This window comes from Stegostoma tigrinum, chromosome 14 (genome assembly GCF_030684315.1).
Source record: "Stegostoma tigrinum isolate sSteTig4 chromosome 14, sSteTig4.hap1, whole genome shotgun sequence".
NCBI lineage: Eukaryota > Metazoa > Chordata > Chondrichthyes > Orectolobiformes > Stegostomatidae > Stegostoma > Stegostoma tigrinum.
The window spans coordinates 58266881-58338969 of NC_081367.1; the positions used below are offsets into that span (position 1 = coordinate 58266881).

Below are 72089 nucleotides of genomic sequence, written 5' to 3' on the forward strand. Positions count from 1 at the left end.
GCCAAGCGTTTATGGGTTAAACTCCACAATCCAGGTATGTGAACTTGTCATCCAGGTTGCATTGTTAATGCATTACTCGGCATCAGCTGCACTGTCAGAAATTCCTCTTTCAGACAAGATTTGACTCTATGTTTCTATCTTTCTACTCGCAAGTAAAACATTCCTCAGCGACACTTGCACAGAACAGCAGCAGAGTCCGTCTCAATGTCTGGAGGAAACATTGGTCCTAAATCGTGAAAACAGATCATCTGGGCATTTCATGTGTGGAAGCTTGCTATGTGCAAAATAGATGCAATGTTTCTGAAACTATAACAGTAAACCGTAGCCATACAAAGGAACAGAACTGACCATGGGGGAGTGATTTTGGAAAAGCAAGCGTACCTCTGTTGGGAGGTGTGCATGCGCGTGCGTCTATACTCTGAGGTGTCTGGGAGGAGAAGCAGCCACACTGTTGTGTTGCCAAGAATGTTTTGGTAAGCACCAATGCAAGACAGCTGCAACGCTTCAAAAACACTGCATGTTTTGTCTTCTAAACAACACTGCCAAGGGACCTCCTGCAAACAATAACATTCCAAATGCTCCTGCGCAACATGAACCAATTGCAATGCCCCAAAGTCAAAAACAGAATGAGTTCACCAAAGCAAGGGTACATTGCTGTAAACACTTTTTGAGAAGGAGTCGAAATAATCAGCTATTAAATCCACCATTGTTAATCCATAGACCATTTGCAAATGACAGGTTACAAAAGTATGCCTCTGTGAAACTGCCAGACAGCGTGGGCGTAACAGGCACTTGGAACTGCAGTCATGGGTGTGTGCAAATCTAATCTGAGTTTAAAATTCTTGGAACCTCTTTGACTGACTGACCGAACTGTCCCTGCCTAAGTCCCAGATGCTGCAGGAACCTGGATGTCTACACTTACTGTTATCTCGTTAGTTGCACCGTGCTGTTGATCAATTTAGATCTAATACTGGCGAAGGAGCCAACAAGCAGGTATCTGTCTAAAGTCACTTTCTTGCCACTTCTGTGAGCTCATGAATGGCGCCTGAGGATTGTGGGCTCACCATTCATGATGTCATAGGAACAAGTGTTCCACACACAACGTCTGCCCGAAAAGCTGACATTAAAATAAAGGAAAACTAATCAGGGAAACTGTGGAAGTAAAAGCCACAGCAATTCCATCAGGGAAATTTTACAATCTGCCTGAGGAGTTAACTAGGCCCCTAGGTTGACACTCCATTTTAAGGATGGCATGTCTCTCCCTCTTCCATCTCACCCCACAACAATGCAGTGTCCCTCTGACACTGCGCAGCTTGCTCACCCCCAACAATGTAGTGCTTCCGTGACACTACTCAACCCCCAAAAAATGTGTGGCACTCCAGTGACACAGCCAGCTTCCATCGCTTGCCCATTCCCAACTCCCTCACACAGCGTGCAGCGCTCACTGGCATTGAGTCTCCAACAGTAAAGTGTTCCCTCATAAGAACAATCCAGAGATCTATGATAACGTCTAGGATGTAGGTTTGAATCCCACTGGAGAAAGTGGTGAAATCTGATCTCAATTAATAAATCTGGAATTAAAAAGTAGTCTAACTGTGACCATGAAACCATTCAAGGATTGCCATCATAACCAAACAAATTCACTGAAGTCCTTGAAGAAATATCTTCCATCCTTTCCAGTCCAGCCTGATCCTTAACAATTGCTCTGTATCCCATGAAGCGCCATGGTATCAGGTCAAATTTGGGCGAAGAAACCTCCTGCTGATTACCAAGTACGATATCCGACCCTCCCTCAGCTGATGAAACAGCTGCCGTATGAGTCCTCAATAATGATAATGGGCCCCATGAAGACTAAAGACATCAAGTGAAACAAGGTCAAGGAAACCTCCGCTTGTTCCTGTCCCGCAGGCCCGACCAGTCCCCCTCCACCGACACTCTCATCCGCCTAGCTGAACTCGTCCTCACACTCAACCACTTCTCTTTCGATTCCTCCCACTTCCTATAGACTAAGGGGGTGGCCATGGGCACCCGCATGGGCCCCAGCTATGCCTGCCTCTTTCTAGGTTACGTGGAACAGTCCCTCTTCCGCACCTACACAGGCCCCAAACCCCACCTCTTCCTCCGGTACATTGATGACTGTATCGGCGCCGCCTCTTGCTCCCCAGAGGAGCTCGAACAGTTCATCCACTTCACCAATACCTTCCACCCCAACCTTCAGTTCACCTGGGCCATCTCCAGCACATCTCTCACCTTCCTGGACCTCTCAGTCTCCATCTCAGGCAACCAGCTTGTAACTGATGTCCATTTCAAGCCCACCGACTCCCACAGCTACCTAGAATACACCTCCTCCCACCCACCCTCCTGCAAAAATTCCATCCCCTATTCCCAATTCCTCCGCCTCCGCCGCATCTGCTCCCACGATAAGACATTCCACTCCCGCACATCCCAGATGTCCAAGTTCTTTAAGGACCGCAACTTTCCCCCCACAGTGATCGAGAACGCCCTTGGCCGCATCTCCCGTATTTCCCGCAACACATCCCTCACACCCCACCCCCGCCACAACGGCCCCAAGAGGATCCCCCTCGTTCTCACACACCACCCTACCAACCTCCGGATACAACGCATTATCCTCCGACACTTCCGCCATTTACAATCCGACCCCACCACCCAAGACATTTTTCCATCCCCTCCCCTGTCAGCTTTCCGGAGAGACCACTCTCTCCGTGACTCCCTTGTTCGCTCCACACTGCCCTCCAACCCCACCACACCCGGCACCTTTCCCTGCAACCGCAGGAAATGCTACACTTGTCCCCACACCTCCTCCCTCACCCCCATCCCAGGCCCCAAGATGACATTCCACATTAAGCAGAGGTTCACCTGCACATCTGCCAATGTGGTATACTGCATCCACTGTACCCGGTGCGGCTTCCTCTACATTGGGGAAACCAAGCGGAGGCTTGGGGACCGCTTTGCAGAACACCTCCGCTCAGTTCGCAACAAACAACTGCACCTCCCAGTCGCAAACCATTTCCACTCCCCCTCCCATTCTCTAGATGACATGTCCATCATGGGCCTCCTGCACTGCCACAATGATGCCACCCGAAGGTTGCAGGAACAGCAACTCATATTCCGCCTGGGAACCCTGCAGCCATATGGTATCAATGTGGACTTCACCAGTTTCAAAATCTCCCCTTCCCCTACTGCATCCCTAAACCAGCCCAGTTCGTCCCCTCCCCCCACTGCACCACACAACCAGCCCAGCTCTTCCCCCCCACCCACTGCATCCCAAAACCAGTCCAACCTGTCTCTGCCTCCCTAACCGGTTCTTCCTCTCACCCATCCCTTCCTCCCACCCCAAGCCGCACCCCCAGCTACCTACTAACCTCATCCCACCTCCTTGACCTGTCCGTCTTCCCTGGACTGACCTATCCCCTCCCTACCTCCCCACCTACACTCTCTCCACCTATCTTCTTTACTCTCCATCTTCTGTCCGCCTCCCCCTCTCTCCCTATTTATTCCAGCTCCCTCTCCCCATCCCCCTCTCTGATGAAGGGTCTAGGCCCGAAACGTCAGCTTTTGTGCTCCTGAGATGCTGCTGGCCTGCTGTGTTCATCCAGCCTCACATTTTATTATCTCTCAAGGAAACCTCCTGTGGATTACCACCTTCTGCACCCTCCAATGAAACAACGTGTGGGGCAAGGGCACACAATGTACTCTGATGGGAGATGTCAATGTCCAGCACTCAGCAGCAGGATGATTGACCAAGCTAGTTAGGTCCTAAAGGACACAGCTGTAGGTAATAAGGGGACAAACACGACGGAAACTATATTTGATCATTTTCACCAATGTTCTTGCAGAAGAAGCATCTGTCTGTGACCGTATGAGTAAGAGTGAATTCCAAACAGCGCTTGTGGAGTTCACATCCCTCTCCCTCACATGAGGATACTTTCCATCACACTATGCTGCCACCATGCTTATGAGGGTCAATTTCAAACATATCTAGATACTGAAGTCAAGGCATTCACAGGCCAATAGGGCCATCAGCAGTCCTAGAATTGGACTCCAACACAGTCGCCAAACTTATGGCTTATCATAGCTGGGGTATCGACACTGGTTCGGTGAAAAGTGCAAGAGGATATGTCATTAGCAGAATCATCCTGACAATGTTATGGCAATGATACTGAATATTTTCTTCAGAACAAGCGAAAGCTCAAAAAAAGCTGAAACAGTAATGAAAACATTAATTAAGTCTATGCAACAATGTGGACAATTATCCAGATACGTCTTTGTACCCAAAAGGGAGGTCAAGTCAAACAGGACCAATCTGAGAAGGAGACACAAATCGACTAAACAAAGCATCAAGCAAACATGGTAAAACCGGAGTCAATGAGGAGCAGGTGAAACTCCCAGGCCCTTGACCCCCCGGAGCGCGGCGCTCCCTCCGCGCCGACCCCTCCGACGGCGCGGCGCTCCCTCCGCGCCGACCCCTCCGACGGCGCGGCGCTCCCTCCGCGCCGACCCCTCCGACGGCGCGGCGCTCCCTCCGACGGCGCGGCGCTCCCTCCGCGCCGACCCCTCCGACGGCGCGGCGCTCCCTCCGCGCCGACCCCTCCGACGGCGCGGCGCTCCCTCCGCGCCGACCCCTCCGACGGCGCGGCGCTCCCTCCGCGCCGACCCCTCCGACGGCGCGGCGCTCCCTCCGCGCCGACCCCTCCGACGGCGCGGCGCTCCCTCCGCGCCGACCCCTCCGACGGCGCGGCGCTCCCTCCGCGCCGACCCCTCCGACGGCGCGGCGCTCCCTCCGCGCCGACCCCTCCGACGGCGCGGCGCTCCCTCCGCGCCGACCCCTCCGACGGCGCGGCGCTCCCTCCGCGCCGACCCCTCCGACGGCGCGGCGCTCCCTCCGCGCCGACCCCTCCGACGGCGCGGCGCTCCCTCCGCGCCGACCCCTCCGACGGCGCGGCGCTCCCTCCGCGCCGACCCCTCCGACGGCGCGGCGCTCCCTCCGCGCCGACCCCCCCGACGGCGCGGCGCTCCCTCCGCGCCGACCCCTCCGACGGCGCGGCGCTCCCTCCGCGCCGACCCCTCCGACGGCGCGGCGCTCCCTCCGCGCCGACCCCTCCGACGGCGCGGCGCTCCCTCCGCGCCGACCCCTCCGACGGCGCGGCGCTCCCTCCGCGCCGACCCCCCCTCCGCGCCGACCCCTCCGACGGCGCGGCGCTCCCTCCGCGCCGACCCCTCCGACGGCGCGGCGCTCCCTCCGCGCCGACCCCCCCTCCGCGCCGACCCCTCCGACGGCGCGGCGCTCCCTCCGCGCCGACCCCTCCGACGGCGCGGCGCTCCCTCCGCGCCGACCCCTCCGACGGCGCGGCGCTCCCTCCGCGCCGACCCCACCGACGGCGCGGCGCTCCCTCCGCGCCGACGCGTCCGACGGCGCGGCGCTCGCTCAGTACTGACCCTCCGACAGTGTGGCACACCTTCAGTACTGACCCTCCGACAGTGCGGCACACCTTCAGTACTGACCCTCCGACAGTGCGGCACTCGCTCAGTACTGACCCTCCGACAGTGCGGCACACCTTCAGTACTGACCCTCCGACAGTGTGGCACTCGCTCAGTACTGACCCTCCGACAGTGTGGCACACCTTCAGTACTGACCCTCTGACAGTGCGGTGCTCCCTCAGTACTGACCCTCTGACAGTGTGGCGCTCCCTCAGTACTGACCCTCCGACAGTGCGGCGCTCCCTCAGTACTGACCGTCCGACAGTGCGGCGCTCCCTCAGTACTGACCGTCCGACAGTGCGGCGCTCCCTCAGTACTGACCGTCCGACAGTGCGGCGCTCCCTCAGTACTGACCCTCCGACAGTGCGGCACTCCCTCAGTACTGACCCTCCGACAGTGCGGCGCTCCCTCAGTACTGACCCTCCGACAGTGCGGCACTCCCTCAGTACACTCCCTCCGACAGTGCGGCACTCCCTCAGTACACCATCAGTAGGGTTAGGAATCGGGAATGGGAGTTGTTCTGAAGACCTTTGGCCTGTGGATGTTGTTCCCCGGCCCCGGGATGACGGGTCCTCAATGACGAGGGCCATTTTACCGGTTGTCAAACATCAAATTCCCCAGAGATCTGCGCCACCCCCCCCCATCACCCATCACCCATCACCCATCACCCATCACCCATCACCTTGCCCCGCTTACCCGCCACTCCATCCGTCTCTCCGACTACCTCCCACCACCATTCGTACTCGGACTGATTTCAGAGCGGACACTCGGGCCGGAAACGGAAAGTCGCCGCAAGGAAGGGAAAAATCTCGCCTGAACAAAGGTTCCGGCCCCAGCAGGCCACGGCATCGCTCGCCCCAACCTCAGAAGGCCCCGCCTACTGTTCGCGTCGACGGCGGACCCACACGCTCACCAACTCCACCCCCTCAACACGCCCGCGTTGGACCCGATCGCCAACCCCGCCCCCGACCGCACCCCCATCGGTCCCTACGCTCACCAGCTCTGCGCCTTGGCCACGCCTACCAGGGACAATACCACCGGCCACGCCCACAAATGTCCCGCCCCTCACGTGTAACGCCACATGGCCCCGCCCACAAAGAAAACCCTAGCGCATGGTTACGCCCATTTCTCCGCCCTCTACCACTCCCCCTTTATCCGGCCCCTCCTCCTCCAGCGCATTCATTCACCCTCATTCTCAATTCTCATGTTCCCAATGTCTGTCACCTTCCCCACCCCCGCCCACCGTACCATAGACTATGATGAAGCTAGGGTTCAAACTTCAACTCACATTTTGCAAAGTGCCTGCTCAGCTAGGATGTGAAGAATGGGTTCTTGCACGATATCAGGCAACGGGACTTACCGCTGATCACCAATTTCTGGTGATGCCACAGCTGGAGTACTGTGTGCAGTTCTGGAATCCACATAACAAAGGGATGTGATTGCCCTGCAAAGGGAATTTTGTCAGAATGTTCTTTGGGTTGGAGAGTTTTAGTTATGACGAGAGATTAGACAAACTGCAATTCTTCTCATTGGAGCAGCGGAGACTGAGGTGGGACATGGGAGATGTATAAAATTGTGACTTTAATGAGGATACGAGGAAATATTTTTACATTCATAGTTGAAATCTGATGGCAGTGCGTGTGAAGTTGGTACAGGCAGAAACCATTTTGGAAGTATTTAGATGCGCACTTACAATGCTGAGGCTTAGCAAGCTGTAGGCCAAGTGGTGGAAATAGGATCAGAATATTGACTTGATGGGCTGAAAGGTTTATTTCTGTGCTGTAGATGTTTATGGCAGTATGACTCTTAGGTCACCTCAGTTGGGAACACCAAAACATATTGTGTGATGTGCTTTCTTGAACGTGTTTTTAAATCCAAAATAATAAAATGCATTGTATGAAGGGACAATCTCTTCAGTCTGAATTCAAATTCACAGAACAGCAGTTTGGCAAGACTGTTAAAAAATCACATGGAGGAGAGGGAGTGGCTGAATGCTTGAGTAAGGCCGGGTGAATATTTATACTATTTTTAATCACATAGTTTGTAAGGTCTTTATTTTTGGTTTGTAATTTGTAATGATAATAGTGCAGAGGTCCAGAGAAGATGCACTCAAGAGTAATTAATATTTGATTTTAAGGTTAATCTAAGAGTTTAAAGGAGTAAGGCATGGGAAGAGAGATCAAGAACGTGGTATTTTTCTCCTGCTGTTTGTGGGAATTTGGGCACAGTCCTAGTGTCCAGGACTAGAATGTTTGCATGAACTGTCCCCAGTTGCTGCTCCTGGAATCCTGAGTTTGGGGAGATGGAGCAACAATTGTCGACACTGTGGAGCATTCGTGAGGCTGAGCGTGTTAGAAATAGTAAGTGCAGAGAAGTGGTCACTCTGCAGGCCAACACTTCTCAGGCAGAGAGGGAACAGATGACCATCAGGCAGGGAAAGTAACGCAGGCAGGCAGTGCAGGAATCCCCTATGACCACTCCCTACAAAATAGATATACCACTTTGGATGCTGTTGAGGGTGAATGCCTGTCAGAGGAAAGTAGCAACAGCCAAATTCATTACACCACAATTGGATATGTTACAAGGGAGAAGAGGAGTTAGTGCAGGATAGCTATAATAATTGGGAAATCAATTGTAAGAGGAATAGATAAACATTTCAGTGGTCACAAACAATACTTCAGGATAATGTGTTGCCTCCCGGGTGCAAGGATAGGGAGGTCTGCAGAGTGTCTGTGGGGCATAAAGTAGCAGGGTGATCTGTTATATGATACACATTGGCACTAATGACTTAGGTGAATAAAGGATGATGCGTTAAAAGCAGAATAGAAGGCGTTAGGAAATAAGTTAAAAGGTTGCAAAAGGTAGAGATTTCAGGATTGCTACAAGTGCCCCCATAGGCTAGTGGTCAGAGTAGAAATAGCCAGATATTTCAGATGAATATATGTCTGGAGAGATGGTTTGCAGGGACGGTTTTAGATCCCTGGAACACTAAGACCTGTTCTGGGGGGGAAATGGGACCAGTACAAACTGGACAAGTTGCACCTGATGTGGCCGGCACTGATGTCCTTGAGGGACTCTTTGATAGTGTGATTGACGCAGATTTCAACTAAAAGGGCAGGAGGATGGGAACCTATGCAAGGAGACAGAAAATAATACAAAAGACAGAAATGGGAAACAAGCAAAGTGGTAGGCAGAGAGTTCAAAGGCCAGAATCAAACAAGGCCACAGTGCAAAATAATACAAACAGGACTAAAAATGTTAAAAAAAATCCTTGTGTCTTAAAGCATGAGAGCTTTTGCAATAAAATGGATGAAATGACGATGGAAAAAGACATAAATTGTTATGATTTCAGTGGGATTCCAGAGAAGTGGTCACAAGGTGAACAGGGATGAGAAGCGAATACCCAGGATGGGTTTCTGGATCTCTAGATAAAGTCTCCATATAGTACTACCAGACCACAGTGCTGCCCATCTCATTAGCTCAGGGTCGCCACAACTTGGGTGAGAAGGACAGTCCTTCATGGTAACCTCAAATGGTGTGAGAATTGAACCCGTGCTGTTGGCATCATCCTGTTTTGCAACCAGTAGTCCAACCAACCAAGCTAAATGGCCCCCAACTGGATCAATACATTGAGGAGCCAACTAGAGAACAGGCTATCCTAGACTGAGTGCCACTGATCTGGCTGCTTCTGTTGCTTTCTCCTTAAGAGGCCACTCCCCTAACTCCTGCACTGCCTGCCCCACCTGGCAGTCACCCATCTATTTGGTTGAACCTTTGGTGTGACCAGATTTCTGAAGCACCTGGATCTAAAACTTTCTGCCTCCTTCCTGCTCCTCAGTCAGTCCAACTGCCATTTCAACTGATCCATGTGGACACACTTCCTGCAGACATTGTTGTCAGAGACATTTGACTTCTCCCTGATCTCCGACATCTCACAGGAGGAGTGCATCACTCCACTAACTGCTATTAATACACCTAGTAACTATTGGATCAAGTTAACAGTGAAGAACTTATCTGGCCATACGTTAATGGTGCCTGCTCTACTCAGCAAAGCCAATGCTCACCAAAACTCATACTTTGATCTCAACAGGAGCACTTAGACTTCACAACTCATCTTCAGCAAGACCACTCCCAAAATAGCTCTCTTTAGTATGTTCTTCCTCCTGTTGAGAACAAGGTCTTCCATAATCCCCTTTTCAGTTGCGGTGAGAAAGCCAACTTCTTCTAGAATCCAGCAATAGGTTCTAGAATATTTCCTGTGGATTAGAGGCTAGCTAATGTAAACTACAGGCTGGAAGAATACAGGAAGCCTGGCAGCACCTGGAGAAGAGGAGAAGTCAATGTTTCAGGTATTACCCTTCTACAGGACTGGATGTGGGGGCAGGGGGAGCTGCAGATAAAGAGAGGGAGGTAACAGAATGGTAGTGATAGGTAGACACTGATAGTAGGTACGACCTGGTTGGTTGACGGGAGAAAGGTTATTTGAAATTGGAGAACCCAATGTTGAGTCCTCCTGCCTGTAGAGTGCCCAGGCAGAAGATAAGGTGTTGTTCCTCAAATTTGCATTCTGAATCACTGCAACACTGGAGGATGCTGAGGAATGATATTTTGGAGTGGGAGTGGGATGAGGAATTGAAATGGGTGATGACCAGGAGATTAAGTTGGCTGTTACAGGCCAGGTGGTAATGCTCGGCAGTACGGTCATCTAGTCTACATTTGGTCTCACTGATGTTGAGAACACCACAACAGGAATCCCCGATGCAATAAACTAGGTTGGAGGAGATGCAGGTCTCACATGAAAGGTCTGTTTAGGGCCCTGGATGGAGCTGGTGTGGAGGCAGGTGTTGCATCTTTTACAGTTATAGGAGATGGTACCGGGCGGGTTGGAGTGGTTGGCGGGGAGTGTGGCGTGAACTAAGGAGTGGCGAAGGGAATGGTCCTTACAGAAGGCAGAGAGGGTTGGAGAGTAGAAGATGTTCCAGTTAGTGAGGTCTAATTGGAGTTGGTGGAAGTGTTTGAGGATGATACGTTGGATGCAGAGACTGGTGTTGAAAGTGAGGACAAGGGGGGCCCTATTTTTATTATTTTGGTGCTGGTAGTTTGGAGGATGGACCCGTATGTTGCAGAAGCTGAATGCCAACTCTCTGACACCTACCTCCCCCCTGACCACTACCCCACCATGGCCCATCAAGCCACTGTCCTCCACACTGAACATGACCTCATCACTTCCAGTGACATTCCTTCCACAGCCTCCAGCCTTATAGTTCTCCATAGCCCCGCACTGCCCGGCTCTACCTGCTCCCCAAGACCCACAAGCCATACTACCCTGGCCGACCCAGCGTCTCCACGTGCTCCTGCCCCACCGAACTGACCTCTTCCTACCTTGGCTCAATTCTCTCCCCCTTCATCCAGGCACTGCCCACCTACATCCAAGACACAAACCATGCCCTCCGACTCTTTGGTAACTTCCAATTACCTGGCCCCAGTGCATCATCCTTACTATGGACATTCAATCCCCGTACATGTCCATATCTCACCAGGAGAGCCTGCAGGCCTCAGTATTTTCCTCTGCAACACACCCACCCAGATCCCACCCTGCCCCCATCAATACCCTCCTTTGCCTCACCGAACTAGTTCTCACCCTTCATAATTTTTCCTTCAATTCTTCCCACTTTCTCCAAATCCAGGGGTTTGCCACAGGCTCTTGCATGGTCCCCAGCTATACCTGCCTGTTTGTAGGTTGTGTCAAACAGGCTGTCTTCACTATGTACACCAGTACTGTTTCCCAACTCTTCCGCTGTTACATGAGTGACTGCATCGGTGCAGCATCCTGCACCTAGAATGAACCAGAGCACTTCCTCGCCTTCGCCAACAATTTCCACCCAGCCCTCAAATTCACTTGGCCTGTCTCAGCCACCTCCCTCCCCTTTCTTGATCTCTCCATCTCAATTTCTGGCGACAGTTTACAGACCAACATTTGCTATAAACCCACAGACTCCCATAGCTACCTCGACTACAGCTTCTCCCAATCTGCACTCTGCAAAAACACCATTCCCTTTTCCCAATTCCTCTGTCTCCATTGCATCTGCTCTGATAAGTTCCACTCCCAAGCATCCCGGATGTCTGCTTTTATCAAACAATACTTTTCTCCCCGCTGTCATCCAGGCAGACCTCCACCGCGCCTCCTCCATTCCCCACTCCATAGCTCCAAACCACACCCCAAACATAATAAAAATAGGGTCCCCTGTGTCCTCGCTTTCCACCCCCCCCAGCCTCTGCATCCAACGTACCATCCTCAAACACTTCCGCCAACTCCAATTAGACCCCACCACCCGGAATATCTTCCACTCCCCACGCATCTCTGCCTTCTGCAACGACCATCCCCTTCGCCACTCCTTAGTTTACACCAAACCCCAACCACACCAAGCCCCTTGGTACCTTCCACTGTAATCATACAAGGTGCAACACCCACCCACACACCACCTCCCTCACCTCCATCCAGGGCCCTAAACAGTCCTTGCAAGTGAGACAGAGCTCCACCTGCATCTCCTCCAACCTAGTCTACTGCATCCGGTGCTCCTGATGTGGCCTTCTCTGCATCAGTGAGACCAAACATAGACTAGGTGACCATTTCGCTAAGCATCTTTAGCCCGGAATGACCAGCCTAACCTCCCACTCACCGCCCATTTCAACTCAATACCACCCCCACCCCCACTCCACCTCCGACATGTCTATCCGTGGCCTTCTCCAGTGTCGCAACAATTCAGAATATAAATTTGAGGAACAACACCTTAACTTCGCCTGGGCACCCTACAGCTCAGAGGACACAACACTGAGTTCTCCAATTTCAAATAACTTTCCCATCCATCCCGGCCTCCCTTTCCAGCCCCACTTCCTCCCTTCCATTCTACCAACTGACCGTACCTTCTGGCCACCAACCAGATTCATCCCTCCAACCAGGTCGTATCTACCACCTTCCACCACTATTCTGTTGCCCCTTCAAACCCACTCTTTACCTGCAGCTCCCCCTGCCCCCACATCCAGTCCTGAAGAAGGGTAATACCCAAAATGTTGACTTCTCCTTTTCTCCAGATGCTGCCTGGCTTGCTGTGTTCTTCCAGCCTCCTGTTTTTCTGCCTTAGATTCCAGCATCTACAGTTTTTTTTGTCTCGAGCTAGTGTAAATACACTTTTTCAAAAAGAGGAGATAAAGAGAAAACAAGAAATTGGAGACCAGTAAGTCTGTCATCGGTAGTATGGAAAATACAAGAGTTCATAATAATAGATTTAATAACAGAGGACTTAGAAAATGGGAACAGGATTAAACAGAGTCAGCATGGATTTCTGAAAAGGAAATTATGATTGACTAATCAACTGGAATTTTTTTGAGAATGTAGCTAGTAGAGATGATAAAGGGGGAGCCAGTTGATATGGTTTATTTGGACATTCAGAAAGTGCTTGAGAAGGTCCCACGTAAGAGGTTATAATTTAAAACAGAAATATGAAGGATTCCCTCCCAAATGGCATTGAATGTCTGGAACTCTCAACCCCAGAGAACGGAGGCAAGATCATGGAAAGCACTTAAATAGGAGGTAGGTAGCTTTTTGAAGCATTGGAGAGTTGAGGGCTATCATGACCTGGCAAGAAAGAGGAGCAGAAGCCTGGGGCAGATTATCCATGAAATAATTGAATGTTGGATATGGATTTGATGACCTGAATGGTCTATATTGCTCCTGCTTCTTGTCTCCTTATATTTAAAAATCTTTGAAATGCTTCAAAATGAAGAAATGCTGCATATTTATTTTTTCCAAACTGGAGAAAAAGATTGTTAACTATTTTCCTTTCTTCTAACTTGGTTTTGTGCCCTTTTTTAAACAATGTAGAGATCAAAAAGATCCCCAGCAGAGAAATTATCCTCAAATCAGAAGCAGGGATAATGGTCCTCAGGTATAAGACCTACCATTCCTCAAGGTCCAAGTAAAGTGAATTCTGGGCAGTATCTAGCCTGCCCATATTTGTAAAATCAGAGATTGGTTGGAGAGATGGAACAGCGGTCTTCTGCAAAGACTTTATGAAACTGTATTCTCTCTTACTCATCATGGGACAGATCCTAGATGAAGCATTGTTAAATGAGGATTGGTGGCTATGGACTGTATCAAACAACCCTAACTCTGAACATACTGGCAGGGTTAACAAATAGCACAAAGTGCAAGTAATGGCAATCAATCACAGCATTACCATAGTACTCTTTAGAAGAAGAGCAAGGCTTTATTCCTAGTGTCCCAGCCAATATTTATCATTCACCAATATCTTAAAGAACGGATGATCACGTTGCTGTTTGTAGGAACTTGCTGTGTATAAATTGGCTGTCATACTTTCTAAATTACACTTAAGTGACTGCAGTTCAAAAGTACTTAATTGTCTCTGAAGTGCTTTGAAATATCTGGTGGTCATGAAGGGTGCTATATAAATATAAGTCTTTTCATTATTATAAAATCTCTTATTAAATCTGAGAAGACGGCACATTTTGGAAATAATGCCTCAGCCCTTAAACCAATCTTGGAACTCTTCCATTCTCTTTAAAGCTTTCAAGTCCATCTAATAGTGTAGACCCAGAAGTATCCATTCCACATGAAGGGAATGATTGTAAAGGCAGTCAGATGGTAGGAGAGGGACAAGGATGAGCGTAGACAGCTGTGTGGTTACATTCATCCACTTCTCTGTCTGGTCTGTAGCACTTTGCGGTTTGGTTAGATTACAACCTCTGTTTTCTTGGGAGGTTGCAATCTTAAAATCCACTTGACATTGTGTACATGCCATTATCAGGCACTGCAAGTCATACCTACTGATTAAGGAATCTTTTTCTTAGTTGCAACCCATTCATTTTAGGCTAGGGTTAAAACAGCATGAGAGGTTGTGTTCACTTTTGAAACACTAGAGTAGAAGGTATTTATTAGTTATTACAGACTTTCATGAATATGACATCTCATCAGGTCTTGAAAATGTCGCATAAACATTTCCCATGCAACAAATTGCTTTGAAGAACAGAGACTATTATTAGGCAATACCCTACAAATTAAGGGCTGACTATAGAATTATCTCATGCATTTTATTACAAGCATTTTTACCCAGACGTACTGAGACTGATAATGGCACAATATTGAAAAAAAAAGAAAGATTTGCATTTATTTAGAGACTTTACCAAGTTAATTATACTCAAATGCACTTCAAAACCTTCATGAAAATCAACCAATGGAAAGCGACTGGCTCGGATGAGGCCCTGACTGAGAACTAAGATCCTGCGTGGACCAGCTGGGGGGGAATATTGCAGACATTTTTAACTTCTCTTTACACCGACCTGAGGTTCCCACCCACTTCAAGAAGGCCACTATCAACCCAGTGCCAAGGAATAATCAGGCAGCATGCCTTAACGATTACTGCCCAATGGCTCTGACATCCATCATTATGGAGTGCTTTGAACGGTTAGTCATGGCACATATCAATCCAGCCTCCCAGACTGAATAGATCCACTACAATTTGCCAACATCATAACAGGTTCACAGCAGATGCCTTCTCCCTGGTCCTACACCCATCCCTGGAACACCTGGATAACAAAGACACTTATGTCAAACTCCTATTTACTGGCTTTAGCTCTGCCTTCAACACCATAATAACAACTGAGCTCATTTCCAAACTCTGAGACCTAAGACTTTGCTCCCCACTATGCAACAGGATCCTCAACTTACCGATCCACAGACTGCAATTAGTAAGAATAAGCAAAACCTCCTCCTCTATGATAATCATCAGCCCCTGAACCCAGCAAGGCTGCGTACTCAGTCCCCTACTGTACTCCTTATTCACTCATGAATGTGATGCCAAATTCTGCTCTAATTTTGTTTGCGAGTTTGCTGATGACACCACCATAATGAGTTGGATGTTAAATAGCGATGAGACAGAGTACAGGTAAGAGAAAGGCAACTTATTGGCATGGCCTGAAGACAACAATCCCTCCCTCAATGTCAGCAAAATGAAGAAGCTGGTCACTGCCTTCAGTAATTTAAGTGGAGTATGTGCCGCTGTCTGTATCAATCGTGCTGTGGTGGAAATGGTTGAGAGCTTAAATTCTTAGGAGTAAATATCACCAACAATCTGTCCCCCTTCACCCCATCAACGCTATGGTCAGGAAAGCACACCAACACCTCAACTTCCTCAGGACGCTAAGGAAATTTGGCATTTCCACCATGACTCTTACCAATTTTTATAGATGCATCATAGAAAGCATCATACGTGGTTGTGTTACAGCTTGATATGGAAATTGTTCTGACCAAGACTGCAAGAAATTACAGAGAGTTGTGAATGTTGTGTAGTCCATCATACAAACCAGCGTTCCATCCATGGACTCCATCTATACTCAGAAAGCAACCAACACAATCACTTACCCCTCCCAACCTGGTTGTACACTCTTCCAGCCTCTTCCATCAGATAGAAGATACAAAAGCTTGAAAACACATACCAACAGATTGAAGAATAGCTTCTTCAGACATTTCAACGCATCTCTCATATATTAAAGTTGATCTTTCTCCACAACTTCTCTGTAGCTGTAACACTATATTCTGCATTCTGTTCTATTACTCTGTTGTACTTACATAAGGTTTGATTTGCCTAGGTTGCACACAAAACAATACTTTTCATTGTACCCCAGCATGCAACAATAACAACAAATCAAAACAAATCAAAAACATATAAAATTTGAAATGCAGTCACTTTTGTAATGTAGGATAATGGTGTTTCATCTTTCCACTGCAAACTCCCATAAACTGCAATTGAGTGAATATTTATGTAACTTGTTTCAGATGTTCTCTGAGACACTAGCTCCCTTGCACCCTAAGGGGGCAGAATAGTCCTTGATTTAATTCCTCATCCACAAGACGTCACCTCTGACAGTGCAGCACTCCCTCAGTACTGTGCAGGTTTGTCAGCCTATATACAACCTGTTCACTCAGAGCAACATCTCCCTGCAGCTAATAGCTGCTGGCAAGCTCCAGCTGATTAATGACATTCACTTCTGGAATCTGCAGCCTTGGATGTCCATAAAGCAGGAAAATCAATTACAGGAAGCACAGGTTCAGAGGCTGGGTCACAAGCTTGACTCCTCACATATTCATCCACCAACTTCTGCATTCCTGATCCTTGCTGCCACTTCTGGGCCAATACCAAGGGAGTCAAAGTTGTTGCCTTTCAGACGAGGCATTTAACAAAGTTCCTGTTTTTCCTCTTAGGTAGACATAAAAACTCTCTTCGTACTATTCAAAGTAGAGCCAGAGAGTTTTCCTAAATGGGCTAGCCCAATATTGATCACACTGCCAATGTCAGTAAAATAGACGAACTAACAAATTACTTGATAAAAACTGAAAGAACTGTGGATGCTGTAAATTAGGAGCGGAAACAGAAGCTGCTGGAAAAGCTCAGCAGGTCTGGCAGCAGCTGTGAAGGAAAAAAAACAGAGTTAACGTTTCAGATCAGGTGACACTTCCTCAGAACTTGCTTAGAGGAAGGGTTACCGGACCTGAAGTTTTAACTGACTTTTTCTTCACAGATGCTGCCAGACCTGCTGAGCTTTTCCAGCAGCTTCTGTTTTTGCAGCAAGTTAGTTGTACTTCCATTGATCCTGTTTTCCCTTTTCAGAGCTGATAATATGGCCTCCCCTGCAATGGGCAGACCAAAGATTGGATGATCACTTTGCAATGGCTTGTCATTTTAAACTCAACTTTGCTCTCACACTAATACCCCTAATTTTAGGCTATTCTCCAGGGTCGGCCGGAAGTTTACCACGTTTGACATCCAACTCCTGCTGCTCGTTCAGAGTAATTCTGGATATTTTAATGAAATAAATTTGTAGAATTGAATAGCTAGCAGTTTTCTTCTGCTCCTAAATGGACTGGTCTTGGCTATCATTTTGAGTAACAGTGGTTATTTGAACTTGATTGAGCCAGCTGGAAGGCACATGTGTACCCAGGGCTTTACAGCCTGAGTCACGTTCTGCCAAAGGGAGCTGGGTGACTGCTGATGTATGCCAGAAGGAAGAGGAAGATAGAGGAAATTGCATTTGGACATAGATCGTAGATCAACATTTGTGCAGTTTAACAAGATATCCATCAGGGAAGAGGGGTAGATTTCTCAATATAAAATTGAATTAAATATCAGTGTTTTGCACCACTGCCAAATTCCTTTTGAGTTCTTTTGTGGGGAGGCAATAACAGAGTGATTGTCATTGGAATCATTTGTTAACAAACATGATTACCCTCCTAGGAAATTCTGTGTCGTTTTCATGGATTCTGTTGGTCCTTGCAAGGCTGATGAGCCTGATCCTAGAGCCATATCTCCATTTGGCAGGTGTTTCCGGATCTTGGAATTGGTCCTTAGCCTTGAAATTGCTAGTGTTCCTTTTGCTGGTTCTTTTTTCTTACATCCTCTTACCAATAGGTGTTCTCAAAGAATTGTGACCCTTCATACAGGAGATTTCTTCTGAACAAGAATCTCCCTCACGTTGACATCAATGTTGCATTTAAGTGAAACCTTCAGAGAGTTTTTGAAGTACTTACTCTGCCCTCTTCCCATTTGAGTGCCTTCCTTGAATTGGGCATAGAATATTTGTTTTTGGTAGTTGGAACTCAGGCATCCTAAGCATGTGGTCAACCCAGTGAAGCTTGTTTCAGATGATTATGACCTCAATGCGAATGGATCCTTCCAGGATGCCGATGTTCCTCCCACTGATGCGGAGATTCTCTCTGAAACAGCATTGATGGTAATTCTCAAGGGCCTTGTCATGGTGTCTATGTGTAGTATAAGTTTCAGATCCATACAGAAGAGGGTAGAGTGATAACATTGCTGCTAATGCAGTATGATCAGGTTTCTGAAATACCACAACTGGGACACATTGAAAAAATTCTTTGGGGTTCAGCCCCTTTTACCCTTGTGCAATACTAATTTTTCAGTTAGGCATTTTGCAGTTTTCTGGATGCAACAATTTCATATTTTCTTTTGTTTCCTTTGCATTGCATGTTTCAGTTAATTTTTCAGTTTCGCTTTCAACTAGCAGCCAGCTACTCAAGACACTCCTTTCCTTTCTTTGTTTGCACCGTCTCCAATCCCTATGTCCCTGGAAGATTAATTCCTCTTTACAATCTCCTGCTGTTCACAGATATTCCTTATGTTCCTTGTCCCACCCAGCTCTTGCTCTAAACTATTGCAGTTCTAATGAAAGCTCATCAACCTGCTTTTCTCTCCACTGATATCAAAGTGCGGAGCTGGATGAACACGGCAGGCCAAGCAGCATCTTAGGACCATAAAAGCTGACGTTTTGGGCCAAGACTCTGCCGTCGAGATATCAATTGCCTCAACCTCTCCACCCCTCTCGCCCACTCCAACCTCTTCCCTGCAGAACGTGCAGCCCTCCGCTCCCTCTGCTCCAATCCCAACCTCACCATAAAATCCGCAGACAAGGGAACACAGTGGTAGTATGGCGCACTGACCTCTACATCCCCGAGGCCAGACGCCAACTCTCCAACACCTCCTCCTACCACCCCTGGGATCATGACCCACCCCCGAGCACCAAAACATCATCTCCCAAACCATCCACAACCACATCACCTCAGGTGACCTCCACAGACCCTCCAACCTCATTGTTCCCCACCCCCTCACCGCCCGCTTCTGACTCCTTCCCAAAATCCACAAACTCATCTGCCCTGAACGATCCATTGTCTCGGCCTGCTCCTGCCACACTGAACTCATCTCCACCTGCCTGGACTCCATTTTCTCCCCCTTGGTCCAGGAACTCCCTACCTACGTCCGTGACACACCCATGGCCTCCACCTCCTTCAGAACTTCCAATTCCCCCGGCCCCAACACCTCATTTTCACCATTGACGTCCAGTCCCTATATACCTGTATTCCCCACACAGATGGCCTAAAGGCCCTCCGCTTCTTCCTGTCCCGCAGACCCAACCAGTCCCCCTCCACCGACACCCTCATCTGCTTAGCTGAACTCATCCTCACCCACAACAAATTATCTTTCGATTCCTCCCACTTCCTACAGACAAAGGGGGTGGCCATGGGTACCCGCATGGGCCCAAGCTATGCCTGCCTCTTTGTAGGTTACTGGAACAGTTCCTCTTCTGCACCTACACTGGCCCCAAACCCCACCTCTTCCTCCGGTACATTGATGACTGTATTGGCGCCACCTGGTGCTCCCTAGAGGAGCACGAACATTCATCCACTTCACCAACACCTTCCACCCCAGCCTCAAGTTCACCTGGACCATCTCCAACACATCCCTCTCCTTCCTGGGCCTCTCTGTCTCTATCTCAGGCAACCACCTAGAAACCGATGTCCATTTCAAGCCCACCGACTCCCACAGCTACCTAGAATACACCTCCTCCCACCCACCTTCCTGCAAAAATTTCATCCCCCATTCCCAATTCATTCACCTCTGCCGCATCTGCTCCCAGGATGAGGCATTCCACTCCCACACATCCCAGATGTCCTCGTTCTTCAAGGACCGCAACATCCCCCCAGCAGTGGTCGAGAATGCCCTTGACCGAATCTCCCGCATTTCCCACACCTCATCCCTCACACCTGGCCCTGCAATAACCACCAAAAGAGAATGCCCCTAGTCCTCACGTACCACCCCACCAACCTCCGGATACAACACATCATCCTCCGACACTTCCGCCATCTACAATCTGACCCCACCAGTAAAGACATTTTTCCATCCCCACCCTTGTCTGCTTTCCAGAGAGGTTGGTTCACAATAAACAACTGCACCTCCCAGTCGCAAACCATTTTAATTCCCCCTCCCATTCCTCAGACGACATGTCCATCCTGGGCCTCCTGCAATGCCATAATGATGCCACCTGAAGGTTGCAGAAACAGCAACTCATATTCCGCTTGGGAACCCTGCAGCCCAATGGTATCAATGTGGATTTCACAAGCTTCAAAATCTCCCCTCCCCCCACTGCATCCCAAAACCAACCCAGCTCATCCCCTTCCCCCATTGCATCCCAAAACCAGCCCAGCTCATCCCCTCCCCCCACTGCATCCCAAAACCAGCCCAGCCCGTCCCCGCCTCCCTAACCTGTTCTTCCTCTCACCTATCCCCTCCTCCCACCTCAAGCCGCACCTTGATTTCCTACCTACTAACCTCATCCCACCCCCTTGACCTGTCCATCCTCCCTGGTCTGACCTATCCCCTCCCTACCTCCCCACCTTATACTCTCTTCTCCACCTATCTTCTCCTCTATCCATCCTCAGTCTGCCTCCCCCTCTCTTCCTATTTATTTCAGAATCCTCTCCCTGTTCCCCTTTTCTGATGAAGGATCTAGGCCTGAAATGTCAGCTTTGGTGCTCCTCTGATGCTGCTTGGCCTGCTGTGTTCATCCAACTCCACACTTTGTTATCTCAGATTCTCCAGCATCTGCAGTTCCCATTTTCTCTTTCTCTCCACAGATGCTGCTAAACCTGAATATTTTTGCATTTTGTTTTTTGTTTTTACTTTAGATTTCCAGCATGCACAGTATTCTGCCCTTGATCTTATCAAACAGATTTGTTTATCACTGTTGTGGAAGTTTGTGCTCTGAGCACATAACTGCTGTTTTCTCTACATTACAGAAGTATGTTGCGTAAGTACTTTGTCAGTTGTAATGTACATATCAACTTCCTAAGGACATGAATGTTGCTACACGAATTAACTTTTTCACTGATACCAACATTGAGCTGTACAGGTTTGCGGTACGAATACAGAGGGAACAGTGTTGCCTTGGTTGTAAGGTGAAAAGTGAAAAAGATTTTCTCAAGGAAATCTTTTTGCATTATTTGTGATATTGATTTTTCATAGACAACAAAAAGTGATGTTCAATCAGGGCTTAAAAGCACAATCTTCAGTACTTGCTTAGATGGAGATATAAATTCCAGGTGAGATTCTGCTGTCAGTAGTTCAATAATGGTGCTCTCTGCTAACCTCCAATAATCGATGATCTCTTTAATATGGATTTCATGTTTTCAAATGTTAATATGACTCTGATGCCAAGTTAAGGACATCACCAGGTATGCAACAACAGTGATGTCATTAACTAGAATAAGCAGCAGTCGTACTGAGGTATTCTCACAGACAGCAAATCAGACTGTTGATTATCCTTTTTATAACATTTTCAGTAAATTGTATAAAGACTTGGAGGACACAAGAAGCACAGATAAGCAAACTTACAAAGAAATGTTAAAATCAATTCATTAACATTAATGGTAAAAAAATTGAATTTATATAAATGAGATTAGATTTCACATGTAAAAAGATATCCTTTTATTTTTCTGTATTTTTGAATGTGGAATGAAATAGAAAATAAAACAGTTTTACAGCAAAGGATTGAAGAAGGAATTGCTACACTTTTCAAAATCAAGTTTCTAAAACTCATTCTAAGTTGTGTTTACACTGCAACTTTGTTCAGCAGTAGGGGAGGCTGTTTTTAGAGAGGATGATACCAGAGCATGTGTACAAAGTGAAATTCTGTCCACCTCTGTCAGTGTGTGTGTTTAGGGACAGTGGTATAGTTAGAGGAGGTTAGAGTTTAACTATAAGGGCTGTATGTTGACAGTTTATTGATGTTTACCAGTGGTTTAAACCCATTTATTTGTAATAAATATTCATTCTTGTTGAATGAAGAAACCTGGTCTGTTTTCTGTTAGCCCATGTCTGACTGGTAAATTGTGGACTTTTTTTTAAACTTTTCCGGTGAATTTGGAAATAACAGGGCTTGACATCCAACACACAATGCCAATGAGGTCTCAGACAAGGCTAGAGAGGCTGTTCATCAATAGTTATGATCTGGTGCGCTGTTAAAAACAGAGTTATACTGCAGCATCAAGATATGACTTTTGCTATTTTTCAGAACACTACTATAACAGAAAGGGAATGCTGTCATCAGTTCAGAGATTTCTGCAGAATGTTGTCCACAGAAATTTCATCAGCACAGAGCATGGATGGTAAAAGAATCACTGACAGCAAATTCTGGGTCCTTGCATTTAATTGCAAGTGTAGATGATAGGAATTGTCAGTTTCATAGAATTTGTTTATAGTTTAAACATTAATACATTCTCAAATTCTATTGAGACGATGATGGTCTGACACAATGGTGACCCGTACAGTGTCCTTTGCTTGGTTGAGAAAGTCTATAGACAGCTCAGTAATTGCCCAACCTAAGAGTCACGTGAAAGCTCTCAGCAAGTTCTCTCCTACCATTCTTTTGTTGATGACTTGATCTACTATTGATTTCTTTCAAAACTGATCAACAAGGATGATAAGCAGGTTAAACCAGCTTTCAACATATTCCCACCTCCAGCTGTGACCAAGCATTTGGGGTTAGTACTCCCTGCTTCCATACCACATTTTAACTCTCAGACATGCTCCCCATCCTATTCAATTTTCTTTTGTGAACACATTACACAATTTTTCGCTCCATTTGTCACTGAAAACTCGGGGAGCTGTGGCTAGCATGAGTCAAATGCTGAGGACTGGCTGTATAAATTTGTGTTTGGATGACCCTCACCTAACTGATGTACCATTCTGGTGAATCTGTGCTACGTGCTCTTCGAGGTCAGATTTCTAATTATGACTGCAGGCCAACTTGTGGCCTGTCATGCTGAAGCATCATATCCTGGCTGCTAATTTCCAAAACAGAAAGGCATTTCTGAATTTTCTTCGGACAGAAACAGAGGCAAAGCACTTTTTTTTAAAATGCTGATTTTACCACAATTTGAAAAAGGGCATATTTTCCTGGTTAGGAATAGTAAGAACAGCAGCTGCTGGAGTCAGAGATAGCACAGCATGGAGCTAGAGAAACACAGGAGGCCAGGCAGCATCAGAGGAGTAGGAAAGTTGATGTTTCAGGTTTGGACCCTTCTTCAGACCCTTCAGTCCTGAACCAAAACATCAACTTTCCTGCTCCTCTGATGCTGCCTGGCCTGCTGTGTTCCTCCAGCTCCACACTGTGTTATATCTAAATTGTCCTGATTGCTTGCTGGCCTTTTACCAATTAGGACACCACAAGCAAGCACAACTAGTTTGTGTATGTAACTTCTGCCATAATTGGCATCGGTTAAAAATTTCCAGCTCTGAACAAGTGTCAGTGTCAGTATTGTTAACCTGTAATTTGTTTATTTTTCAGATGCTTTTAGATATGCTGCATACATTCCAGCATTTTTGTAAAGACTGTATTTTGCACAGACCGTATTTCATAATCAGGGGCAAAAAATTTAACAAACTCACTACACATTTATTTTTTGTGCAATCCATTACATTATGAAGCACCGTGTTATAAAATCTGTCATACAGAACTTTAAATTATTCAAATAAAGACATTTAATAACGACGCTGGCTCCAGATGATCCTTGACATCTGCTAATAGTAGTAACAGCCAAAGGCAGCAGCAACACAGAACAGGCTCTCCTGAAAACAGACAAACTGGATTAATACAAAATTTTGACATAGTTATTACATTCTGAACATACAGTCATTACTCTGGCTCAAAAGACACTGGAGTCAAAAATGCAGGCTGATGCTCTCAATGCCAGTTGTGAGGGACGATATTCTCGAACTAATAATCCCGAGGGTATATTTTCAAATCCTACCAATGTGAAATTTAAAAGCTAGCATTAGTGATGGTGGTGATGAAACTATATTTAATTTGTCATAAAAACCCATGTGGTTGACTTTAGTGTCCTTTAGTGAAGAAAATCTTCCATCCTTACCCAATCCATGCACGGCAACGCAGTGACTGTTAACTGCCTTTCAAACTACTCTGACACCAAACAAACTGCAGCAGAAAGGTTCAAGGTGGAGGCCCACACCAGCCTGGGGGCAATTAGGGATGGGCAACAAATTCTGTCACCCATTTCCCATCAAAAAATTAGAAAAGGGAATTCTGCACTCTCAGAGGTGTTCCCTTTGAAATAAGATATTAAACCAATCTCTCAAGGAATGCAGCTTGATGGCCATCATTTCAAAGATTAGCTGCATTGGTCCTGATATTTAACCCCCCACCAACTAACACCCAAGAATAGGTTGTCTGGTTACCATCTCATGATTGTGTGAGAGAGCTGACTTTGCACAATTTGTCTCCCTGTCACCTACATTAGAATAGTGCTTTAGGACATTGAATAATGGTAAAAGGTGCTATAGAAATGCAAGTCCTTCATTCCTTTCATCTCAGATGCTGTGTGTGGCATCTCACCACAATAATAATTTTGAATATTGATAATTTCCACTTTCAGCAAAATTAGGGGTTTTTTTTGGAAATGAGGCTTCAGGTTTCATTATACTTTCTTTCACAGGGTGTGGGTTTTGCTGGATAGGTCAGCATTTTGTGCCTGTTCCTGAATGTCCTTGAGAAGGTGGTAGCTAGCTGCCTTCTTAAACTGCTGTAGTTCCCCTGGTCCAACCCACAGTGCTGTTAGGGCAGAAGTTTCAGGATTTTGACGAAGTCATCAGAAATCCCATGACTATGGACAGAACTGACAAAGTTGATGACAAGCTAACAGGGAGAAGGTTCGGAACACAAGAGAGTCATAGAGGGCTAATTCAATCAAAGGATAACTGAGTAATAACGAATAGGTTAGTTCAGTGAAGAGACAACTGAGTACGCTTCTAGATAAAAGGAATTGAAAATACAAGGAAAAAGTGGACACATCAGTTATCATAAAGCAGAGGGTTGTTTTCGCCCAATGTTTTATCTCCTGTTTCTTCACTATTACCTTTACTTTGTCTAGTCTTTCATGTCTTTTGTAATTGCAGGGAATCTTAGAAAAATTTGTATTTCATTAGCAATTGTATATTCAATTCTCAATATTATTCATTGCCTTTAGTTGAAAAAACAAATTGAAGCATCAAGGATCATGGGATCATTGAGTTTTAACACAATAAAAAGTCTCAGGAGGCTTCACAGGAACATTTTCAAACAAAATAGGCATTTAAGGATGGGCAATAAGCAGTGGTCTATACAGTGATGCACACAATTCTTGAAAAAAATTTAAAAGTTAAGTAGCTCTTAGGACACCAGTTGGGTAAGGGGAAATTGTAAGAAAGAGTCTTATATTATACTGTAGGTCTCCCTCAACAGTCACTGAGGCACTGAGGAACAAATATGGAGGCAGATTATGGAAAGATGCAATAACAACAGGGTTAGCTTTTGTGTTCCTAAGATGCTGCTTGGCCTGCTGTGTTCATCCAGCCCCACACTTTGTTATCTAGGGTTGTCATAGTGGGTGACTTTAACTTCCTCAATATTGATTGGGACTCCCTTTGAGCAAGAGGCTCAGACAGAGAAGAATTTGTCCAAGAAGGTTTCTTGAAACAGTATGTGGATAGTCCAGCGGGGGGGGGGGGGGGGGGGGTGCGCACATTCTGGACCTTGTATTGGCTAATGAGCCTGGCCATGTGACTGATCTTTTAGTCAGAGAGCATTATGGAAACAGGGATCAAAACTGTTTAAGTTTTAAGATAGCTATGAATAAAGATAAGTCAGGACCTTGCAGAAAGCAATAAATTGGGAGAGAGCAAACTATATCAGTATTAGGCAGGAGTCAGGGAGTGTTAATTGGGAGGAACTGTTATAGGGCAAGTCCACATTTGACATGTGGGATTTTTTTAGAAACCTGCTGATCAGATTTCAGCGCTGGCATGTTCTCATAAGGAGGAAGGACAAGGATGGCAAGATAAAGGACCCTTGGATAATGAGGGAGTTGTGAATTTAGTCAAAAGAAAGAAAGGTATATGATAGGTTTAGGAAGCTAAAATCAGACAGGCCTATGAAGAATATAAAGAAAGCAGGAAAAAAACCTCAAGCAGGGAATTAGGAGAGTGAGAAGGGGCCATGAATGACATTGGCAAGGGCAGCTAAAGACAGTCCCAAAGCATTCTATATATCTATAACAACAAGAGAATAAGTATGGAGAAGGTAGGATTACTCAAGGATAATGGAGGGAACTTGTGCTTGGAAGGAAAGGATGTGGGGGAGATCCTAAATGAGTACTTTGCAATGGTATTCACCCAGGATAAGGGTATGAAGGGCAGTGAGATTTATGTAGAGCATGCTAATATGCTTGGGCATTTTGTGATCAAGAAAGAAGTGGTGTTGGGTCTCCTGAAGCACAGTAAAGTGGATAAGTCCACAGGGCCCGATGGCATCCATGCCAGGTTCTTGAGAGAGGCAACAGAGGAGATTGCTGGTGCCTTGAACAAGATCTTTGTATCTTCACTAGCTACTAGAGAGGTCCTGGAGGACTGGCGACTAGCTAATGTTGTTCATCTGTTCAAGATGGGATATGGGGATGATCCAGGAAACTATAGACCAGTGAGTCTCGTATCGGTGGTTGTGAAGCTATTGGAGAGAATTCTTAGGGATAGGATTTACTCACACTTGGAAAAGCATCGCTTAACTAGGGACAGTAGGCCCGGCTTGGTGCAGGGCAGGTCATGTCTTACTAACTTGACTGAGTTTTGAGGAGGTAACGAAGATGATTGACAAGAGTACAGCAGTGTTGTTGACATGGATTTTAGTTAGGCTTTTGACAAGGTACCACATGGGAGGTTCATCTAGTAGATTAAGATACATCAGATCCATGGTGACTTGGCTGTGTGGATTCAGAATTGGAAGGCACAGGGTGGTGGTGGAAGGGTGCCTTTCTGGCCGGATGTCAGTGATGAGTGGTATTCTGCAGGGATTATCTACTGCTTGTGAAATAAATAAATGACTTGGATGAAAATGTAGATGGGGGTTAGTAAGTTTGCAGAAGATTACAAAGATAGAGTAGAAAGTTGTCAAAGAATACAATGGGATATAGATCAGTTGCTGATATGGGCAGAGAAATGCCAGCTGGAGTTTAATCTAGGTAAGTACTTTGGGGGGTGAAATGTTGAGGAAAAGTATACAGTTAATGGCAAGACCCTGAACATCATTGATTTAAACAGGGATCTTGGGATTCCAGTCCATAGCTCCTTGACAGTGGCCATGCAATTTGATAGGGTGTTAAAAATGATGTATGGCACGTTTGCTTTTATTGGTAGGAAGATTAATTATATGAGTCAGATGTCATGTTGCAGCTTTATAAGATATTGGTTAGGCTGCACTTAGAGTATTGCGTTCAATTCTGATTGCCACATTACAGTAAGGATACGGAGGCCTTGGAGAGGGTGCAGAAGAGGTTTACCAGGATGCTGCCTGGATTAGAGCCTATGAACTATAAGGGGAGGCTAGCAAAACTTAGGTTGTTTTCTCTGGAGCGGCAGAAGCTGAGGGGTGACTTCATATAAGCCTAAAAAATTATGAGATGCACAGATAGGGTTGATGATCAGAGTCTTTCTCACCAGAGTTGAAATGTCTAATACCAGGGGGCATATATTTAAGGTGAGGGGTGAAAGTTCAAAGGTGATGTGAGGGGCAAATTTTTTTTACACAAGGAGTGATAGAGTCTGGAAAATTCTGCCAGAGGTGGTGGTGGAGGCAGATATTTTAGGGGCGTTTAAGGAACTTTTAGATAAGCTCGTGAATATGCAAGGAATGGATCAAAGGCAAGCAGAAGAGATTAATGTAATTTGGCATTATGTTCGGCAGAACATTGTGGGAGAAAAGGCCCGTTCCTCTGGTGTACTGTTCTATGTAAAGGAATATAGTGAGATGAAGAACCTTTGAGAGGGAATTGTAGACCTTAGGGCCCAGTCAAAGTATGGCTGCCTTTGGCGGTGTGATAACAAACCAGAATCAGAAGGGCTGGCAGAGATTACAGACATGAGTGGGCTTGTGCTTCCTCCAATTAGGAGAATTTAAATCAAGCCAGACCAAGAACTAATGTACCTCAGCGAGATTATGGTGATGAGCGAGCAGGACTTTGTGCAGAGTATGACACACAGTTTTGGACGAACTCAAATTTACAGAAGGTAGAAGCTAGAAAACTGGTCAGAGGTACATTGGAATGGTTGAGTGTATAAGTGACAAATACACAGATGATTGTTTCAGTTGATGAACTGAGGCAGAGTGGGGTTAGGTAATGTTGAAATTGCAGTCTTGGCACTGACACAGATCTGTGACTGTAAGATTATATAAGGACAAAGTGGGAACTCAAGATTGTGAACAACCTGATTCAAACAGTTGATCAACACAGGGATGGAGGAGGCAACTAGAAAACAGAATTGATGGCAAGAACTTAAGACAATAACTTTGGTCTTCCCAGTCTTGAGCGGTAGGAAACCCCACATGTCCAGCACTGTGTGTTAATCGGGCTGCATGAGAAATGTGCAGTCATGGAGGTGTCAAGAGATATGGTGGTGAGCTAGAGATATGTGCCAACACCCATCAAGGTTTGAAAGTGGTCGAGAGATGATGGGGTCAATGAGTAAAAGATGCCAGGCTTGAAGGTGGTTGGAGGAGGGAGAAAAGAGGTTTACCATAATCAGAAATCCAGAAAAGGAGTACAAGATGGAAGAAAATACGTCTAAATTCAATACAGCGAGTTTTGAGAAGATTTGTAGCTCAGGTTGAGTTTCTGGATGTGAGTTTGCTCGCTGAGCTGGAAGGTTAGTTTTCAGACGTTTTGTCACCATTCTAGGTAACATCATCAGTGAGCCTCCGATGAAGCGCTGGTGTTAATGTCCCGCTTTTTATTTATCTGTTTAGGTTTCCTTGGGTTGGTGATGTCATTTCCTGCATTGGTTATGTCATTTCCTGTTCTTTTTCACAGAGGATGGTAGATTGGCTCCAAATCAATGTGTTTGTTGATGGAGTTCCGGTTGGAATGCCATGCTTCTAGGAATTCTCGTGTGTGTCTCTGTTTAGCTTGTCCCAGGATGGATATGTTGTCCCAATCAAAGTGGTGTCCTTCCACATCTGTATGTAAGGACACAAGTGATAGTGGGTCATGTCGTTTTGTGGCTAGTTGATGTTCATGTATCCTGGTGGCTAGCTTTCTGCCAGTTTGTCCAATGTAGTGTTTGTCACAGTTCTTGCAAGGTATTTTGTAGATGACGTTTGTTTTGCTTGTTGTCTGTATAGAGTCTTTTAAGTTCATTAGCTGCTGTTTTAGTGTGTTGGTGGGTTTGTGGGCTACCCTGATGCCAAGAGGTCCGAGTAGTCTGGCAGTCATTTCGGAAATGTCTTTGATGTCGGGGAGAGTGGTTATGGTTTCTGGGCCCGTTTTATCAATACAGTCTATACAATTCAATACAGTCAAGTCTTCAAAAAGAGCAAGTGTAAGCAAAAGCATACTAAGAAGCACTAAAAGCAATATTATCAGCAAAATTGACAGAACAGAATTTGGAAATTTGGAAGGTTTGAGGTGAAAGGATTGGCCATAGGTACTAACACTCAGAAGTACCAATACCTTGGATGCAATCACTTTGAACTAGAATTGACAACATGCTCTAATGGTATCAGCGAGAAAGAAACTGGATATTGGATAGCTAAATGGTAACAATGACATCTAGTCAATCAGTATCAGCACACCCATTAACTACCATACTTCCCTCTATTGCCTATGACATTAAGGAAATGAACTTTGTGATTTATCTGATTCAGATTGTTCCTGCTCCACATTTGATTACTCCCAGCTCAGTGGAGGAAATCATCAGAGACCAGCCTCTAGTCATTAGCCATTAACCATTTTGGGAGTGTGTTGACAGGAGCTAGGGTCTTGAAGCGCAAGTAGTGTGCCTACCTGTTAGCCAGGAGGTACAGTATTTAGCTGCAGGTATGTAACAGCATCTCTGAAAAGGTTGATTAGAAAATCTCTTAGAGAGATTGGGTTTGGCTCTGTTTTCCCTCAAAGTGACAACATTCACTGACCACAGTCACATATCAACTAATACAGTAATGCATTTATGATTACATAAACTGTATGCTACATTACTGGATGAGTAATCCAGAGATCTGAAATTATGGCCCAGAAAATGTAAGTTCAAATTCCATGATATTGGAGATATCTTGATAACAAATAATTATTCTTCATCAATAATTTAGTTATCATTTGTTTATTGGCCATCTGGAACAGTAAAGGTTCCTACATACCCATGCTTGGTCTCCTGCCAGAGCAGAATACCAGCATAATTTTTGTTTTAATCTGTTGACCAACTAAAGCAAAGCAGAGGTAAAACAATTCCTGGTCAAGAGAAAATTCTTATTATAGACATATCCTAAATATGCACATTATTGTGTTTTCTACACTTACATTCATATATACATCCTGTGCAAAGTTATCTGTGTCAGCATCCCAGAAACACCGTGCAGCCATTCTAAAAGGAAACAAAGAATTGTTTAATACAGTAACAATTGAAATTTATGTACACCAACCAAAGCTAGAATTCACTACACACTGAAAGAAGTAGCTTCAGATGAAACAGAAAAGGGATGCATTCAATGGCTATCAAGTTGTTGAAGTAAGCGAGAGCTAGTCTAAATATAGAAAATTCAGAAAAGAATTTTAAAAATGTAAAGACAGAACATGAAAAGATACTGGTAGCCAACATAAAAGGGAATTCAACTGTCATCTGCATGCAAATAAAAGTGTAGTATAAGGTGTTGTGAAAGGCCAGGGACCAAGAAGAGAATTTCGGGAGAATTCATGGAGGGAGAGAGACAGTATGGCTGAGATATAGGAAGAATACTTTTGAATTGTCTTTATCAAGGAAGGTGATGCTGTCATAGTGCAACAGGAGTTGGTCTAGACACCTTCTGGCTCATAAATTGATGAAGAGGAGTATTAGGAAGGGTCACCAGACCCGAAACATTAACTCTGTTTTTTCCCTTCACAGATGTTGCCAGAGCTGCTAAGCTTTTCCAGCAACTTTGTTTTTGTTCCTGATTTAGAAAATCTGCAGAGCTTCCGGTTTTTATTAGAAAAACTGGCTATATCTAAAGTTGATTAGTCACCAGGATAGGATTAGATGAATCTGTTACTGAGGGAAGTAACATTGGAAATTGCAAAGGTAACGGCCATAATCTTTCAATCCTTGGATAAAGGCTGGCATCAGAAAATTGGAAAATTGCAAATGTTTCATCCTTTTTTTGGACAGGGGTGCAAAGAGAGACCCAGTATGACACACCTTTGGGGCAGGTAGGACTTAAACACGGGTCTTGGCCTCGAGGTAGGGACATTACTGCTATGCTACAACAGCCCCCACAGATCTATTCTAGCCTTGAAGCTGGGAAAGCTTTTAATAATAATAATCTAGGACAGTATTAACAGCCATGGTTAACAGATAAATTAGATTAATTGAGGAAACCAGCATGGACTTGTTAGGGAAAATTGTGTTTAAATAATTTGACTGAGCTGTTAGATAAGGGAACATCTACAAGATTGATGAAGGTGGTGGGGTTGATGTGATGGCTCTGGGTTTTCAAAAGGCATTTGAAAGGTGGTACATATCAAGCTTGTCAGCAAAGTCAAATCCCATGGAATAAAGGGGATATTGGCAACATGTTTATAAAGTTAGTTGAGTGACACTACACAGAATATTGGTCAACAGTTGTTCTTCAGGCAGGAAAACCGTTTATGATGAGACAAGACAGGTTTGGTGTTAGCATTCCTGATCTTCATTACCATTTATTTATAGCTTAGACCTGGATGTACAGGGTCCAATTAAGAATTTGCAAAAAACTAGGAAGTAACTGTGAGGAAGATAGTGATAGACATCGAGGGGAGACAGTCAAACTGGAGGAAGGAGGTGGACGTAAGGCTAGATGAAATTTAATGCAGCATGTATGATAAATTTGGTAGGGATTGTAAGAAAAGGTAACATAAAATAAAGGATACGTTCTAAAGGGGACCCAGGAACAGACAGATCTGGAGAAATAGAGTTTTCAACAAACAACAACAAATTAACAAAAGCAATGTGGTCAAACAAAGTTTGATACTGAGCTACATAAACAAATTCTGAAGCAGGTGAAGCACAATTTAAAAGACACCTTAAAAGAAGAGGGATTTATTACATTAAACACAGTATTGTTTCTTCACAGGGACCACCAGCTGGGAAATTACAGTTGAGACACTTCAGATATGACACTTATTCATTTAAATGGACCAACGTAGAGGGTGAGTTAGACTGTGATTTTTCAACCAGTAATCCCAGCGATCATCAACCTCCGCTGGGAACACTTAACCATATGCTCAGCCCTAATGTCTCCTCACAATGTTTATAGGTAGACAAAAGTGAAGATTAGTATTTCATGTATTCTTTCAAGGGAAGTGGGTATGACTGATAAAGCCAGCATTTATTTTCCATCCTAACTTCTCTTGGACTGAGTGACTTACTTAGCCATTTCAGACTGCCATTAAGACTAACCACATTGTTTTGGTTTTGGAGTCATATGCCGGCCAGGCCAGGTAAGGATGGCAGAATTCCTCCCTAAAGGATATTCATGAGCCAGGTGGCTTTTACTACAATCGATGAGTTCTTCATGGTCATCATGACTGCGATTAGCTTTCAATTCTACATTATTTAACATGATAGAATTATGGACAGTGTAATACACAAAAACAGCTATTTATCCAAATGAATCTAAACTTTTGGTCAGGTCCAGCATTCACCCAGATATCTTCATTTAACTCTGTCAATATAACATTTATTCTGCTGGCAAACTTCTCTGTCTTCACTTTAAATGTTTCTATGCTATTTTCACAGTAGTATGTTTCACATTAGAAGTGAATTTACTACAAACACTCTCCTTATTGTTATTTTATGGCAGGTTTTAAACTACAAATAGTAGTTCTTTGCACCCATAATTTTGGCTGATAAATACATTAAAATGTTGTGTGTGACTTCAATGCAGAACAGCAAGAGAATGTGAAATATGCATTATTACAAGGATATATCTTCAAGGATATTAAAGAGTTATTTGAAACAACATTTTCAACTGCATTAGCTTTTGCTGAACAAAACATATTCTTGATAACAAAGTATGGAGCTGGATGAACACAGCAGGCCAAGCAGCATCTTAGGAGCACAAAAGCTGACGTTTCTGGCCTAGACCCTTCATCAGAAAAGCTTTTCTGATGAGAAGTCTAGGCCCGAAACATCAGCTTTTGAGCTCCTAAGATGCTGCTGGGCCTGCTGTGTTCATCCAGCTCCATACTTTGTTATCTCAGATTCTCCAGCATCTGCAGTTCCCATTATCTCTGAAAACATATTCTTGCTTGAGTTGGTGAGCTGTGGGTCTAGGGAGTTGAACTGCACTGTATTGCAATGCCAGATGCACTGCCTTTCAGATGGGACATTAAACCGAAGTCCCATGTATCATTTCCAGCAGATTTAAAAATTCCAGGGTATGTTTAGATAAAGAGCAATAAGATTCTCCCTCATGTTTTGGGACAATTTCTATCTTTCAATTAAAATCAATGAGCCAGAACTTTGTGATGATTATCATAGTGCTGTTTGTGAAATCTTGCTGTGTGTAAATTGGTAGCTGTGTTTCCAACAATAAACAGAGTCTATATTTCAAAGCACTACAATGGCTGTCCTGAGGCTTGAAAATATAAACATAAATGTATGTTCTCCCTACTTTCCTAGGGACCTGACAGAAAACTGATTCCCAACATTGAAGGAGTGACGATAGATTGGGGAAGGTCTTTTAAAGAGAAATCTCATAAAACACGCTATAGAACAGCAAATCTGCAACACTGGTTAAAATTAAACTGCAGCAGCAAATAAAATCTGCTATAAAAAGCCAGTTGCAGTCATGGTAACTGTGAAGCTGCTAAATTATCATTAAAAAATTTGGTAAACAAATGACCTTTAGGAGAAGGTGGAGTCCTTATTCACTCTATTCTCTAGGTGTCTCCAGACTTAAAGCAGTGTGGTTGACTCATAAATAGCAAAAACTGCTAATACTGCAGTCAGACAACACAGCGTGGAGCTGGAGCAACACAGCAAGCCAGGCAGCATCAGAGGAACAGAAAAGCTGATGTTTTGGGTCAGGACCCAAGCCACCTTAATTTACATTAGTCTTTGACTTATATATTGCTTTCACCAATCTCACCGAATCATGCAAGGTGAACAGAGATTGTCAATTTAAACTGCTCAAGAAATTTGGCTGCCTGTCAAAGTTGTTCGCTGTGATCACTTTTCCACGACAACATAAAGCAAGCCAAGATGAGGCAACATTGGCGCTGAGATCCACAATGGAGGAAAGTAGGATGGTGTTCTGGTCCCAGTATTCTTCGGCATATTCATCCATTTGCTGCTCTGATATGTTTTCTACCTGCATACCAGAACTTAAACAAAACTTTCCAGTCTTGCTTACTTGGGATTAAAAGCAAAGGCACACAAAGTTCCATCATGATAATGCTAGACTCATATTCCACACAAATGAACACCTTTAGTGCTAAGTCGCACTACTGAAGAGATTGGGGCCTTCCGGGCCCCTTCATTGGTCATAGATAACAAGGTGCCGAGTTGGATGAACATAGCAGGCCTAGCAGCATCAGAGGAGCAGGACAGCTGACGTTTTGGGCCTAGACCCTTCTTCAGAAAAGGGGGAGGATAAGAGGGTTCTGAAATAAATAGGGAGCGAGGGGAAGGCGGATAGAAGATGGATAGAAGCTGTGGTCCTTGAAAAATGCCTCATCCTGGGAGCAGATGTGGCAGAGGCGAAGGAATTGGGAAGAGGATGGCATTTTTTCAGGAAGGTGGGTGGGAGGAGGTGTATTCTATCCCGTTGTGGCCTCCTCTACATTGAGTAAACCAAGCGGAGGCTTAGGGACCACTTTGCAGAACACCTACGCTTGGTTCGCACTAAACAACTACACCTCCCAGTCGTGAACCATTTCAACTCCCCCTCCCATTCCTTAGACAACATGTCCATCCTGGGCCTCCTGCAGTGCTACAACGATGCCACCTGAAGGTTGCAGAACAGCAACTCATTCCGCTTGGGAACCCTGCAGCCCAACGGTATCAATGTGGATTTCACAAGCTTCAAAATTTCCCCTCCCCCAACCATATCCCAAAACCAGCCCAGCTGGTCCCCGCCTGCCTAACCTGTCCTTCCTCCCACTTATCCCCTCATGCCACCTCAAGCCCCACCCCCATCTGCTACCGACTAACCTCATCGTGCCCCCTTGACCTGTCCGTCCTCCCTGGATTGACCTATCCCCTCCCTAAATCCCCACCCACAATCACCTTTACTGGCTCCACCCCCGCCTCTTTGACTTGTCTGTCTCCTCTCCAACTATCTTCTCCTTTATCCATCTTCTATCTGCCTCCCCCTCGCTCCCTATTTATTTCAGAACCTCTCACCTGCCTCCATTCTGAAGAAGGGTCTAGGCCCGAAACGTCAGCTTTCCTGCTCCTCTGATGCTGCTTGGCCTGCTGTGTTCATCCAGCTCGACACCTAGTTATCTATGACCATTGAAGGGGCCCAGATAAAACAGAACACTGTCAATTTTTGCCACCAGCTGTCTTCCTGTGCTGCAAATGCAGCAAAAACTGCTAAGGCGGAGTGGGGCTCCTGTGTAACACTGGGTGATGTTTAACACGGAGACAAACACCATGGGGCAAACCCAACCATCTTGAGACAAAAGGCTGCCGTTATGAGGTGTGGAGGGCATAATTTCAATATTTGGAGGCAACTAAAATATTGAAAGTATTGTGAACTCTAACGAGTTCAGTGATAAATTTCAAGGAATATGGACTATTTGGTGAAATAGAAGCACATGTGGCAGGTGAAATCTAATACAAAGAAATATAAAGTGAAAGGTTTCTATAGGAAAATGAAAATGACAATAAGTAATAAAGGATACAAAGGTGGTGCACCAGAGTGGGTTTATGTGAATAAATCATTGATGGTCAGAGATCATGTTCAGTAAGTGATTAATCAGGTATACAGGTTGGTTGAGGTTAGTAATTTTTTAAAAATGCAAAATAAGTCACAGTGATTTTGGTGGTGGAATGGTCATTCAGTTGTGTATAATAGTACTTCAGAGTGTCAGGAAAGAAAACAGTATACAGAATTCTGGGCTTAATAAAGAAAGGCATAGAGTTCAAAAGGTCCTGAAGCTCAAGAGGGAAAATCCTGCCATGTGCTCTGGTAGTGGATATTTGGGGTACAGAGATCATTAGAAGGTACTAAAACTAGCCAGAATAAAGTAAAGTCACCACAGTCTTACCAAACCATAGATTTGCTCTCTCATTAGAGATAGAGGACTGGTGGTAGGTTAACCTGAGAGTTACTATGTCAAAGGCAAGGGGAGAGTTTGAGAAGGACAAGACTTCATGGTAACCTGAGCCAGTGTAAGAGTTAAACCCATGCTGTTGGCATTGCGCCTTATTGCAAAACAAGCCATCCACCCAATTCAGCCATCCGACTCGCCAGCATACAGTTGGGAAGAAGCTTTCAACAGCAGTGGTTACTCCTGTCCATGCCCCTAGTGATCTTTGCTGCAAATTATACCAATGGCATGCTTTCCTTGAACAGCCTCACTGGCAAGGTTAAAGAACACCAGTCCAAAGAAAGAGCACCTTGTGATGATGTTAGAAATGTAACACAAAGTATCATTGGCCAGGTTTAAAACAAATCAGGATAAATAAATAACATACTTCACTCCTTCACCTCGCTGCTCTCCAATAACAACCTGAACCACCAGTTTGTAACGCTCAAATGCACATTCTGCAGAAACAGAACACAAGATGTGAAACATTATTGCTTTTCAATACAGATTTCGAAAGCAAAGCTAATAATGATCATGCTTACAAACGTTAAAGTTTACAGGACATTGGTGGAGTACTGTGAACAGTTTGAATTCCCTTACCTATGGAAGGGTAAGCTTGCCTTGGAGCGAATGCAGTAGATTCATTAGATTGTCACATGACAATTGTGCTATGAGAGATCAGGCACCAACTCACTTATGTTCCAAGAATGAGAAATGATTTCATTAAAAGACGTATGATTTTTAAGGTGATTGACAGGGTAGCTTCATGTGGTCAGTGAATGTAGGAAGAGGGGCCCATGGTCTAGGGTAAGGGGTATGCTAATTTAAAAGCAAGTTCAGAAATCTATTTTTACTCATTAGGTTGTAAATCTTTGGAATTCTCCACTCCACAAAAACTGTAGAATCTCAGTCATTGACTGTATTTAAGATAGAGATTGATTCGAGGGAAGCAAGGGATACAAGGATAACTGTAGGGATGTCTATAGTGGGAAAGAGACCATTTGGCCCATCGAGTCTCCAAAGAGCATCCCACCTACACCCAGTCCACCAATCTGTCCCCATACCCCTGTATTTACCATGGCTAACCCACCTAACCTGCACATCCTTTGACTGTGGGAAGAACTGGAGCACCTGGAGGAAACCCACTCTAACACGGGAAGAACATGCAAACTTCACACAGACACCTTGGATAGGGCAGTAAAGTACAGCTGAGGTAGAATATCAACCATGACCTTACTGTAGATCAGTGCAGGCTCAAGGAGCCATGCCACCTATTATTGCGACAAATCCTCATACAATGTAAGAGCAGAAGTTGACCATTTAGTACCTTGGGCCTTCTCCACCTTACGCTCTTTATGAACTTCTATTAAATTTTCAGATAATAAAATGAAAGCTAATTTTTCTTTAGCGTCATCACAGAGTTAGATCTTCATAAAGGAGGGGAAAAAGGGTGGATAATGAAGTTGATGATAAGCCAAACACAAGAAAACAGGAAAAGGAGTGAAATATGTGGAATCAAAGCAGAAGAGAATGATCAGGAGACTTCTCAAGATGTGGCAATGGGGCATCTGGAAAGACTGCTCTACAGGGTTGGAAAGCTTTGGCATGGTGGTAAGGAGGCAAATGTTGGGTAAAGGTCGAAGCAATAAGAAATGTAGGAAAGTAGAACTGCAGCAGATTAAGGCAGTGTATTGGGGTGAAGCAACCGAGCTATATGAAAGAGAAGGAAGAAATAACATGTTAAATTTATATAACACTTTGACAATCACTGGATAACTCAATGCACTTTAGAGCCAATTATACACTTTTTGATGTGTAGGCTCAGGTGTAATGTAAAGAAACATGGCAGTCAATTTGTGTACAACAAACTCTCACAAATGGCAATCTGACAATAGCCAGGTAATCTGAGTTTCTCTGTGATGTTGATTGAGGCCAAATATTATCTAGAAACATTGGGCATAATTCAATTGCTCTTCCTTGAAATATTGTCGTTGGATCTTATACAATCACTTGGCCAAACAAATGGGGCTTCAGTTTAACATCTTAGTCAAACATCAGCACTATCTGACGACACAGCACTGAGCCTTGATCTTTGTGCTCTAGCTTTGAAATGGGCCTTGAACTTAGAACCTTGAGAATCAGAGGCAGGTATGATACCCACTGAGCCAAGAGATGACAAGACATTTTAAATCAATCTGCGAGAATAGAAGGAGTGGCATGGGTGGAGAATGGCAGATTGAGATATCTGCATAGAAGGGCATCTTATTTTAAAAACTGAAAGGCAAAATGATAAATAGGTTCAGCAGCAATGGAGGAGAGGTGAAACAAAGCAAGTGGGGGCACAATGAAACAGATGCAAGGAAGCTGAATCAGCTGATGGTGAAGCAGTCTCACCTCTAGAATTTTTAATTTGTGGTCATGGGGAGGGCTATTGGCCCTGATACTCAGGTGCTGGAGGACCGAAAGGGGTAGCTTTTATTTTGACAGCAACAAGCACGGGAAGTATACTTGTATTTTAGTCAATCGGAATAAAATTTGGCAACTTAGCTTGAGGTGTCTTCTGCACTAGTCCATACTTGGACAAGGCTCTCCTGTTGCAGGAATTCTCAAATTCAACAGCGAGAGAAATCAGTGTAGAAACCACAGACCTATTTGCAGAAGCAAATATGCTGTATGCTGAGATTTCAAAATGCAACAGCACAGCGAGATACATTGCTAGCTCCTGAGAAAGGTAAAGATGTAAGATAAATGGGGTTTAGAGTGGCAGTTGTTGGGGGCAAGGCACCAGATGATTGAGGTGGCACCCATGGGTGGACTCAGCCAGTTAGGGGTTAGCCTCCCTGGGATTTATTGCTGTCAGACGTCTAGCAGGATTGTAAGGGATTTAAGAAGGTGTAGCTGTGGTGTGGAGTGATCAGTGATAAGTCAAAACATTAGTTTAATTTATACGCAGGAGCCGAAGCAGATGTCTAATATTCCAATCTTTCTTGGATAGCTATTAAATTCTATTGACTTGGAACTCTGGATTCTTCAACTTTAATTTGGAGGGTTCCAAAAACAGGGAAATACCCTCAGAAAATTCAACTTCCCAGGCAACATTTAAAAGACATCAAAAACAAAGTTTCTGGAAAAGCTCTGCAGGTCTTGCAGCATCTGTAAAGGAAAAAACAGAATTAACGTGTCGTCCGGTGACCCTTCCTCAGAACTACACTGGATCAGAAAAGTTAATTCTGTTTTTTTCCTTTACAGATGCTGCCTGACCTGCCTAAGCTTTTCTAGTAAGTTTATTTTTTGTTCCTGATTCACAGTATCTGCAGTTCTTCTGGTTTTTATTTAACATTTAAAAGGCATCTGGGGATGGGTACATGAATAGTAAGGGTTCAGATGGATTTCCTATGGAATTATGCAGATTGAAGATACTGTATGATCCCAACATGCAACTCCAATCTGAGGTGTTCCCATGACTCTCTGACCACCAGAACGTCTGGCCAAAGTGTGCAATGATATGCAGCCACACAAATCAAGGTAGAAATGTTTCTGTCAATAGGTGATTGTCGGGTCTCAAATACTTCTGCTAGACAGCGTGATTATCCAAGCAAGGGTGTCTCTTGTCTACTCCTGACACATAAAGAGAAGTCATTGTCCTGAAATAGAGTTTGACGGCCATGATCCATCAGTAAATCGAAGCCTTCAGGAACCAGGGGTTAAAATACAGAACAAACTACTTCCCACACAATTAAGGCTACTTAGACAAAGCAGGCTCTCTTTTGACTCCTCCCACTTCCTACAGACTAAGGGGGTGGCCATGGGCACCCGCATGGGCCCCAGCTATGCCTGCCTCTTTGTAGGTTACGTGGAACAGTCCCTCTTCCGCACCTACACAGGCCCCAAACCCACCTCTTCCTCCGGTACATTGATGACTGTATCGGCGCCGCCTCTTGCTCCCCAGAGGAGCTCGAACAGTTCATCCACTTCACCAACACCTTCCACCCCAACCTTCAGTTCACCTGGGCCATCTCCAGCACATCCCTCACCTTCCTGGACCTCTCAGTCTCCATCTCAGGCAACCAGCTTGTAACTGATGTCCATTTCAAGCCCACCGACTCCCACAGCTACCTAGAATACACCTCCTCCCACCCACCCTCCTGCAAAAATTCCATCCCCTATTCCCACCCTCCGCCTCCGCCGCATCTGCTCCCACGACAAGACATTCCACTCCCGCACATCCCAGATGTCCAAGTTCTTTAAGGACCGCAACTTTCCCCCCATGGTGATCGAGAACGCCCTTGACCGCGTCTCCCGGATTTCCCGCGACACATCCCTCACACCCCGCCCCCGCCACAACCGCCCCAAGAGGATCCCCCTCGTTCTCACACACCACCCTACCAACCTCCGGATACAACGCATTATCCTCCGACACTTCCGACATTTACAATCCGACCCCACCAACCAAGACATTTTTCCATCCCCTCCCCTGTCTGCTTTCCGGAGAGACCACTCTCTCCGTGACTCCCTTGTTCGCTCCACACTGCCCTCCAACCCCACCACACCCGGCACCTTCCCCTGCAACCGCAGGAAATGCTACACTTGTCCCCACACCTCCTCCCTCACCCCCATCCCAGGCCCCAAGATGACATTCCACATCAAGCAGAGGTTCACCTGCACATCTGCCAATGTGGTATACTGCATCCACTGTACCCGGTGCGGCTTCCTCTACATTGGGGAAACCAAGCGGAGGCTTGGGGACCGCTTTGCAGAACACCTCCGCTCAGTTCGCAAAAAACAACTGCACCTCCCAGTCGCAAACCATTTCCACTCCCCCTCCCATTCTCTTGATGACATGTCCATCATGGGCCTCCTGCACTGCCACAATGATGCCACCCGAAGGTTGCAGGAACAGCAACTCATATTCCGCCTGGGAACCCTGCAGCCATATGGTATCAATGTGGACTTCACCAGTTTCAAAATCTCCCCTTCCCCTACTGCATCCCTCAACCAGCCCAGTTCGTCCCCTCCCCCCACTGCACCACACAACCAGCCCAGCTCTTCCCCCCCACCCACTGCATCCCAAAACCAGTCCAACCTGTCTCTGCCTCCCTAACCGGTTCTTCCTCTCACCCATCCCTTCCTCCCACTCCAAGCCGCACCCCCCGCTACCTACTAACCTCATCCCACCTCCTTGACCTGTCCGTCTTCCCTGGACTGACCTATCCCCTCCCTACCTCCCCACCTACACTCTCTCCACCTATCTTCTTTACTCTCCATCTTCGGTCCGCCTCCCCCTCTCTCCCTATTTATTCCAGTTCCCTCCCCCCATCCCCCTCTCTGATGAAGGGTCTAGGCCCGAAACGTCAGCTTTTGTGCTCCTGAGATGCTGCTTGGCCTGCTGTGTTCGTCCAGCCTCACATTTTATTATCTTGGAATCTCCAGCATCTGCAGTTCCCATTATCTCTTAGACAAAGCAATACTTGCTTCACCTAATTTTTCCAATTTTTATAGACTGGTTAAGAACACAGCATAGCAATTCAGCCCCTATTCCAGGGCAGGTTCTTTAGGAGGAGTTATCCAAGAATCCCAATCCAGTCCCCACCTGGAATGTAGAGTATGTGATTTATACATATTAACATCTTCTATTTTAGAGTTTGGATTTTGAACCAGTGGCACGGTGCTTTTGGTCTGTGTATATGAGTTTAATGACTAACTAGTCAAACTGTATGGAGAGATGACTTTGCAATTTGTATCAGAGAGACAAAACATTCCTGAAATGATCATAGGAATTTATTTGTACTGTGAGAGCTATGTAAGGAGAGAAAGCACTAGCTTTTTTTGGTTTAAGAAAATCAGGAATTGATATTTTTTGCTTTGGGGAAGAACCCATACATTGGAACGCCTTCGGTCTTAGTTTGCACAAGATCTTGTTGAAGTTAGATGTAAAAACAGTTTCTTCCAGAGGAAAGAGTTGATTCAGAACAGTTAGGAAACAGGTTGCCTTAAGTGTGAGGATGTTTAGTTTCAAAGTTTCACAGAATGATAGAAGCCCTACAGTGTGGAAACAGGCCCTTTGGCCCAACAAGTCCACACCAATCATTGTAGCATCCCACCCAGACCCAGCCTCTATAACCCACTAAATCTACACATCCCTGAACACTACGGACAATTCGGCAGGGTCAATCCACCCAGCCTGCACATCCTTGCACTGTGCGAGGAAACTGGAGCACCTGGAGAAAACCCACACAGGAATGGGGAGAATGTGCAAGCTCCACATAGACAGTTGCCAGAGGGTGGAATTGAACTGGGGTCCCTGGCACTGTGAGGCAGCAGTGCTAACCACTGAACCACCCTGCCGCCCCAAGAGAAATGTACACTCATACGAGAAATGTATGGTTCGAACCTGTAAGGTATACTTAAAGGCTGAGAAAGTCTAAGCTTAGTTGTGTGAATAATCAGAGGCAATAAAACTCTTAAGGCAAGGAACTGAAAGAAACAGTTAATTCAAACCTACAGATGTGACAGCAAAGGGTTCTCTCGTTGGTGTTTGAGCACTGCAAAGAGATGGTACTGAAATAGATGGGATTTTATTTTACAGTGTGATTTCAATTATTTTAAAACTGTGCCATATATAAATAGCTTGTTTCATTCGATTTTGTCCGAATTTATTTTATGTAATAAACTTCTGTTTTATTGTTAATACCAAATCTGCAAAATTGGGCTTACAGATCAGTGAAAAACCATTTCGCTAAACGAAAACAAAACATGATCCATCAAGTCAGATTGCAGTGTTGGATCTACCTTGTCCAGTAGTGACATCAGCTGGGAACATGACATGACTCAGTAGCATTGTTCATTTCCAAGAATACAATCAAGACTGCCAATTATCACCTCTGTAACTTTGCCCAACTCCACCATTCTTCATCTGCTGTTGAAATCCTCACCCATGTTCTGTTGCTTCTAAATGTGAATATTCTTCTTGGTTAGCCCCCAAAGTCTGTACTGTACACGACCTACGCACATCCAAACCTGCACTAAGTCCTTTTCCCTCATAGAAACACAGAAGATAGGAACAGGAGTAGACATTTGATCCCTTGAACCTGTTCCGCCATTCGTTATGATCATGGCTGATCATCAAGCTCAAAACTTTAATCCCAACAGCCCTTTAACCACAGTGCTATATTCATCCTTCTTGAAAACACAATGTTTTGCCCTCTACCACTTTCTGTGATAACGAATTCCACAGGGTCACCACTGTTTGGGTGAAGAATTTTTCTACTCATCTCAGTCCTAAGAGGTTTAGCCCTTATCCTTAAAACATTACCACTGGTTCTGAACTCTGGACATCAGGAAAATCCTTTGTGTATCTAATCTGCCTAGTCATAGAGATGTGCAGTACGGAAACAGACCCTTTGATCCAACTTGTCCATGCCAACCGGATTTTTTTTCTTTATTCATTTATGGGATGAGGGCACGGCTGTCCTGGCAGCCTTTATTACCATCCCTAATTGCCCCCAGAGGGCAGTTAAGAGTTAACTACATTGCTGTGGGACTGGAGTCACATGTAGGCCAGGCCAGGTCAAGATGGCAGTTTCCTTCCCTAAAGGACATTAGTGAACCAGATGGGTTTTTCCGACAATTGACAATGGATTTATGGTCTTCATTATTCTCTTAATTCCAGATTATTTTCACTGAATTCAAATTTCACCATCAGCAGTGGCATGATTCAGATCCGGATCACCAAAACTTTATCTGGGTCTCTGGATTAACAGTGCAGTGATAATACCACTAGGCCATCACCTTACCCTGAATCCTAAATTAATTGAGTCCCATTTCCCAGCATTTGGCCCAAATACCTCTGAGTCCTTCCTCTTCATGTACCCATCCAGATGCCTTTTAAATGTTGCATTTATACCACCATGTCCTTTGGCAGCTCATACCATACATGCACCACCCTCTGTATGAAGTGTTGCCCTTTAGGTCCCTTTTAAGTTCTTTTCCCTTACCTTAAAATGTCTAGTTTTGGACTCCTCTACCCTGGGAAAAAGATCTTTGCTATTCATACTATCAAGTAGCTCATGATTTTATACACCTCTAAGGTCACGCCTCAGCCTCTGACATTCCAGGGAAAATAGACAGCCTATTCAGCCTCTCCCTATAGCTCAAACCCTCCAACCCTAGCAACATCCTTGTAAATCTTTTCTGAACCGTTTCCAGTTTCACAACATCTTTCTTATTGCAGAGCAGAATTGAATGCAGTATTCCAAAGGTGGCCTAACCAATGTCCTCTACAGCCACTACTTGACCTCTGAACTCCTACACTCAATGCACGGACTCTGATAGAATGTTATAATTTCTGTGAAATTCCCTCTAAATCTTCTAAACTCCAGTGAGATCAATCCTAACTGATTGAATCACTCTTCATATGTCAGTCCAGCCATCCTAAGAACCAATTGGGCAAACCTTCACCACAGTCTCTCTCTAGAAACAGCATCAATCCTTAGACAAGGAGACTAAAACTGCACACAATATTCCAGGTCTGGCTTCACTAATGCCCTGTTTAATTGCAATCTGACATCCTTTTTCCTGTACTCAAATCTTCTCATTGTAAAAGCCAACATACACTTTGTTTCCTTATTCCCTGCTGTACCTGTGCACTTACTTACAGCGACTGGTGCACAAGGACACCTAGATCTTGTTGAACATTCCCCTCTCTCAATTTACAACAATTCAGATAATAATCTGACTTCCTGTTTTTGCTACGAAAGTGGATAACCTCACTTTTACCCACATTATATTATGTTTGCAATATGTTTGCCCACTCACTCAGCCTGTGCAAATCACACTGCAACATTGCTGCATCTTCCCAACAGCTCCCCATGCCACCCAGCTTTATGTCATGTGCAAATTTTGAGATATTATGTTTAGTGCCCACATCTAAATCATTAACATGTATTGCAAATAGCAATAACACCCACCATGCTTGCCACATAGCTCCCGTACCACCAACTTGAAAATTCCTTTGTTTTTGAACCCTCCATAACTGTCATCTTTTACAGCACTCCTATAATTTTGGTCTCTGCCACATCCTCAAATTTACTTTCTCCAGCACCCACAGTTTTCCTCTGGCTAAGCCACAAGTTCTGAATTTTCCTCCTTAGTACTCTCCTTGGAAGTACCATGGGGTGTTTTACAATGGTGAAAGTGCTAAATAAATGCTTACAAATATACCAAAGCAGTTTATTTCCATTGGATGGGGCTGTTCTAACCAGCAGAAATTGCAATTCTGAAGTCCCAATTCACCCTAATTGTACCTTGTAAAGTTAGCTTAACAATGGATACAATGGGATACAAATATACAATACCTTTTACTTGAGTCTTTATAGACTCTGCAATCTTCCTAGTCATGAAGGGGACTTCCTCTGGATTGTAAGACTTGTTTGATAATTCTTCCTTCAGCACATTATTGATCTTCCCTTTCACAACGGCTGTCTTGAACCTAATAATAATCATGTTAGCTATTAGTACATTCAGCCCACAGCTTTAACAATTAATTTACACTAGATGCATTGCTTTATTCCACCAAAGCTATAACTATTTCATACAACAAAACACTGATGTATAGTGAATCATCACAACAGCTTTTTGGTTGTCAATTACTTGCCCATCTCCCTGAAAACATTAGGGTGCAGAACTTTTATTTTCCACATTTACAGGATTTTGGTATCAACATTTTGGGCTAACATTTATTGTCCTAATTACTAATTGCCTTTAAGATGGTGCTTCTGAACTGCCTTCTTGAAACACTGCTGTCTACATGGGGTTGGGCCACTCACAGTACTGTTTGGAATGACCATTGAGAGTGAAGGAACTCCAATGTCGTTTCCTTCTCAGTCAGGATGATGACAGACTTGGACAGGAACTTACAGGTGTCTAGTGCTCCCATGCAACCGCTGCTGTAGTCCTTCTCGAAGGTGCTGCTTCAAGGGTCCTAAATGAGTTACATAGCCTATCTTGTAAATGATATGCACTGCTACCACTTTACATCAATGGTAAAGAAAGCAAATATTTTAGGTGGTTGACAGTGTGCCAAACAAGTGCTCAATGGTATCAAGTTTGACTCAGAGCCAGAAAGCTGCACAGCTCAGAAAGAGGGCCCTTTACTAAGAGGCAAAGTTTCTTCCCAATCACCTTATCAATGCCCCTCGTAATTTTGGATACCTCAATTAGGATTTGCCTTGGCTTTCTCTGCTGAGAAAAACAACTCCAATCTATTTATCCTCTCCTCACAGCTGAAATGCTCTAGCCCAGGCCACATCCTGGCAAGTTGATGTTGGTGTTGGTGTTGCAATCATTCAAGTTATAATACAAATTTTATTTGTATTACAACGAAAAAGGAATTCTGACAGTAAATTGCAAACTGGTTAAAATCTAAACTATAATCCAAAATTAGACCTATAGCCTATTCAATCTCAAAATAAAAGCTCACACATACACAAGAAAACAATAGCACTGTGTTAACTGAAAAGGAAAAACACCTTCATTGATCAATGGCTATTAAAATAACAGCTAGAGACTGACTAATTCCTAAAGTCTACAGAGTTTCGTGTAAACAAACTCAGAATCGTTGACAGCTGTATTGTACGTTCAAACAAAACCGTGCAGTTTGGGTGAAAATCAAGCCGGATCTACATCTTTGGGAATGGTCACAATTAAGCCCTTTAGGGTTTTGGACGGTAATCAAAATACTGAGGTGTGTAATTTACTAGAAAACCCACATTTCAACCAGGAGAAAGAGAGGGGGGGATTTTTTTTGCTGCTTACCACTGCTACTCCCAGACGTTTAAACCACAATCTAAATCCAGCCATGGCTAAGGAGACATTAAGTAAAATAAAGAAGACTCTTTTTCTCTCCTTTAGGTTACACCGTCTCTCTCGCTCCCTCCCCCTCCAGGTAACACAGTCTCTCCCTTACTCTGGAGGGACCCAGCCTCCCCCTCTACCTGTGCTGAAAAGCCGGCCTGATACTGTACGTGTTCTCCGACATCTCACCGAGGGCCTGGTCGCCCCAGCAACCAGCACTTCCGCCCCGCCACAACCCCCATCAGCCCCCGTAACGCGCACTTCCGCCCCGCTCGCTGTCCCTTCAGCCTGTCACCCGGGTAGAACATTCCCCTTCTTTGCTTCATTCCAACCCCTCGCAACCAACTTCATGCCCCCATTGTCAATCTCTCTGCTGCCCCTTCAACCTCAACAAAAAAGAAACAACCCGTACCTCCCCCTGGTTGAGGGATGCTTTTCTACCGTTAATTATCACAATCCAGAATGGAGAGGGCTTCAAATCATGCTGGAGCTCATGCAGCATAGAAGATTCACGTCAGAAAAAAAATGGTCCTCAGTGTCAATCCGAAGCAAGAAAATCTTGAAGACAGCAACCACTGACAACAAAACTCACTATTTCTTCAATGTGTCAGTTCAAATTTCAGAAAACTGAGAATGCAGACGGTGGTGCTTGTATGGAATGAGTGGTGGAGGCTGGTACAATTACAACATTTAAAATGTATCTGGATGGATATGTGAATAGAGGGTTTGGTTGGAGGTAGGTCAAATGCTGGCAAATAGGACTAGATTTATTTAGGATATTTGGTCAGTATTGATGAGTTGGACCGAATAGTCTGTTTCCATGCTGTGCAACTCTGACTTTATGAAAAGGATAATTGTGTAACACAGTCGCAAAGCCAAGGCTAATGACTTATTTTATCATTCAGCAGTGATGCCCCTGCTCCTACAGTTCGGTTATGAGGATAGATTGAAGAGGTTGGGATTGTTCCCCTTAAAGAGCAAAAAGCTAAAGGTGATTTGAAAGTGGTTTCAATTCATAAGTGGGCTGGGTAGATTGAATAGGGAGAAACTGCTCCTGTTTTAAAAAGTAACAAGAAGAAGAATGCCTAGAAGTAAACAAAACAGAAATTGCTGGGAAAGCCCAGCAGGTCTGGCAGCATCTGTGAAGGAGAAAACAGAGTTAACGTTTCGGGTCCAGTGACTCTTCCTCAGAACTGAGATTTTTATGCCTAGATGTAAAATGATTAGCAAAAGCAGCAAAGGTGACGTGACAAACAAATGTTTTCAATCAACAATTGGTTCATGTTTAGAGTGCACTGCATTGAAATGTGTTGGAGGCAACTTCAACTGAAATGCTCGAGGGCATCAGATGATTACTTAGACTGAAATAACATGAAAGAATATGGGGATAAATCAGGAAATTGTCATTAGGTAATGGTACTCATTTCATGAGCCAGTGCTGCTGTCATAGACGAAAATGGCCTTCTTCTGTGCTGTAACACCTCTGTGATTATGATGTGTTTCAAAGAGCTGGACAACATGCACCACGAACCTCAAAGTACAGGACAACAACCACCCAGGCTTTGCAAGATCCTCCAACTCTGGTGGCAAGAAAAGTGGCACAGCAGGTCCCAAGTGAACTTGCCCAGATTTGAGGTACCAATCCCTAATAAAGAGGCTACATTTATGTTCAGAGATAATGGGAACTGCAGATGCTGGAGAATCCAAGATAACAAAGTGGGAAGCTGGATGAACACAGCAGGCCAAGCAGCATCTTAGGAGCACAAAAGCTGACTTTTCCGGTGGGTCTAGGCCCGAAATGTCAGCTTTTGTGTTCCGAAGATGCTGCTTGGCCTGCTGTGTTCATCCAGCTTCACACTTCGTTATTTTACATTCAGTTATGTGCCTGCTCCCAGACTCTTAAAGCAGTCAACAAAACCTCAGAACACATTTGCAGTGGAAGATTTAGAAGAGGGCAACAGAGTGCTTTAGTGATGTCCTGAAAGCATCCCTGATTACTTAATTTATCCCCAATTGACATATGCAAGTTCTTTTATGATTAAATTCTAACTCTATAGTCAACTGATACATGTTGGATTCTGGTGGAACGATGTCAAATGTCTTGGGTAAATTCAGAGCCACTGATCCTTCTACTTCTTGGTATTAGTCTAAGTTACTGATAACATGCGGGAAAGGATGCCAATATTATCAGAGCGCTGCAGGTGATGAATATGAATATAGGGGCGGCATGGTGGCTCAGTGGTTAGCACTGCAGCCTCACAGCGCCAGGGACCCAGGTTCAATTCCAGCCTCGGGTAACTGCCTGTGTGGAGTTTGCACATTCTCCCCGTGTCTGCGTGGGTTTCCTCCAGGTGCTCTGGTTTCCCCTCGCAGTCCAAAGATGTGCAGGCTAGGTGGATCGGCCATGTTAAATTGCCCATAGTGTTCAGGGGTGTGTGGGTTAAAGGGGCCTGGGTGGGATGCTCCAACAGGCAGTGTGGACTTGTTGGGCCAAAGGGCCTGTTTCCACACTGTAGGGAATCTAGGGAATCTAATAAAAAGTGTTAATTGGGTGAGAAATAGTTATAAATATGGGGAGGTAGTAATCAGTACAGTGACAGCTTTTCTTAAATTTTAACCTATTTTTCCAAATCAACATGCTCAGAAAGGTGCCAAATTGTAAAGTTAAAAGTATTTGAAACTAATTATGAAATTAAAGATTCAGAGGAAGAAGTCTAAGCTCTGGATGAACAAGAGCGCATTGTATTAGTCATGAGATGGTTCAGCCCAGTAATGAATGTGTTGATTGCAATGTTTTTCAATTTAGCAGTTTTGAAGTATTAGAGTTCAATACAACTAAGGAAAATCCCAAGGTGGAAGTCATTATTTGGGTGAACAAAATAAAATTGAAAATAAAAATTAAAACTTGAACAATGTGGTTTAAAATTTCTACAACTTCGAGATAGATATCAGGTGAAATAACTCCACAAAAGTCAGTATCCTGTCACCAAGTCACCCTTTATTTACACATGCACAGTACATTGCACTGACCCAGCTAGCACAGAGCCAGTTTCAAGAGTGAACAGAATCCTTGACATGACATTTTCTGATGAAGGGTCTAGGCCCGAAACATCAGCTTTTGTGCTCCTGAAATGTTGCTTGGCCTGCTGTGTTCACCCAGCTTCACACTTTCTTATAGAACATAGAACATTACAGCACAGTACAGGCCCTTCAGCCCTTGATGTTGTGCCGACCTGTCATACCGATCTCAAGCCCATCTAACCTACACTATTCCATGTACGTCCATATGCTTATCCAATGACAACTTAAATGTAGCTAAAGTTGGCGAATCTACTACCATTGCAGGCAAAGCGTTCCATTCCCTTACTACTCTCCGAGTAAAGAAACTACCTCTGACATCTGTCCTATATCTTTCACCCCTCAATTTAAAACTATGCCCCTTCGTGCTCGCCGTCACCATCCTAAGAAAAAGGCTCTCCCTATCCACCCTATCTAACCCTCTGATTATTCTATATGTTTCTATTAAGTCACCTCTCAACCTTCTTCTCTCTAATGAAAACAGCCTCAAGTCCCTCAGCCTTTCCTCGTAAGACCTTCCCTCCGTACCAGGCAACATCCTAGTAAATCGCCTCTGCACCCTTTCCAAAGCTTCCACATCCTTCTTATAATGCGGTGACCAGAACTGTACGCAATACTCCAAGTGCGGCCGCACCAGAGTTTTGTACAGCATCACCATAACCTCTTGGTTCCGGAACTCGATCCTTCTATTAATAAAAGCTAAAACACTGTATGCCTTCTTAACAGCCCTGTCAACCTGGGTGGCAACTTTCAAGGATCTGTGTACATGGACACCGAGATCTCTCTGCTCATCTACACTACTAAGAATCTTACCATTAGCCCAGTACTTTGCCTTCCGGTTACTCCTACCAAAGTGCATCACCTCACACTTGTACCAAAGTGAGTATTAGAACCCTTGACACTCCTGTTTATATCTGTTAGCCAGGAATCCCTGATTGGACCTGGTTTATTATCCCAACCAGGGAACTGATATTCTATGAGAAGCACCTCCCAGCCGTGAACCATTTTGATTCCCCCTCCCATTCCTTAGACAACATGTCCATCCTGGGCCTCCTGCAATGCCACAAGGATGCCACCTGAAGGTTGCAGGAACAGCAACTCATATTCCGCTTGGGAACCCTGCAACCCAATGCTATCAATGTGGACCTCACAAGCTTCAAAATGTCCCCTTCCCCCACTGCATCCCAAAACCAGCCCAGCTCGTCCCCTCGTCCCACTGCTTCCCAAAACCAGCCCAGCTCGTCTCCGCCTACCTAACCTGTTCTTACTCTCACCTATCCCCTCCTCCCACCTCAAGCCGCATCTCCATTTCCCACCTACTAACCTCATCCTGCCTCCTTGACCTGTCCAGACTGACCGATCCCCTCCCCAACGCCCCACTTATACTCCCCTCTCCACCTATCTTCTCCTCTATCTATCTTTGGTCTGCCTCCCCTTCTCTCCCTATTTATTTCAGAACCCTCTCCCCATCCCTGTCTCTGATGAAGGGTCTGGGCCCGAAACGGCAGCTTTTGTGCTTCTGAAATGCTTCTATGAGAAGTACCTGGCTGACCTCATTTCAATCGCTATGCTAAGAATGTGAAACTTGTTTTTCATGATGCTTCTTATGTAAATCTCTAATGGGTTCTCTAGTGCAGGAGGATTTAATTCTTATTTGATAGAAGAAAGGTAAGTAAATTTTATCCTTAACTCCAGAAGCTAAATATCAGAGTGTAGTAAATAGTCCCTTGGCAGCAGAAGTCCTTTGTGAGGCAGAGTGTATGGCAGACAGTTCTGGAGGGTTAACGTTGAAATTTTAACACAGATTTCCCTCCACAGATGCTGTCAGATCTATTGATTTCTTCCAGCAATTTCTGTTTTGTTTTTGTTTTTGTTTCTGAGTTCCAGCATGTGCAGTTCTTTAGGTTTTTCATTCAGTACATATGGTAACTTTCTTAGCAAAGATATTGGTCAAAATTTTTAAAAGGGATTCAACACCAATTCATATCTATTGCTACGTTGATATTTCATAATGGAATAACATACATTCAATTAAATGTGTGAATGAGAAAAGACTGAGGATCGAAATTACAGTTTTAAAATATCCTGGAGAAAGGAGAAACATCAAAATTGCAATGTTTGATCACAGCAGGCAGCCTTCTCTTTGTTTGATAAAGAAAGGAGCAAGCTGTAAGAAGAGAGATAATGGGAACTGCAGATGCTGGAGATTCCAAGATAATAAAATGTGAGGCTGGATGAACACAGCAGGCCAACTTGGCCTGCTGTGTTCATCCAGCCTCACATTTTATTATCTAGCAAGCTCTAAGAAGCTGTTGGAACTTCAATGTGCAAAGGAGGTAAAAAACAAGATAAAAGTTGCCATTTTTAAATTTTGTGTTGTTTATTTCTATCATTAACATGATGATGTGTATATTTAGGTTTAGAGGGAACGTAATTATTTTCTAACGATCTTGAAGGTATGCCTGAAATCTATTTAGACACGAGAAAGCTAATGGATATTTTGGGTAAAGGCTGGTTGTATAATTGTAGGGAGTTAGTAACCAGTGAGGTGTGAGCTTTTTGGAGTGTGGTTTATCAAAATAAAGCTCTCACTAAAAGCGGGGCCTTTACTTCCTTGTGTATAACTGCTTACACAAACCCTTCAGCAGAAGATTAGGCTTGATCTTGGTTAACAGTAAACAAGTTTTATTACCTATTACTTAGCAGCTGGGTACATTGTCTCTAATCTGTGATGTCAGGCTTAACTTCAAGTGCACTTTAGGACTCTATTTACATTCTGTTGTTACCACTGTGATAGAAGGAATGCACTGGTGATCAAACCCCTGTACTCCATGAGTCACACAACTAGTATAAATATTTCAGTTTAATTAGCAAAATGGTAGTGGTCTCCCTCTTGTACTGCTGTCCAGAATAAAAGAGACATTTACCCAGTTTATTTAATGAAGATCAAAAGAAACATTTTATTATAACATAACTCATATTTTCTAAAAACAATTTACAAAGCTAGTTAACATCTAAGCTGTAATCTAGAATTTTTTTTTTCTGAAGAAGGGTCCCAACCTGAAACGTCAGCTTTCCTGCTCCTCTGATGTTGCCTGACCTGCTGCGTTCCTCCAGCTCCACACTGTGTTATCTTGACCCATTTCTCCTGTCAATCCCGAAACAGACACGCTGCCGCAGCACTAAAAACAACAATAGCTGTGCAAAAATAATATGCTCAATGGGTAAAAGAAAGCTACCCTCAGTGATCAATTATTTCAAAAACTAAGAGTTGAATGTGATGCAGTGTCACAGTTTAGTGGGTTTCTGGTTGACGGAATTGAATTAAAATACTTGAAGGAATAGACAGTGTAGATGCAGATAAGATGTTTCCCTTAATAGGGGAATTTGGAACCTGGAATAAGAGCGTACCATTTAGGTATGAAAGGAGGAGATTTTATTAAACTTAAAGGTATGTGATCTTTGGAGTTCTCTACCAAAAAGGGCTGTGGAAGCTGTCTCTGAGTATGCTTAATGTAGAGATTGATAGGTTTCTGATTATCAATAACATGCAAGTTTATGGGGATGGAGTAGGTATATCATGTGCACACCCCTAAAGTTTCATATCACCTGGTTGTCTAAGCAAAGATGCTCTTGTCTTGAACCAGATGCAGTTTGCTGCAAGTAGCAAGTAGGTACAAGTTTCATTAATATGATTGACATTGCTACAGCAAGCGAGGAAGACCCGGAGATAGCTCTCACTTCTTTAAGATCCAAAAACAGAAGTTGCTGGAAAAGCTCAGCAGTTCTGGCAGCATCTGTGAAGAAAATGTCAGGGTCAACATTTCGGGTCTGGTGACACCCCCGGCCGGTAAGATCCTAAGCTGTTCTCCCCTTAAAGTTCTTATGACATCATCACGGGGAGTGGTGTTCACTGCATTGCTCAGCATTAACCTTTTCAAATCCTTACACCTAGGGACAACATCTCCAGCCTTCCAGCACCACGCCTGCAGCCAGAGAAGACTGGGAAGTGATTATCAGAATATCTGCTATTTCCTCTGGCACTGGGAATTTATTCACTTTTGCGGATCTTAATTCCATTAATACTTTCTGTTTCCATACTGTTATGATCCCAAATGATTGTACTGCTGGAAAGTTAGATCCCAGAGTGAAACCTAGCCTTTTAGGTCATAGGATTTTCTTCTGCAATCTTGTCACTGTAGTGTTCAGTCACTGATCATTTCTATATGAAACTGCCGATGTACTTTTAACCAAAGAATTCAAAGTTTATTATATGCAACAGAAACAGATACTATATTACACAACATAAGAATTATTTACAAGAGTCTTGTGATAAATAACTGTTAGATTCCAAGACATCTAAATCACATCTAAATCAAATTATGATAGTAAAATGTAGGGTATGCAGGGTAGTTTGATCTTCGACTAGGATAATAGTTTGGCATAACGTTGTGGACCTAAAAGCCTGTACTGTGCTGTACTGTTCTATGTTCAAATCAGCCTCCCTATCCCTGTACTTGCAACACAGTAAATTTTTAAACAGCTAATAACTCTCAAAATTGACTCCCATGGTTCTTAACCAGACTTTGTGACTAATTGATACCAGGCACCGTTCATAGCCTGGACAAAATAATTAGCAACCTCCAGCAGCTATCAGACAGCCTCAACAAGGAGTTACAGCTGATTGTCCCCTCAGGATGTAGAGGAGGTGCAAGAGGCCCAGAGACTATTGACCTTAAAGCCATTTTCATCCAGATGAATGAAATGCAATGCCACCGCAGACTGAGGCAGTCTGATGTCTGTCATAGAACTTTGCCGTCTGCTGGAGCATGGGTGGGTGGCCATCCTATCCTAGTAGTTGTCAGGTGGCAGCTGTGCTTAATGTTTATACAACTGGCTGCTTTCAAGGATCCACCAGGAAACTGTGTGGGATCTCTCAATTCTCGAACCACAAGGAACCTTGCACACAAGGCTGTTGCTGATGAAATTTGTGCTGGGTCACAATGCTTCGTCTCATTTCCCCATGATGAAGTCAGTGCTGCAGCCTGGGCAGAAGGCTTTGCCAACATAGCTGGCTTCCCCCATTCTCGCCACTACAGGCTGTGTGCACGTGTTGTCTTCAAAGTGTCGTATCATAACTTCTAAAACAAAAAAAGGGTTCCATTTCAATCAGCGTACCAGTCACTTTTGATCATCATACCACATCTTACAAGTCTGCACCAGTTATGCTGGAAGCTGCCACAATGCCTATAATCTCGAGAATTCCCAGGCTCTTGCTTCGATTCAAGAGCTGGATGGCTGCTGAAAGACGAGGGCTAAGTCTGCAATGATGGCTGATGAATACATCAGACAACCCCCTGATGGAAGTCAAGCATAGATATAATGCTGAGCTTGGTGGAGCAGATGATGGGCCTCCTGAAACAAGATTTTCCAGGTGGAGCCCCGCAGTCCGGTCCAGACAAGAGCATGCTACATAATCCTTGCATTGTCCTGCACAAGTGGAGTTGGCAAAGAGGGGTTGTTGGACTCTGAAGAGCTGCGAGACCAGCAGCAGTCTTCTGTGGAGGATGTTGAGAACATTGAGCAGGAGGGATGTAATCTTCAGGATGATAGCACTCCATCTTTGGGCGCAACAAGCCAGACAAAACTTAATTGGCATCTGGTTTCAATAGCTGTGAGCTGGTTGCAGTGATCATTCATTGAGTATAAATTTGGTAATGCTCAAAAGGCAAGATGCCCTTTTAGTTCCAAAAAGCCAATACAACTCTTTTACCCACCTTTTCTCTGCTCTTGCAATTGTTCAATAAATTATATTTTCAACATTTTGAAGGTTTCCAGTGAATGATTGTTGCCTCATTGAACAATGACAAGGTATTATGCTACACTAGACATCCAGAAAAGATTAGCATTCCCTTATAGCTTCATTCTTGATGTCAGTCGATCAGGGAGGCATGGTTGCTCAGTGGTTGGCACTGCTGCCTCTCAGTGCCAGGGACCCACATTCAATTCTAGCTTCACAAAACTGCCTGTGTGGAGTTTGTACATTCTCCCTGTGTCTGCAGGTTTCCTCCAGGTTCTCCGGTGTCCTCCCACAGCCTAATGATGTGCAGCCATCACGTGGAGGTGCCGGCATTGGACTGGGGTGGACAAAGTCAGAAGTCACATGACGCCAGGTAATTTTTGAATGCTGCCTCTGGCTTTAAAGATGTGCAGGTTAGGTGATTGGCTGAGTTAAATTGCCCCCATAATGTCCAGGGGTGCAGGTGGATTAATCATGGGAAATGCAGAGTTACAGGGATAGGGTAGGAGAATGGGTCTGCGTGGGCTGCTCTTCTAAGGGTCAGTGTGGACATGATGGGCAGAATGGCAGCTTCCACCCTATAGGGATTCTATTCTCTGATCATAGAGGCAATGATGTCAAACTGTAAAATATTTACAAAGACAACACAGTGTTAAGCTGGAGGAACACAGCAGGCCAAGCAGTATCAGAGGAACAGGAAAGTTGAACGTTTCTGGTTGGGACCCTTCTTCAGAAATGGGGGAAGGGGAAGGGAGCTCAGAAATAAATAGCGAAGAAGAGTGGGGCTGGATGTGGTATTCTACTTGCAATGTATTATCACTCAGCCACCTGTGTGCCCTTTGAAGCTTTTCTTTCATATTCCCCTCCCACTACGCATGCTACAAGGCTATTCCTAGCTGGCAGCAATGGACCTGGAACACATCTTGGCTTCAAATATGATGTTGGCTGTGCAAACCCTGGAAGTTTTCATTAGCAAAAGTACTTCTGCCTCTGGTGAAAGCAAGATAGCACAAGAACAACACCATTGAGCATGGTGCAAATGTAATGAGGTAAGCAGCAGACACTGTGTGAGATAACTTGCTTCAGCTCAGAGAACCCTCTTTGAAAAATCCCTGAAATTAACACTTAGTGGATTTCCAGTGAAATTTCAGACCAGTATATATTTGGCTTGATCATGAAAGCAGCTAAAGATTCCAGAACTGTGGATACAAGCACAAACTAACATGAGAAATTGTGTGAAAGAACTTGGGTTAGAAGTTGCTTCATTAACACTTCTTCACCAGCAGCAATTGAAAAAGTGTTAAATTTTTTTTAAAAAGCCTGAAAGAACTGCAGATACTGTAAATCAGGAACAAAAACAGAAGTTGCTAGAAAAGCTCAGCAGGTCTGGCAGCATCAGTGAGGAAAATAATCAGAATTAATGTCTTGGGTCTGGTAATCCTTCCTCAGAACTGATGGTAGCTGGTAAAACATTAGTTTAAATGCAGAAAACAGGTAAAAGTCAGACTTTGTTCACCCAAAGTTATATACAGAAATCAGTGAGCTGAAGGCCAACAGAAATTCTGAACGACGTGCCATTCTGTGTTGCACTCAATGGTGCGAAGTGGTATATGAACTGAAATTGTACACTCGTGATCTGTTTAATCCCTTTTTAAAGAGCCATGCATGATTGAGAATTGTGCAAGAAGTATACAATATACTTATTTGCATATTGTACTGGGTCTGGCCAACTTTCAACCAATAACACACCTTATTTCCTCTTATTTTCTAAATGACCTGTTAGCAAAATTGAACTTCATGTAAATATTAACTTTTTATATATGCCAGTTGTGTCTATAACAACCTAACACATAATATCTGTTTGATGAACTTATTCAATGAATGGCTCAATGGTCTGGATGTATCAGGTAACCTTGAAGGAAACTTCCCTCTGTGATAACTTGCTCTTTTGCTGATTGCAAAACAAGAAGTTTTTCTTTCCTTCCTCTGCAGTGGAGAAAATCTTGTTCAAAAGGAAACAAAACCTACAACTTTCTGACAAATTATTATCCTCATTTTCTTTCAGATATTCTTTCATCAACCTTTGCAGAGATGTTATGACACACCTCCAAACCCATGACCACTTCCATCTGTAAGGAAAAGGCAGCAGATACATGAGAACACTAGCATGTGCAAGATCCCCTCACCATCCTGACTTAGAAATATATTCCAGTTCATTCACTGTCACTGACTCAAAATCCTAGAACTCCCTCCTGAAAGGCATTGTGGGCTTACCTACAGTACCTAGACTGCAGCAGCGTATGACAGTCGTTAGCCCCCCACAACTACTTCAAGGGCAGCATACAGATTCCCGGTGTACATGGAGGATCTCACAGGCAGTGCCCTTCTCACACCAGCCAAGTCTTGATGCTTGTTGGAAAGTTCTAATGAGGAGGCATTTTGCCAAATGACTGACAGTCTGCTCAGGTGACAATCTGACAGAGCTTGTTCTCTTCTTTTCCTGCAGGGTATCAAGGATGCAACGTGCTGACCATTTCTTGCGGTCAAAGGTGTTTCTCTATGCAAATTTCTCCACAAAGGACAGGTGATACCTTTGCAAAGGAATTCTGGAGAGAGAAGCAGTGGTTTTTGTCAAAGTTTGTCCTGAGCAGCTCCATGACATAGGACTCTGTGCTCTGTGGTTTGTTCCCCTGGATCCACACCAAATGAAACATCGATTGCATCTGGAGGACTATCAACTCGCTGAAAGGTGCTCTTTGGTCTGCCCAAAACTTGTTGGTCTTTCAGAGCAAGGAGTTGAATCCTGCAGACTGACTCGCTCCGAGGTCCATGACTACTTGTTGAGGGATGCACTAAAGTTTGGGGTAGCTGCTGTCAGGGTGCAGTGGGATAAAGACCATTGTCTGAGGTCCTTTGCCCAAAGTACAATCAGATGTCTGCTCAGTTATTGGACCCTCCTGGTGCCGCAAATGTATGTAAATATAGTCTTGCACAAGTAGAATTGCCTTGGGTTTGTTGTTCTACACCTGTAAAGAATTGAATTGCTCTAGTGACTATGTATGGAAATAAAGATTTTTATGAATAAAGTATATTTTTGAAATTAAAAGACAGGACTGCTGCACTGCAAGAAGGCAGCTCAGCACCACTTTCTCAAGGGCTACTAGGGCTAGGCAATAAGTGCTGGCCAGCCGGTGATGCCCACATCCCAGGAATGAAAAAATAAAAATATGACTTGAACCCAGGTCGAACCTGCTCCCAGAGGTAGGGATGGTATCACTGCCCTGTTTCATTTGATGAATTTAAACCCTGAATGTCTGCATCTGCTGTGGAGGCCTTCATTTCTCATGATAGTTTGGGATAAATTCACACTTCTGGCTGGAGAGACATTGGCCAAACATGACAGTTATTTTTCCTTCATTCCTGCAGTGGATGTATATGTAACTGGCAAGTTTTCACCCATCCCTAATTGCCCTATATACTAAGAACAAACAAAATTACAGCACAGGAACAGGCCCTTCGGCCCTCCAAGCCTGCGCTGATCAAGATCCTCTGTCTAACGTCATCTATTTTCTAACGGTTTGTGTCCATGTGCTCCCTGCCATCCATGTACCTGTCCAAATATACCTTAAAAGACGCTAACGTGTCTGCGTCTACCACCTCCGCTGGCAACGCATTCCAGGCACCCACCATCCTCTGCGTAAAGAACTTTCCTCCTCTCACTTTGAACTCATGACCCCTCGTAACTGAGTCCCCCACTCTGGGAAAAAGCTTTTTGCTATCCACCCTGTCTATACCCCTCATGATTTTGTAGACCTCAATCATGTTCCCCCTCAATCTCCATCTTTCTAATGAAAATAATCCTAATCTACTCAACCTCTCTTCATAGCTAGCACCCTCCAGACCAGGCAACATCCTGGTGAACCTCCTCTGTACCCTCTCCAAAGTATCCACATCCTTTTGGTAATGTGGCGACCAGAACTGTACACAGTACTCCAAATGTGGCTGAACCAAAGTCCTATACAACTGCAACATGACCTGCCAACTCTTGTACTCAATACCCCGTCCAATGAAGGAAAGCATGCCATGTGCCTTCTTGACCACCCTATTGACCTGCGTTGTCACCTTCAGGGAACAATGGACCTGAACACCCAGATCTCTCTGTTCATCAATTTTCCCTCGGACTTTTCCATTTACTGTATAGTTTGCCCTTGAATTTGATCGTCCAAAATGCATCACCTCGCATTTGCCTGGATTGAACTCCTGGATAGGATTCTTGGCAGTGTGGAGGAACAGAGGGATCTTGGTGTGCAGATACATAGATCCCTTAAAATGGCCACCCAAGTGGACAGGGTTGTTAAGAAAGCATATGGTGTTTTGGCTTTCATTAACAGGGGGATTGAGTTTAAGAGTCATGAGATCTTGTTGCAGCTCTATAAAACTTTGGTTAGACCGCACTTGGAGTACTGTGTCCAGTTCTGGTCGCCCTATTATAGGAAAGATGTGGATGCTTTGGAGAGGGTTCAGAGGAGGTTTACCAGGATGCTGCCTGGACTGGAGGGCTTATCTTATGAAGAGAGGTTGACTGAGCTCGGTCTCTTTTCATTGGAGAAAAGGAGGAGAGGGGACCTAATTGAGGTATACAAGATAATGAGAGGCATAGATAGAGTTGATAGCCAGAGACTATTTCCCAGGGCAGAAATGGCTAGCACGAGGGGTCATAGTTTTAAGCTGGTTGGAGGAAAGTATAGAGGGGATGTCAGAGGCGGGTTCTTTACACAGAGAGTTGTGAGAGCATGGAATGCATTGCCAGCAGCAGTTGTGGAAGCAAGGTCATTGGGGTCATTTAAGAGATTGCTGGACATGCATATGGTCACAGAAATTTGAGGGTGCATACATGAGGATCAATGGTCGGCACAACATTGTGGGCTGAAGGGCCTGTTCTGTGCTGTACTGTTCTATGTTCTATGTTCTCTATGTTCTAACTCCATCTGCCATTTATCTGCCCAACTCTCCAGTCTGTCTATATTCTGCTGTAATCTCTGACAGTCCCCTTCACTATCTGCTGCTCCACCAATCTTAGTGTCATCTGCAAACTTGCTGATCAAACCACCTACACCTTCCTCCAGATCATTTACATATATCACAAACAACAGTGGTCCCAGCACAGATCCCTGTGGAACACCACTGGTCACAGTTCTCCACTGATTGACTCTCTCGGTTATTTCAGTGAGCAAGGAGAGCCAGCGTCATTACTGGAGCCACCTGTAGGCCAGCCAGACAACGATGCTGTGATGGGGTTTGAACGCATGTCTCTAGAACATATTAGCAAGGGTGTGTGGATTATTAGTCCAATGACATCACCACTATACCACTGCGACCCGTGCGATTAAAAATAGGATGACAACACTGGAAGTATGGCTGCCTCTGAGACCGCCAGACTTTACTCAAATTGTTCTGGCCATCCTTGCATCTGCCCACTAGATAAACCTAAGTTCATTGAAAGTTCTGCATACATAGTCCTAAGTCATTGTAAGAACCTTCCAACAATCACCCCCTGTGCTGCTGATCTCCACTGGCAGCAATGCTTCAGATTTAAAACAGACAGATTTGGTGTTTCAATCCCTTTGTGACATCAGCCCTCCTTTAGCTATGAAATCTCCTCTACCTGTACAGATCCGTAAGATCTCTGCTCTCCTTAAATTCTGGCCTCTTCAGCATCCCTGATTTTATCACTCCACCATTGGTCATCACATCTTCAGCTGCCTGGGCCCAAAGCTCTGAAAGGCGGATCACCCCCACAATTCTCTCTCTCTCTCTATCTCTCTAATATTCATCTTTTAAGATGCTCCTTAAAACTGAAATTTTATCTGACCCGATGTCTCTTTCTATGCCTCCACTTCACATTGAGTGTATCAATACTCCCTTGGGATATTTCACAATGTTAAATGAGAGATATAAATGTAAGTTGTTTTTACAGCCAAGACTGTCCACCCTGTTGCATCTGTTTGACCGAAAGCATTGGATTGATTAATTTACTCACCTATGATGTGGACGAAATGAAAATCTTTTCTTACTTAACCAGGTTAGCAGAACATTAGAAATGATAAAGAAGCTATCATAAAGGTAGCCAAAATGTTGCAGTAAGCTTGAATAGCATCAAGTTTTCCTGCCTATTAAATTTTGGTAAAATGGAACCAAACAAGCAAAACAAATGGATGGATAGTTTCACAGTAACTGGTGGAGAAGTCATGAGTCAGAAGTTATAAATTCAAAAGCAAAATACTGCAGATGTTGGAAGTCTGAAATAAAAGCAAAACATATGGAATATACTCTGCAGACTAGGCAGGACATGCCGAGACAGAAACAAAGTTGCTGTTTCTAATCAAAGACCTTTCATCAGCACTGAAGAAAAGCAGTATAAAAATCTTGAAATCTCAGTCCAGAATCTTAAAGCCATAATCTGGACTGACACTGCAGTCCATTACTGAGGGGAGTGTTGCACTGTTGGAGATCTCGCCTTTCAACTGAACTGTTAAACCAAGGTCCCGCACTGCCTTCACAGGCAAATGTTAAAACAAATGCTGAGACATTATTTTGTAGAAGAGCAAGAGACATCTCTCCTGGTGCCCAAGCCAACGCTGATTCCTTAACATTGCTAAGCACGATTATCTAAAAAAATCATGACACAATATGTGGGACTTGCTGTGCACAAGTTGTCCATTGTTTTTCCTGTGTTACAACGGTGAAATCACTTTAAAAAGCATTTCATTGCCTCAGATTGTGAAAGTTGCGAAAGAAATGCTGTCCTTCAGGAAGGCAATAAAACAGCACAGTTAGGAATTCATTAATCATCATGCTGATATGAGAATACATTGGGTAAGCTGCACCCCAAGTACTTTTTCTAGAGTAGTTGCAAATGATTCATTGCCAGTTAGCAGGTCGATTGGTAGATATGATGCTCATAAATTGATTGGCGACTTAGGGGCTATCCCAGTTTTATTGCCCCTTGATTGATTGCTGCTATATATGCAGCAAGCCCAGCAAACAGAGTTATTCCCGGAGCAAAGGAACTGCAGTCGGCTATGACACCACATGACTGGGTCTGATTATAACTTTATTCTTAATGGCACGCTTCATGTTCCTAGTGCCAATCATAGTCCAGCTGCAGTTTCTGCAAGTTGTGACAGCATTGAAAAGGTAGGTTGACTTTAGTTGCCTCTTCAATTGCTGTTTCATTAGCTGGCAATGATATGGACAACCGCTCGTGCCTGAGGGAGGACAAAGCAGAGTAGGGGAAGGGGCAGGTTGGGGATGGAATGGAGATGGGTTAGGATGGGGACTAGCAATGAAGGAGTAGGGTTCATTGCAGTCAAGTCTCATCACACCGTTCCCTGATGGACATTTATCATTCAGGGTAGTTGGACTGTGATCAGAAACAAAATCTGCTCTGATTATGGAGATCTTTGCCTTTGAAAGAAAGGATTACACAATCTAATAAGGAGTTTAGGATTGTCTGATCTCTGTCCAGCCGAGTGAGAAATTCCAATTGTTGGAGGGGAAGATTCTTTCATCATCTCTCCCTCACTCCAAAGCTGACTTTAGACATCTCAAATGATGCCTATGCCCACCTCACTGCTGCACAGCATTGTGCTAGGATTAAATTCCTGGTGGGAGTGCTGGTCAGTGAATAATCCTTTGTCTGAACCACCTTACTAAACCTAACGCCACTGCCAATGACTTTGTTTAATATCATATTCAATTCAATCCCTACGTGATACTGTTTGTCTTCAATGTGTCACAAATTCACAGGCACTGTGCACAGACTGGTTGTGTATCATAATGTAGAGCTTATGACTTTGAACTCTTCCCCTGAAGAAGGGACCCGACACAAAACGTCAGCTTTCCTGCTCCTCCAATGCTACCTGACCTGCTGTGTTTCTCCAGCTCCACACAGTGTTATCTCTTCCCCAGGCTGTCAAGACATTCAAATCACCAGCCACGAAAGAGAATTTGAAAGGCGAAACTTCACTTCTAGCTCAGAGTTCAACCATCCACTTTACTTCCTGCTACCTTTTCATTATCAGTAAATGTTAAATTCCAGTTCCTTCTCCCAGAGTACAACGACAGCTTCCTCATAGATTATAGAACCCCCAACTGTGTGGAAGCAGGCCATTTGGCCCATCGCATCCACACTGACCCTCTGAAGAGCATCTCACCCAGACCCAAATCCATCTCCCTGACCCTACATTTCCTATGGCTAATCCATCTAGCCTGCACAATCCTTGGACACTTTGGGCAATTTAGCATGGCCGTACCACCTTACCTGTACTTCTTTGGGCTGTGGAAGGAAACCGGAGTGCCCGAAAGAAAACACACAGACACAGGGAGAATGGGCGAACTCCACACAGACATTCACCCAAGGGTGGAATCAAACGTGGCTCCCTGGCTCTGTGAGGCAGCGGTGCTAACTGCTGAACCACAGCTGCTTCTCTTGAATCAAAAGTTGCCTGAATTTGAAGGCACATTTTAGGAGAGTTGCCTAATATTTTTTATCACCTCAGTTTTTGATAATATATTCAATCTATGTAATGAACAAGTGTCAAGTGTGATTCTACCAGTAAAAGATATGGATATAATGGATAGACCTATTTATGGAAAACTGATGGAAGTCCAGAGTCTGGTTACTCTATACATTTGATTAAAGGTCTCATTTCTAAAAAGTAGTTTGTTAAACCTTCCAAATGTGCCGAACGATAGGAACCTTTAAAGGCAAAAAGTACAGTTAGTTGAATGTTTGTTGTACTCCTTCTGACATTTTGTTCAATGCTATAGGAGTCACACGTCCAAAGTCGAGTGGATGCCACATAGTTAATTCTTTTGTAAAAAAACGGAAGAACTGCAGATGCTGTAAATCAGGAAACAAAACAGAAATTGCTGGAAAAGCTCATCAGGTCTGGCAGCATCTGTGAAAGAAAAAAACAGAGTTAATGTTTCAGGTCTGGTGACCCTTCCTCAGTACTGAGGAAGGGTCACCAGACCTGAAACATTAACTCAGTAAATTCTTTTGTGTTTTGTTATTACATCGAAATCTCTTCCCTCAGAGTTGGCTGGAACATTAAGTTATTGGAGCCTGAGTTAGACAGATTTTTGACAGTGAGGGAATTGATGGTTATGTGGATGCAAACTGCAATCAGATCAGTCATAATCATATCTAATGGCAGAGCAGGCTTGACAGCAGGCCGAGTGACCATCTCTTGCACTGAAATTCAATGTTCCTATTATTTATCAAACACTACAACAAAGGTGATTTATGCACTACCATCTGTACTACTAGCACCAGAAAACGGTTGAACAATTAATACTGTAAAGGCTTTCTGAAATATAAATTGCCAAGTTTACTGCTTTCATTAGATAGATTACAAAATTGAGGTTACCCGAGTAATCTGGGTCAGGATCATGCTGAGAGGAGGGAAAATTGGGCGGAACAGGGTACTTTGGACTTCTGATTCCCAAGTGTCTCCACCACTGGGTATTTTTCCCTTCACCTCATAATCGGGTCCATAATGGATATATTAATAGAGGTCGATTGCTGTGATTAATCAGTAACACCGTTAGTTTTGTATCATGTTACAATTCAAATACTAAAGTGAGCTAATTGGATATTGACCTTATCTTTTGGGGTTCCCATGGCTGCTATCATAAGGTTCTGGGTTCAAGTTCCACCCTGAGCTATGTGCTCAAAAATTAAAGCTGACAATGCAGTGCGGTCCTGAGGGAATACTGCATTGTTGGAGATACCTTTTTTTTGGGAGAAGCATTAAAAATGAGACCCTCCATCTGCCTGGTCAGGCGGATGTCATAGAATTCATGGTCACTATTTCAAAGAGGAACTAGAGAGTTCTTCATTCTCAGTGTCCTGGCCAACATTTATCCCTGAATCAACATTACAAAATAAATGTTATCTGGTCATTGTCAATTTGCTATGTGTCAGAAGCTTATAACACATTACACTTCAAAAATACTTAACTGTAAAATTTTGAGAAGTCTAATTGCTATGAAAAAAGACTGTATGAATGCAAGTCATTTTTGCCTTCTACAATATTGAGCTAAACAGAATGGCTAGGTGTGGATGGGGGTCTCAGCTCTTTAAAAGGATGAAGAAAGGATTGCAATATTTATTCTCAATATTCCTTGGACATTGAAGAAGAGAAAAATAGAGGGCATGTGAAATTTGCTCAAGAATTCTGAAATGAATGCATATTTGTAGTGGATAACTAAAAAAAAAGTTTGAAAGGTTAGCCAGAAACTAAAATGTATTACACAAAGCTGAAACAGTTAAATGAACAACAGACAGGGTGTTAAAGGGCACTTGCAGCAACAATGTCTAAGCATATTGATGATTGTAAGGAATATGAGGAAAATTGTTAAAATGTAGAAAAACCAAGTGGGCAATATAGAGCTGGATAAACCTGGAGCAAATATTAATTAACACAACAAAACATAAAAAAGAATAAAAGATTGGTTACAGAGAAAATAAAATCCAAATAAAGTACTGGGCTATTTTCTAGTATAGAAATGGCTAAGGATTAAAGAAAGCTACAAAACACAAAGCAATTCAAAATTAACAGACTAAACATCATAGAGTACAGGAAGAGGCTATTGCGGTTATCCATGTCAGTGTTAACACTTTGAAAGAACTATCCAATTTGGCCCACTCCTCTTGCTAACTCACTGCAGCCTGAAGATTTTTCCAACTCCAATTAGCCTTTGAGAGTCACCATTGCATCTGCTCCCATCACACTTTCAGGCAGTGCATTCAGATAATAAGTTGTGACATAAATTCTTTATTTTTGTGATTCCTCTAATTCTTTTTCCAATTTTTCCTTTTTCTCATCCTTTTGCGTTTGTGCATAAGTATCCACATTCCAAATGTTTTGTAGACAATGAACTACTTTATGAAATGCACTTATGGATGTGATATAGCAGACAATTTGCGCACATGGCATGTTCCCTCAAACCACAATGAAATCAATGGTGAGCATATTTGACTTGATGAGCATATTGTTTCTGATTGAGAGATAAATGCTGGTCCTTATACAGGACTCTTCTTCAGAAGAATGCCTGGGGATTTTTTTTTACTATCAGCTGAGAAGGCAGTTGAGAAGAGCATTGATTTCACATCTAATACTGCACTAGATGGATGGCCAAGACAGAGAGTGTGACTTTCCTCTCCACGTGGAGACAACTGGAAGTGGTGAGGAGGAGAAATATTGTGGCAAATTGGCCCTGGAGAGAAAATCACCCCATTATCCCCATCTCATCAATTAGGTGCTGAGTGCAAAGGTAACACATTGGCATGGATAGATGATTGATTAGCTATGAGCTGTTTCACCAGACCATAGAACTGAGAGAGAGAGACGCAGCTCGTGGTGAAGAGAGAGATAACCTGAGGGTCATCAGATTTCAGACAGGGGGAGAATTTGAGAAAGAGAGTCCTTCATTGCAGCCAGCACACAGTGTACACGGTAAGCGTCAATCTGCATTTGCAAACCAACCATCCAGCCAACTGAGCTAACTGATCCCCTTATCAGGTAGGAGACAGTAGGTGTAAATAGGTATTTATTCTGGTTTGCAAGATGTAACAACTGGTGCGCCACAGTGATTGGTATTTTTTACAATTTATATGAATGACTTGGATGAAGAAACTAAAGGTATGGTTCTAAATTTGTGGTGATACAAGGAAGAATAGGAAAGTAAATTTTGAAGAAGCATGAGAAGGCTACAAACGATTATAGACAGGTTAAGTGAGTAGGCAAAGATCTGGAAAAAGGAATACAATATAGCAAGAAGTGAAACTGTCAATTTTGGTAGGTAGGATAAAAAAAAGGTGAGAAGTTGCAGAGCTGTGGGATGCAAAGAGATCCGGGTGTTCTAGTGCATGAATATCAAAAGGTACAGCAAGTAATTAGGAAATTGATCTCCATAGTTACTGAACGACAAACTGCACTGGAAACAGTTTGAAAAGATTTATTGACTAATATCTGAAATGTGTAGATTTTCTTATGAAGAATGCTAAGACAGGCTAGGTTGGTATGTGCTAGGGCTTGGAAGACTGAAGAGCAACTTGATTGAAACACATAAGATCATGAAGGATCATAATGGGGTGGGCGTGCAAAGGATGCTTCTTGTGGCAAAATTGAGACTGAAGGGTCTCTTTAAAAATGAAGCTATGGATGTGAGTTTGCTCGCTGAGCTGGAAGGTTAGTTTTCAGGCGTTTCGTCACCATTCTAGGTAACATCATCAGTGAGCCTCCGACGAAGCGCTGGTGTTATGTCCCGCTTTCTATTTATCTGGTTAGGTTTCCTTGGGTTGGTGATGTCATTTCCTGCATTTAGTGATGTCATTTCCTGTTCCTTTTCTCAGGGAATGGTAGATTGGCTCCAAGTCAATGTGTTTGTTGATGGAATTCCGGTTGGAATGCCAAGCTTCTAGGAATTCTCGTGCATGTCTCTGTTTGGCTTGTCCTAGGATGGATGTGTTGTCCCAATCAAAGTGGTGTCCTTCCTTATCTGTATGTAAGGATGCGAGTGATAGCGGGTCATGTCGTTTTGTGGCTAGTTGATGTTCATGTATTCTGGTGGCTAGCTTCCTGCCAGTTTGTCCAATGTAGTATTTGGCACAGTTCTTGCAAGGTATTTTGTAGATGACGTTCGTTTTATTTGTTGTCTGTATAGGGTCTTTTAAGTTCATTAGCTGCTGTTTTAGTGTGTTGGTGGGTTTGTGGGCTACCCTGATGCCAAGGGGTCCAAGTAGTCTGGCAGTCATTCCAAAATGACTTAAAAGACCCTAATGAACTTAAAAGACCCTATACAGACAACAAATAAAACGAACGTCATCTACAACATACCTTGCAAGAACTGTGACAAACACTACATTGGACAAACTGGCAGGAAGCTAGCCACCAGGATACATGAACATCAACTATCCACAAAACGACATGACCCGCTATCACTCGTATCCTTACATACAGATAAGGAAGAACACCACTTTGATTGGGACAACACATCCATCCTAGGACTAGCCAAACAGAGACATGCACGAGAATTCCTAGAAGCATGGCATTCCAACCGAAACTCCATCAACAAACACATTGACTTGGAGCCAATCTACCATCCCCTGAGAAAAAGAACAGGAAATGACATCACCAACCCAAGGAAACCTAACCAGATAAACAGAAAGCGGGACATAACACCAGCGCTTTGTCGGAGGCTCACTGATGATGTTACCTAGAATGGTGATGAAACGTCTGAAAACTAACCTTCCAGCTCAGCGAGCAAACTCACATCCAGAACCTCAACCTGAGCTACAAATCTTCTCAAAACTCGCTAAATGAAGCTATCACCCAGTTCAGAGAGTATTGAGAAAGTGTTTCTCACAGAAGGTTCTGAGTCTTTACAATTCTCTTCCTCAAAAAGTGAGGTGGAAGAAAGGCTTTTGAATATTTTTGAGGCAGAGATGCCAAGATTCATGATAAGAAAGGGGTGAATGTTATCGGGGTAGGTAGGAATGTAGAGTGATCAGAGCAGGCATGATTTTATTGATATGGAGGTGCCGGTATTGGACTAGGGTGGACAAGATCAGAAGTCACATGACACTAGGTTATAGTTCAGCAGGTTTATTTGAAATCACAAGCTTTTAGAACGTTGCTCCTTCATCAGGTGACTTCACCAGATGAAGGAGAAGTGCTACGAAAGCCTGTGATTTCAAATAATCCTGTTGAATTATAGCCTAGTGTTGTGTGGCTTCTGACCATGATTTTATTGAATAATGGGGAAGGATCTTGGGCCATATGGCCTTCTCCAGCTCCTAATCTGTATGTTCATAAAGAAGAAGAATTGAGAAGAGCCAGTACTGTCATCATGGGCTGAATAGCCTGCTTTTGAGCTGCATATTCTACACTTTGTTTCACACAAATCCAGCATGGTGGGAAAGGTTGAAGAATGTTTATAAAAATCGTACTTTGATTTTTAATTGTTATGATTCATTGAAAATGTTTTAACATTTTAATATTGCAATATTAATGTGTCATTTCTTTAAAAAAACACAGCAAGGAGGATCTATCGCATTCAGAAAGGAGTTTAAACATCTGGATCCCAGGCGCAGGTATGTTCAGTTTAAACAGTGTGAGCTGGGATGGAAAGAAGGATGACCTATTGTTTATATTCACTGAGGTGAGGAATGTTTTTGTTGGGAAGTGTTGCATATTGTTCTACTCCAGATGGCTAGACGATGAGGGATAGAACTGGAGTCAATCTTTCCAAGCTTCTCTTTAGTCGTACATTACAAGCATGCATCTTCTAAACCAACAGCCTTCTGGCTTCAGTCTGCTCCTATATAATCTTTCATATAGTTTTCTAATCTATCTATTCAAAGCTATTACCAAACACCTCTGGAGCAGATGGGGCACAAACCCAGATTTTCCAGCTCAGGACCACTACGCCACAAGAACTCTTCAATATATCCTTTCAAAGGAATTTAAATCAAATTACCATTAATTAATAAGCACCGGCTCCTTAAAAGGGGCACTCTAACAGATATCAAATCATCAAATTAAGCTTGCAAAAATTGAATTAAAACTTGGTTCTGGCATGTGAAGCTGCACTGCAGTCCCTGTGGTGCCCAATGGTCCTGGAAATCTGGTCCTTTATATAGAGGTGTTACAGAGAAGGGGATATTAAATGAAATAAAATCCCTGACATTCATTTTATAAGTAACAAATAACAATTTATTTATTTAAGTCTAATAGTGAACAAATTAGCAGAGTGACAAATAAACCAAACAATTCCCCACAACTCCTAACTATTCCTTAAGTGAACAAAATTCTACTGGTATGCTATTCTAGTAAATACAAGTCCCACTTATATAGCCCAAGTAGTAAGAAAAAATATTAAAGCTTAGTCTTTCAAAATTCACACAAAATGTATCTTCTGGAATGCTCTGCCTTCTCCACTGTCTCTCTAGTCATAAAATCCTTTCTTCTGCTGATCCTGTTATCAAGGATGTTTTCTCTGGGAAGACTCTTAGAAGTGCAGTGCACCTTTTATGGATAAGATGGTGCTTTCTGGGAGAGCTTAGCGATTTCTTGTGAGAACTAGGTGTTTATTTCTCAGATGGTGGTTAGCTCTCACACTGATTTTCAAAAACCCTCTCCTACCTTGGAGGACATCTCAATTTTCTTACAACAGGTTGTCAAGTTTCCGTGCAACCGCAGGAAGTGCTACACCTGCCCCCACACCTCCTCCCTCACCCCTATCACAGGCCCCAACAAGACTTTCCAAATCAAGCAGATGTTCACCTGCACATCTGCTAATGTGGTATACTGCATCTGCTGTACACGTTGTGGCCTCCTCTACATCAGGGAAACCAAGCCGAGGCTTGGGGACCACTTTGCAGAACACCTACAATCAGTTTTCAATAAACAACTGCACCTCCCAGTCACAAACCATTTCAACTCCCCCTCCCATTCTGCAGGCAACATGTCCATCCTGGGCCTCCTGCAGTGCCACAATGACGCCACCTGAAGGTTGCAGGAACAGCAACTTATATTCCACTTGGGAACCCTGCAG

General features: G+C 44.0%; 3 protein-coding genes across 3 annotated transcripts in view; 1 reads left to right on the forward strand and 2 right to left on the reverse strand.

Annotated features, from left to right (window-relative positions):
• The window catches only part of LOC125457587 (choline-phosphate cytidylyltransferase A-like), a 56855-nt gene extending 50474 nt beyond the window's left edge, over positions 1–6381 (reverse strand). The window contains exon 1 of the mRNA XM_048542015.2: positions 6196–6381. Coding sequence (XP_048397972.2) covers positions 6196–6207 — 12 coding nt within the window. The 5' untranslated portion in view covers positions 6208–6381. The remainder of the gene's footprint in view (positions 1–6195) is intronic.
• A 17418-nt stretch (positions 6382–23799) lies between these two features.
• On the reverse strand, positions 23800–47820 carry dynlt2b (dynein light chain Tctex-type 2B). Its single transcript, XM_048541626.2, has 5 exons — positions 47725–47820; positions 46087–46220; positions 37122–37191; positions 30761–30824; positions 23800–23993 (listed from the first exon to the last, which is right to left on the reverse strand). Exons 1-5 carry the CDS (start codon positions 47766–47768, stop codon positions 23946–23948), a joined length of 360 nt encoding a protein of 119 aa, XP_048397583.1. The 5' UTR covers positions 47769–47820; the 3' UTR covers positions 23800–23945.
• A 15712-nt stretch (positions 47821–63532) lies between these two features.
• Positions 63533–72089, forward strand: part of LOC125457768 (IgGFc-binding protein-like) — a 108802-nt gene continuing 100245 nt past the window's right edge. The window contains exons 1-2 of the mRNA XM_059651192.1: positions 63533–63659; positions 70571–70626. Coding sequence (XP_059507175.1) covers positions 63586–63659; positions 70571–70626 — 130 coding nt within the window. The 5' untranslated portion in view covers positions 63533–63585. The remainder of the gene's footprint in view (positions 63660–70570; positions 70627–72089) is intronic.

Excerpts from the sequence above, each read along its gene's own strand:
- dynlt2b (XM_048541626.2), bottom strand. The coding sequence starts at position 47,768 with ATGTCGGAGAACACGTACAGTATCAGGCCGGCTTTTCAGCACAG. Across the intron at positions 37,192-46,086 it reads TATAAAGACTCAAGTAAAAG|AATGTGCATTTGAGCGTTAC; the intron begins GTATTGTATATT and ends CTGTTTCTGCAG. Across the intron at positions 30,825-37,121 it reads CAGCGAGGTGAAGGAGTGAA|AATGGCTGCACGGTGTTTCT; the intron begins GTATGTTATTTA and ends GTTTCCTTTTAG.